The 72089-nt window shown below is 42.9% G+C and overlaps 2 protein-coding genes across 2 annotated transcripts; one reads left to right on the top strand and one right to left on the bottom strand.

Annotated features, from left to right (window-relative positions):
• The first annotated feature begins 28015 nt into the window (after positions 1-28015).
• pter (phosphotriesterase related) lies at positions 28016-38266 on the top strand. Its single transcript, XM_061255617.1, has 5 exons — positions 28016-28173; positions 31154-31600; positions 32212-32477; positions 33668-33808; positions 37581-38266. The coding sequence occupies exons 2-5, from the start codon at positions 31169-31171 to the stop codon at positions 37789-37791; spliced, it is 1050 nt and encodes a 349-aa protein (XP_061111601.1). The 5' UTR covers positions 28016-28173; positions 31154-31168; the 3' UTR covers positions 37792-38266.
• Positions 38267-43509: 5243 nt separating this feature from the next.
• Positions 43510-47311, bottom strand: LOC133137329 (complement C1q-like protein 3). The gene is made up of 2 exons (XM_061255543.1): positions 46160-47311; positions 43510-44008 (listed from the first exon to the last, which is right to left on the bottom strand). Exons 1-2 carry the CDS (start codon positions 46745-46747, stop codon positions 43829-43831), a joined length of 768 nt encoding a protein of 255 aa, XP_061111527.1. The 5' UTR covers positions 46748-47311; the 3' UTR covers positions 43510-43828.
• Between the last annotated feature and the right edge of the window lie 24778 nt (positions 47312-72089).

Here is a 72089-nt window from a genome sequence, read left to right as displayed (position 1 = left end):
TTTTTTTTTTACAATTTAGATTTTGTCTGTATGTCCATCCTCTTGAAATGTGCATCGTTTTCCCTCTGCTGTACACTGTCATTGGCTCTGGTGGGAAGTGATGTGACTAGCCCATCAGCCTTGGTGGCGTAAGGCCCACCCAAGGAGACCCGTTCTCCACCACCTGTGTTTAGTGTCCAGCCAAAATTTCAGTTTAATATGAAGGAAAACCAGCGCTGTAAAATCATGCAAAAACAATGAAGTTTTGTATGAAGCAAATGCAAAAATCTAGCCTTTGCAACTGTTATGACAGAAAAAGGTCACCAGAGGAAGACAGGATAGCAGTTGCGGAGCTTAGCACTGTATACCACAGAGTGCTTCACAGTCACTGCCACTTATCTACCGATTAAGGAAGAAAGAAAAGTGAAGCTTTAGTGCAAAATGTCCTAGCACCTTACAGCCAGGAGCTTCAAAGTATACCGTTGGACATATTATTGGATTTTCTAATAGATTATAATGAGACAGTATATTTTTACATGTTTTTACAAGTGAAAAAGGGATCCAGACAGAACTGGGTCTGGGTCTAGGTCAGGAAGTGCATGAAGTGCGTCACCCCCCCCCCCCCCCCCCCCCGAGTGTTCTGGTTTTCGAAGGTGGCAACCCTAGCATGCACACTGGTGGTAAGAGCGATAACACTTTTCAGACTGGGTGTGAAACACACGTCTCATGTTCATTGATATCTTTCAGCTGCTCTTTTCTCGCAACTTAGACTGTTTCTTTGTTCCTCTTCTCTTATCTTAGCACAAGTCACAGTCTTCCTCGTGAACCAGTTCACTTATGAAATAAACCACCTTTGCATTACCGCATTAAGTAACAACACAGTATAGTGAGGAACAATACTCAGGCGTGAGTCAAGGGTAAGTAAAATTTCAAGAGGTAAGGAAAACCCAGTTCAAATGGCTACTGAAATCAGCTGTTTGTGTTTCAGACATCCAGTACCAAACAAATACAGTGCCACACTCCCACACTGTCCGGCTGATCGAAATCTGCTTCCTCGACTCATTCAAAGGCTGGATTTAGCTAAATGTGGAGACATTCTGTCAGGTCGTGTTTGAGGCAGGTTTTGACTGCACCAGCACGAGAACCAAATCTGAGTCAAAGAAACCAAGCCAGAAAACGCCTGTGTTTGTGTGTCTCCGGGAGGTTATAAATGAGAGCACTGAGCAGGCCTTGCTGTCTGGACCAGAATCTGACCCGTTTGTGTTTGAGCAGAAGAACAGAATGAAGGGGGGGGGGGGGGGGGAGGCATGAGGAAAGTTGAAGGAGAGATGGAGGGAGGATGACATGGGGGAGGTGGATTGAAAGGTAGAGGGAGGAAAGAGAGGAAGACAGATGGAAGGAGGAGGGAGGAGCGAAAGGTAGAGAATAAAGGGGGGATAGGCTCCAGAACTGTCCTACTGTGTGCAGCTGTGATCCTGCTTTTCACGCCTTTAGTAATTAGCATAAAAATTGAGTGCGAACGGAAGAAAAAAAAAACCTTGCACATTAGCTGTGTCACACACTGAAGGCTGACAGCGGGGGCACTGACAAAGTGAGATTTCCGCCCAAGTCACTGTCCCTCTCCGCAGGTGCAGTCTCCGGTTCTGTACGTTCGGTACAGACATTCAGGAGGAATGACAAACCGTTAGCAGACTGAGGAGGAGTTCATTCACAGAACTTAATCCTAAAAGAGGTATCAATCTCCACGGAGATGCCACAGAGCAGCTCTCTCGCAGTGGTGAAAGTTGTCAGAGTGTGTGGGTTCTTTCGTCGCAATGAATAACTGTGGGCGACAGTGTATCGCAACAACTAAGGGACTTGTTCCGGGGTTTACTGGTTAAAATCTTGCTGTACATGGGTGGTAAGATTATACCTATACCGTTAATGTACGGAACAGAATAGGAGAGGAGAGATCTTAGCCTTTTCTATTTGACTTGCTCTGTCGCCAAGTCCGGCGGTACACTGACGTTAAATAAAATCACTTCACACTGGATCGATAGCTAGCCACCTCCGCATCTGGTATATAATTTTTAATAGATTGATAGATGTATCGATAGATTTTCTCAGCACCAGTGTCAAGTAACGTCTTTTATATATATATATATATATATATATATATATATATATATATATATATATACAATGTCATGGCTGGTATAAATGTCTTTTTTATTCAAAAAATCTAATATTTTGGTTGATTCCATTGAATCATTAATGAAGCACACTGCTCTACACATGTTGGAAAATAAGACTTATGTCAATAACTGTATTATCTACAGAATTTCCGTTTTTCAACCATAATTTTAACAAGCACTTAATTGTACTTAATTAGACATGTTTAACATGCCTAATTAAGTACAATGTTGAGGAATACATTGCTCCCTTTAGGTCAAATTATGTCGTAGATGACTGTGCATGCCATGAAGAATAAATGTCCCATGCTAGGTTTTGTAATATTAATGTGCTATATGGCAAATTATGCTTTTAGGAAAAGGCTTATAAATGAAAGTATCAGCTGATTGGTGAAATCAGTGGTGTCTCAACTGTACTGTAACATCAGTAGAGGGCAAATAATTCAAAGACTAATCTAACGGTACAGAGCCAAACATGCATTGTTTTGAAATACTTAAGGAAAGTATTATTTAAGAACTTGATTAATGAAGAGATTGAATTGGTTTGAATTGGATTGCATTGCGAGACTAATAATGTGTAGCATCATATATAGCCTACAGTACAGAATCCCACTGATTCTTCATAGTCATATTATTTCAACTAAAAAATGACATACATAGCAAAACATGTTCTACAAACAACAGGTAATCCAGCCTCTCAATGTGACAAATGTATTAATTTAAACTCAAGATAGAAAAAAAAAAAAGGATTTCTCATGTTCTCCATCTCATCCTGCTGCTTTGTGACTCCCTTCCCAACTCGTCTGGCTGTGTGACAGATTCATGCCCGAGATCTCCAAGGCTTGTCAGGTTGAATCTAAGACCAGCCCAACTGTCCAGTTTTGATAACAATTTCTGTCAGACTGATTTCATTATGTCATTCAGATTTCATCAGCTCTTCCTGCATGATTGTCTATCGGAGAAAATGACTATCAGATTCCAGAACTGACACTTATTTTTTGTTTAGTGTTGTTTAGTTGTGGGAGTGGTCTCAGCCTAAACTCAAAAACTGCAAACACATTTCATATTATGATAAATTATTGTAATCATATTATTTTAATTGTGAATATCATTGTCATCACCATAGGACAGTGTCGTCATCATCATCGTCGGTCAGTGAAGAGGAGAGGAGACGCGGTTACGGACGCAGTCGGAACGCGGTTTGCGCGCTCATGGATTCAGGACCGGTAAGATCTGGAATGTACAGCGACGATGGGATGAGAGTCAAGGTTGCGGTCAGGATGCCTCTCGCCTCATCGTCGAAGGAGACCGCTTAACGTTGTGAAAACAGTTTATTTCGGCCACGCCGTGCTCGTCTCTATCAGCTGCTGGAGAGCCTGTCCCGCCGTTAGCGCTTTTGATTGAAAGAACATGACAGCTATCCGGGGTGGAAGAACCCCATCCTGCTTTCACCTTGACAGCAGCTGTCTCCTTAGCCGGGAGGAGCGTTCATTTGTAGGCTCCGGGCGCCGGCAGCGGCTCACTTTGGGGAAGTGGCACCTTATTAATTACCTGGGGTCTGAAGCTCCGCTCCTGCCAGAGAGCCCCGCGCTCGCCGCGCAACGAGAGGGTGAAGGCAGGGAGAGGGGGAGAATGAGAATGAGAGAGATTCAAAGAGAGAAAAAAGAGAAATTGTGAACTAGATGCGGAGAGAAGAAAAGGCTGAATGGATGGAGAAAGAGGCAAAGTGACAGAGAGAGAGAGAGAGAGGGTGGGGGGGGAGAGAAAGACAAAGTGAGAATGAGAAGAATTAAGAGATATCAAAAGAGAAGGTTAGATGTACAGGAAGGAAAAGGTTCTTTCCTTATTTACGATCCAGACCTACTCGGAGGCACATGTCCGGCAGAAGCAGAAGAGTCCTGATGTTGAGATAAACTCTGTTTCTCCACTCCAGATCCACACCTCAGCTGTGCCGCTGTTCTCAGATCAGCTGTCCTGCCCTCCACGATGCACTGACCCATTACTATTCCTGTGCCTTTCGACATGGATCTGCCCTAAATGTGGAGGTAGAACAGACGCTGAGGTACTAGCAGACCACTTGCCTGTATTCATATACAATTTCACTTAGATGATAACACAAATGGTCAGAAAGTCTGAACTGGGGTGCCACCCGGGATTTTGGGCCCCACCACCCTGTGTTCTAATGTTTCTGAGTGCCATACCCAGGTGTCATGAGGGGACGTACTTTTTATTATTTATTATTTATTATTTATTTATTTATAATGGATTCCATAACATCATATTACATGTCATTTGGCTGAGGCTTTTATCCAAAGCGACTGACAGTTGATTTAGACTAAGCAGGAGACAATCCTCCCCTGGAGCAATGCAGGGTTAAGGGTCTTGCTCAAGGGCCCAACAGCTGTGTGGATCTTATTGTGGCTACACAGGGGATCGAACCACCAACCTTGCATGTCCCAGTCATGTACCTTAACCACTAGGCTACAGGCCACCCCTATATGATAACAAACTATTTCTGGGCATCTCTAAAAATTCCTGTATGTCATGCTCATAAAATATGAGTGAGACTTTCTCACACATAACCATTTCATAAGTCTTCATAAGCCTGGAGTTGACTGACATAACAATATTGTGCATGCTGTCTAAGGAGTCTATAATGCATGAAAAAACACATTATACTGCATGTAAGGACGGCAATTAACCAAGTAATGCTTTATTTAGTAGACATTGCATGCTTGTACTCTTTATAATGTACTCTTTATGAAGGCCTTATGAAATTAAACTCACCTGAACTCCTTCTTCACTGCTCTGTGAGTCACTCCGGATAAAGGTCTCTGTCATATTAATAAACAGTAATAAAGAAAACCGCTTCACACAGCGGGGACCGGTGCTCTTATCTTCACTTCCCGATCATGGCAGTCAGAGTGTGCCCTTCTGGCTGGCTGAGTCACTACGAGATTACTGCAGATGAACCCATCACTCCGTACAAGCCCCGCACTAGGAGCAGGAGTCTGGAGCCGCATACCATGAGCCGGCTATGTGCTATCTACATAACATTACATTACTGGAATTTAGACACTCTTATCCACTGGAACTTTCCTACTTTTTTTATTTTTTACATAGTATCCATTTTTAAATATAGTTGTAATGTTTTATATTTTAGTCAGTTTATTTGTGCTTCTTGTTATTTATTATTATTTATATGTGGTTATCTGTCATCCATTACAGTTCACTGCATTTGTCTTCCCATGTTATGTCTGAGTCTGTATGTTTCTGAGCCCTAGTCACTACCCTGTCTGCTTGCTGCTAAGTGTTCGCACCTGCTTCGTGCTCACTACGTCTCTTAAATGTTTGTAGTACATGTTGGTCTGTGTGTATCCAGTCCACGTTTTCGTTTTCCCCCTTGTTATTGCATTATTACCCATTCCCATGTTCCGCACCTGTTGTTTATTTGTTCAGCCCTCCTCACTCCCACGCCACGCCTAGTATGTCACTTCCCCTCATGTATTTAAACCCTGGTCTCTGCTAGAAACTTTGTCAGAATGTTGATCATATTTCATTTGCCGATTTCGTGTGAGCCTGATTTATTGAGACTCCCCTTTGCCTGAGTTTCGAGTTTGCCTTGCCCCTTGGATTTGTTTGAACATCTGATTATTTCGTTTAGTTTTTGCCTAGCCCTTTTGTACCTCAGCCCTCTGATTTCCTGGATTTTGACCCCTGCTTTTGTTTACAACTTTTCTTTTTGCATCTTTGTAAGGCACTGTGTCTTGTGATCTCTTGGCTTGTGATAAAAACAAGGGTTTTGGATACTCCTTGGTCTGCATTTGGGTCTCCGGGATGATACGTAACAATAGTGCAATCTGTAAGTATTTAGAGAGTGGGAACAATTTCTGTTCTTTTGGCTCTGTACTCTTGCACATTGGATTTGAAATGAATGTAAACACAATGAGCGTGAGGTGGAAGTGCAGACTGTCACCTTTAATTAAGGGTATTTGCATCCTTATCTGCTGATCGGTGTAGGAATGAAATCTTTTTTACATCCCCCCCATTTCAGGAGACCATAAATACAGTTGTATAAGAATGCTTTCAGTATCTAGTCTGGATTCAAGGCTTTTGATTGCCTTTGAATTCTGTTATTAGTGCTATCAACATGAGGACCAGAGTTGTGTCAATGAAAGTCAAGGAAGCCACACAGAGGTCATTTCTCAGCCTCATATTGGCTTCCTTTCCTTCCTCAATTGCTAGGGCACCATGAGACCCATCCTTTATTGGCACAACTCTGATCCTCATGTTGACAAATGCCAATAACAGACTTGAAGGCAATCAAAAGCCTAGACTCAAGACTAGATACTGAAAGCTCTCTTATACCTGCATTAAGGAACATACCTGACAAATCAAAAACATTATGGTAGCCTTAAATGTAAAAATAATAAATACTTTAATAAAAGCTGAGAATGCGCACTTTAACTGCATGCAAATAGTTTGATTACAAATCAAAAATTGTGGGCTACTGAGCACACAATTTTCTTTAACCCTGACATTATGGAGCTCACTGTATATTTGCACACAGGCTGAAGCAGGTTAAGTGCCTTGCTCAAGAGTGCAAGCAGCATCCTACCTGAGAATCTGACCTTTGGGCCACAAGCCACAACCACAACCACAAGCCACAGCCATCCTACTACGCTGCCTGTCATTCACCCCATTCTGACAGAGAGCCCTGAGTCTGAAGCATGCGTGCTCCTCAAACACACTTACCCGCACGCTAAGCCACACAGCGTACTACAGGAGAGCGCATTACGATCTGACAAGAGCCACACTCCTCCCCCAGCCGGCCGCTAAGCCGTGAACGAGAAATGAGGGGGCGCTTCGCATCCCAGGGAAGCGAGGGAAGCAGGGCCAACTTAAGCCCATCCTGCCCTGGAGGGATGAGACCAACTGTGCCCCCAGCTACAGAGCTCAGCCTGGCCTCAGAACACCTTCACAGCCTGAGCTAGCGGCAGTGCTCACTCAGCGCTCCCACCATGGACAGCACAGGGATGTATCACATCACCTACTGTTTCTACCTCTCCCACACAAGCATGGCACACGCTAATCCAGTTCGGACAGATTTAGCTCTCTTTATCTCCCTCTCAGTTCGCCAAAGCCGTGTGCAGACTGAGTTTGTACTGTGGCTTAAAAGAGTAACTAGTTTAGTGTGTCATGTCTGAAAACCTCCAATTATTATTCCTACGGGCACTCTCATGGGTATTAAATGGTGTCTGCCAAGTAGCACCTTTCAAGAAGTGGGATAAACTTCCAACATCATCCAATGGATAACCCTCTCTGGTGGCATGTAATTGAGTAAATAAGTGCTAAACAAATATGCATGCTCATTCAAAGCTGCGGGCTTCATCAGGCTTGGCTGGATTCATCAGATTGTCCAGTTTTCTTTTGGAAGCTTACATTTGAATTAAATGTGTAATTATCTTAATTTACATATCTACTTACATTACAAAATCATACAGTATGTCTTTAGTTAGTAATAAGGAAAATCATCCACATATTAATATATCCTATTTAGATTCACTTGTTTCTCTCTTAATTCAACAAGCAAACCAAGCACACCCCACAAGAAAAGACGTTTGAGGTAATGGTGATGTTTAAAGAGGGAAATTGATTTGTTAGTGATTTATCCTGTTCTATTGAAATGAGACGAAAACATGGATAGATGTTGGATGACCTTTCATTTAAAACGTTGTTCCTGGGTAAGTCCAGATCTGTGGAAACATATTCTATCCAAGTGTAACCATGTCAATACTGAATATTGCTGTAACTGTATGGGCCATTCATGCAAAATGTAGTCACTCTCTGATAAAAGTAAGAAATTGACAAATAAAATAATGAATTCATTAATTCATTATCCTAACCAACTTATCCTGAACAGGGTCGCAGGGGGGCTGGAGCCTATCCCAGCATACATTGGGCGAAAGGCAGGAATACACCCTGGACAGGTCGCCAGTCCATCGCAGACAAATAAAATATTTCAATGCAATTGAATTAATTACATCATTTTACACTGTAATATAACCCAAAATACAATTTGGCGTAATAATACACATTAGTTAAAAATACTATTCATACTATGCTTTACTAATACCTAAAAGATTTTAGCAAATTATTTGTTATTCAATAAAGCATAGAAATTTTAATCACTTGCAAGAATGAAATCTATTTTGTAATTCATTTTATAATTCAAAAACCTATTGGAAAAGCTGCTGCGCACAATTTTTATGTCACAACCGAAACACAGACTGTTTGAGTCTGAGAAGTGAGCCAGCATGTAGCCACACCCCCTTTTTAGCCAGGGAATGACACTGTCTTCTTCTAAATCAAGACCAAATGGTGAGAAAATCAGAATATAAGTCAGTGACGATAAAATATGTCACACCCAAACACTCAATCTCATTAGACAAAAATAAAATAATTGAATTACAGTAGATTCAATTAGAAGGAAGGTGCTTCTCTAAAGAGAACTAACCATGGTCGCCAACCATATGCTTGCTAAAACGTTTGTTTTATGAGCTACACCTGTCACAATGGAAACAGTTACAACTGAAACAATTGGTACTCTTTTAATAAGACGGTTGGTAACACTTCTCTGTTAATTCTTACTAAAGACAATAAATAGTGAGATAATGAATGTCTTTTTAAAATTTTAAGATCTATTCAAACATATTATTTCCATTTGTAGTGATACAATTGTGTCATTCTGTCATCGAGAGAAAATGTGTATTGAGTTTTCACTCCATTTCAATAATATACATTTTTATTTTAGAAATTAAGGATAATTGATTATACATAAACAGCAGTCAGTTTTGTAAGTACTTTAAATGTACTCATTTCGGTGTATAATTTCATTTCTGGAACAGGGTTAGTCAGTCAGTAAATTAATCCTAATTCTGATAAAATGACACGGTATTGCAAGGCACAAGTAGTATATAAATGTATCTTAGATGAAGTGTAATGCATGTGTTATAAAAGATTTTTGGAAAAAGAATGCAGCCCTCAATTTGCACGACTTTTGCAGAATGGCCCATATAAGCATTTCCAGGGAAGCATCAGTATAGTGGGTGGCACAGTGTGGTTACTGTAACTCAAAATGGAGTCCTGGGGTGCATACACCGCATGATTCCCTGTTTGAATCATGGTTGCGTGGTGTGCTTCACCCTGACTCCAGTCACGGAGCACATGCCAGGCTTTACGTTGTTTCCGGTGTCCATCATTATTGGCCTCTGTGGGAAGATCAAAAGGACACTCTTACCACAACTCCTCATCTGTCTCCGTCCAATTGCCATTGTGTTGTCCTTGACCACCCCTAAAACCCAAAACTGGCCCCGCTACCCTTTTTTGGTTGATTGAGTAATCAAGGGTACAATGACTTTTTCACATATTACATTTTGTCTAAAGATATGCAATAATCAAGAAAGTCTGGAAGGGAAATACATTTTCATGGCATTGTATATATGGTGCAGTGGTACAGCAAGACGGTCCTGACCAGGAATAAACAGCTTTGCTAATAAACGGATGAATCTAATTTTTTTTTTTTTATTTGTTGCATGGGAATGTGACTTACATTTCTGTAGTACATCCCATGAAGCACATGCCCCGGATTTCCTGGTTTAGTGAGGATTTTGTTTAATTCTGAAAAGCCTGTTCTCCAGGTGGATGGAGGGGGCAGCAAGATGGAGAACAATGCTTTAATTGTTAACTGCAGTATTTCACCACAGGGAGAGGCACAGTTTCTATGGAAACCTAAACTGATACCAGTCATCTTTATTCATCGGATTCACACCGAGGCTATCGAAAGCAGAGACGGAAAACAGCCGCTGTGATGCATGAGAGTGACAACAAGAAGGGTGCTTAATAAAAACCCCCAGGGCCGATCGATAGGGTGCAACTCATTTTTTATTGGACAGCTGGGCACAGGCTCCCAGGCCCCTGGAAGACGTGGTCTGGCACAGACGCGGGTCTCTCGCGGTGGGGCGGTTCTGCCCAGTCAGAGGCCTGTCTGCTCCATTCGCTCGCCACACGCTGCTACCCACAGGACCACAGGCCTCGCCGCGCCATGTGACCACTGCCGCCAGGCCGCCGCAGGTACCAATGCGTACGTGAATGTGCACGCCGGTGTGTGAGCATGTGCATGTGTGTGCGCACGCTCGCTATTGTGTGAGTGTGAGAGCTTCTGGAGTATTTGTGTGCATCTGTAACAAGATCAGGATAAGGGGGAGGAACTGCACTGAGAATGTGGGAAAATGGTGTTTCTTTGTGTGCGCATGTGTGTGTGCAGCTGTGTTTAATTCTGGTTTTCTTCATGTTCCCACTGTAGAGTTTATGGCGTTTTTTTTACATTAATTAACATCATTGTGTAATAATATGAAACAGATATTTATTGTTTTGATCAGTAAATATAAAATAAAGAATTCTTTCTGATATAGTCTCTGGTATCACACACCATGGTTCTGAGCCAGTGACTGCTTCATGGTGCTAAATTTATCCTGAGAGAAAAAACATGGCATCGTTTCAATCTCATTTTTTCTCCTATCCTTTTTCTATTTAGTTCATAAAATCCACGCCATAGCTGCCAAACACACAAACAATTAACCTCCTTTGGCAGCGTGGAGTTATAGCTTGCTTGCTGCTTCCAAGTTCTGTAAACAAATTCCACAGCAAGGTTTTGCCACCAATGCAAGGCGACTAGTGACCCTTTAATCCCCTCCACACCCTTTAATCCCTTCGACACAATCACAAAATCCTGTCCAATTGCTTCTGTCTTCGTCTCCTTTTAATAGGACTTTTAATGTTCTATTAATAGCAACTTGAAGAGCCGCCGCGGGAACGCCGATTTGTTCCGTTGTTTTGTGCCTCATCACGTTAGAATTGACGGCTTCCTTTCCATCTCCGCGACGCTCGTTAACTTCCCACCCTGTGCGCTGGCGGCTCAGATGGACGAGGGCACGGAAGAGGCTCCGCTGTGATGCCGCGTCCCTCTCAATGGAGCGCCATCCTCTCCCATTTTAACCCGCCTTGCATTTAGACTGCATGGGAACCTCATGTGGTACTTTGACTGGAAGTGTGAAAATTGTATTTAACCACATTAACAATTCAAATGTATCCCCTTTATAATGTGTTGAATGGGTTTCTTCTGATTTAGAACAAGGAGAAAACATTGCAACTTGCCATACCACAGTGGTCTATTTAGCATGCGTTTCATCTGGAGCTTATTGCACCACGCAAAAATACATGATTTGTCCATCTAAACACAATACCCTTGGGCAAGGCACTTGATCTAAATGGCTGTCTAAATAGATTTGTACAAGCATACGTAAGCAGTGTGAGACTCTTTAACCACTTTAGCAAGATTCTCATGAAAAAAGTGAATTTAAGACATATTTATGGCTATGAAGCTTCTGAATGACTCACTCTCACATACCATAGATTCATTTATAATGTTACTGCAATCATGCAATTTCAAGGGATTTCAAAACAGAACTATACGTGGTTCTATCTCATCCATAAACTTCCATTCATTTTGGTGAAGAGACCCCGCAAAGCATTTAGATGGACTAATAAAATATGAAAAGATATGCTGCAGAGAGCTGTCATTGTTGGGTCAAGAGTTAATTGTTGAGGCAGGGTACTGGAAGAATAGCTTTCATTTTCTGGCGAAGAATCCATTTAAAGACCAATGAAGCACATTCATGAAATAATGGAACATTGAACAATCTTATCCGGCCAGACTGTCTAACAGTTTAAAAAAAGCTTGTATTTACAGGGAAATACATTATCATTTCAGGATACACCTCTGATAAAAACAGAAGCATTATTATTTATCGTGTCTACAATCACAATTGTTGTGTAATCTGAGACAGTCAAACACAAACACATCTAAAGGTTCTTTCTTCTAACCTCTGAAATGGAATATACTCTGACCAAATGGGCCGAACTACTGAATATTGATGTGTTCTTTTAAAAATTTTACCCATATTTTCTGCTCAGTGTGAAACAATGGGAGAGCGCGGAGAAGAAACACGATTTCTTTTGAAACACGGGACATCAGCAGCAGATTCTTTTTTCCTTCACAGACCACCAGCTAAGCTCAGAGAGATATTGAGCTGGATGAGGACACTTCCTGTGTTGCTTGCGGAGGCAGACTGCAGGCACCCAATTAACTAGAGCGATTGCCCATGCACCACGAGACTCATTTGTCCTGGTGACTAAAACCCCTCCCTCTCTGGGTGATGCTACACCAATCACGTCACAGCCACAGCCAGCACTGGATTCAACAGACAGTAATTCTGCCTTCACATGCATCACGGTAGACAACAAACGGCAAACCAAATGTCATTATAGTGGGTGAGGGCACAATGCTAATATGTGATTAAAGTTTAAAATTATTATGACTTTTTACCGTTATATTGAATGGAATGCAAAATCGAATGTGACAAAACAAAACAACGCAAAATGGATATGGACATTTTCTTTGCATTTTCCAACGTAGATGAAGAGCCATACCAAACGCAATCCTCATTTTCCTATTCATGTTGGAAACTACCTGAATTATAGGACAATTACCGAGCAACATCACCGCAGCAACATCTTTATTTTTGTCCTTTTTTCCTGCACCATCCGAAGTGCTGTTCTGCTGCAGCATAAGGAACAGCCACGTGCTGGAACTGTGCCATAACAGAATGAGACAGTGAGCAGCCCTGCTTAATGGTGCATGTTTCAGAGCAAGGTGAAACCTACACCAGGGGTCAGAGGTCAAAGAGGTCAAATTCCAAAAGAAATTCCAGAAAGAATAACAGATATATTCAAAGTACGTGCCAGATTCCCCACTAGGATCTGGTCAATATATAGAATGGCTGTGATTAGCCCTCCTAGGAGCTGATAATATTATGCTGCACACCCATAGATGTAGGTGCACCACTCCCACAGTCACAAATACTCTGACAATGTAAGGAATTCATCACCCCCTGCCCCAAATCGAATATCAGAATTCAACAACATTGGTTTCATTTTACTTGCATTCAGGATACAGAGATAGTCTGAACCTACGAGCTGTGTAGAGGATGAACATCATAAACAGACTCTTGTGCAATGATCTTTTGTCTTGAATGCAGTGTCACGTTTCAGGTCTGTCTTGCCTTGTTTTTATGTTTTATCATTTGTCTTAGTCACGTATTGTCTTTCATGTATTATGTTAGTCTAGGTTCATCATGTTGTTTAGTTTGTTTCTTGTTACGATTTATTTTCTCGTCATGTCTAGTTATGTTTCGTTACGATTATTTTACCTTGTTATGTTGAGTGGTTATCTTCTTAGTTCGTTTAGTGTGATGTTTTGATTTATGTTTATTCTTACGCTGACTGGTCATTGTTTAAACATTTTTACATATCTTTCCGCCAACCTTGCGTTCCGGCTTTCTCTCTCTCTCTTTCTGTCACTCACACCCTAATTGTTTCCATTTGTCTATTTACTAAATATCCTAACGCTAGATCAGGATTGGGTAAAACTAACGAACTAATCATGTGTTCATGTTACCTTACGTTTCTCATGCATGTCATTTACTAATTTACTAATGCTAGGGCAGGATAGGTTTATTACTAACGATTACTAATTACCTCGTTAAACTTGTCATCCATCGCACCTGTTTTCCATTCCCTTGCTGCTCTCTAACTAATTGTCTACACCTGTCTACACCTGCATTTATAGCCCAGTCGCACTTCTGTTCATTGCAAAATTGTCTGCCTCTTGTACGTCAAAGTAACTTTTGAGCATAACTGTCATTGATTACTCGTTAAGATCCAAGCCTGCCTACCGACCATTGTTTATTGATTTCTGTTTCATTGACCATCCTTTGTTTTTGACCACGTCCTCGCCTACCCTTTTTGTACCTTTGCCTCGCTGATTGTTTTATGGTTTCGACTTCCGCATCGCCCTCGACTACGACCCTGCCTGCCGTCCACCTGTACTTCTGCCCCGCTGACAGCTCTCCTGCTACCGGACCTTCCTGCACGTCTACCGACTACGAGTTTGCCTCTTCCCTCGGCACCGTGCTTTTTTGTTTGTTTATTGTTTGTTTGGCTGGATCTACGTGTATGGACTTTGCTTGTTTTGACTACGCTCCTGGGATTCATCCTGAATAAAGCCCTGACGGAACTTTATCCTACTATTGTTTCTGAGTCGTGCATCTTGGGTCCAACCCCCACGCACGCGTCTCAGAACAATTTTGCCAAGATGGACCCTGCTGACTCAACCGCCATGTTCTACGCACTCCAGGAACAAGGCCTGAGTGAGACTCTCCAGGACGAGTTGGCGCGACTTGAACCTATCACTCAGTTCGACCCACTCGTACGTGCCACCATCCATTTGGACAACCGTTCCAGACAACGCCGGACTGAGAGACTGGTCCCACCCGGCCAGCCGTACCCCAGGCGAGGTCCAAGTTCCCGACCAGAGGAGAATCAAACCGAAGGACTCGAACCCATGGACCTGTCCCGTGCCGGTATGAAGATCTCAACTGAGGAACGGGCACGTCGGAGAGCTACCGGTAGCTGTTTCTATTGTGGGAGGTTGGGACACACCCAAGTTCAGTGCACCTTCCGGTCCAAGAGATCTGTCGAGGTGAGAGTGCTCGACAGACATGAAGGGTCTGCCAGGAACGACCATCGTCCCACACTTACTGCTATGTTGATTCTTCCCGACAGAACTATCCAGGTTAATGCGTTGGTGGATTCCGGAGCTGACGCTAACCTCATCGATAAAATAATGGTCATGGAACTGGACATCCCCACCCTCCCACTACCCCATCCCGAGAATGCTCGGTCATTGGATGGAAAGACCTTTTGCCGCATGACGCACATCACCAAACCCATCCAACTGATCATTTCTGGGAACCATCATGAGATGATTCAGTTCCGCGTCATCCGGTCCCCTAATGATCAGCTCATTTTGGGATTACCCTGGCTCCAGAGACACAACCCCACCATTGACTGGAGTTCATGCCAGATTCAAGTCTGGAGTCGTGAGTGTCACCAATCCTGCCTATGATCCGCTCCTGCACCAGCAGAGGGTGCACCCAACCCACCACAAATCCCCAAGCCCTCCCTGGAGAAGGTGCCCACCCCTTACCATGACCTAGGCACAGTCTTCTCCAAGACACAGGCACAGGCGCTTCCCCCTCATCGACCTTACAACTGCGCCATCGAGCTGCTACCCGGTTCCACACTCCCCTCAAGCCGTCTATACAATGTCTCCAGACCTGAAAGGGAGTCCATGGAGAAATACATCCGGGACTGCCTAGCCAATGGACTGATTCGCCCATCCTCCTCACCTGTGGGTGCCGGATTCTTCTTCGTACAGAAGAAGGATGGCTCTTTCCGTCCCTGCATTGACTACAGAGAGCTAAACAACATTACGGTAAAGAACAAATACCCTCTGCCTTTGATGGACTCCGCCTTTCACCCCCTACATGATGCCATCATCTTCACCAAGTTGGATCTACGCAATGCCTACCACCTGGTTCGTATCCGAGAGGGTGAAGAGTGGAAGACTGCCTTCAATACCTCCCTCGGACACTTTGAGTACCTGGTCATGCCATTCGGGACTTACTGGGCCGATACGTATTTGTTTACCTGGACGACATTCTTATTTACTCCACCAATGCCAAGGAACATGAAACTCACGTCAGGCAAGTTCTCCAGAGACTGTTGGAGAACAAACTATTCATCAAGGCGGAGAAATGTGTCTTCCACACAGACACGGTCGACTTCCTGGGCTTCATTCTGGAGAAGGGACAGATCAGGGCGGATCCCAGGAAGATTCAGGCGGTCACTGACTGGCCTACACCTTCCACTCGGAAACAACTCCAACGCTTCTTGGGATTCGCCAACTTTTACCGCAGATTTATTAGATCCTACAGCCAAGTGGTCTCCCCCCTCACCAAGCTCACGTCTACTGCCATGCCATTCCGTTGGGGTCCCGAAGCGGAGGGGGCATTTGTCAAAATTAAGAGACTCTTCTCCTTTGCTCCTATCCTGGTGCACCCCGATCCCACTCGCCAGTTTGTGGTGGAGACTGATGCATCCAACACTGGGGTGGGAGCCGTGCTTTCGCAAGCTTCTTCCTCCAACAATCGGCTGCACCCTTGCGCCTTCCTCTCCAAGAAGCTCTCACCAGCAGAGAGGAATTACGACGTGGGGAACCGAGAACTTCTCGCGGTCAAATTGGCTCTGGAGGAGTGGAGGCACTGGCTGGAGGGATCCGAGAAGCCTTTCATCGTCTGGACCGACTATAAGAACTTGGCATACCTCCAGACAGCCAAAAGACTGAACTCTCGCCAAGCTAGATGGGCGCTGTTCTTCGGAAGGTTCAACTTCACACTCACGTACCGCCCGGGGTCTAAGAATGTCAAGTCAGATGCCCTGTCCCGACAATTCGACACCTGTCCTGAGCATGAGGCGCCGAAGAACATCCTCCCGGGTTCCTGCATCGTTGCTTTCGTAACCTGGAAGATTGAGGCGGTGATCCAGAGGGCTCTACGGGAGGAACTACTAACGCTAGATCAGGATTGGGTAAAACTAACAAACTAATCATCTGTTCATGTTACCTTACGTTTCTCATGCATGTCATTTACTAATTTACTAATGCTAGGGCAGGATAGGTTTATTACTAACGATTACTAATTACCTTGTTAAATCATCCATCGCACCTGTTTTCCATTCCCTTGCTGCTCTCTAACTAATTGTCTTCACCTGTCTACACCTGCATTTATAGCCCAGTCGCGCTTCTGTTCGTTGCAAAATTGTCTGCCTGTTGTACGCCAAAGCAACTCTTGAGCATTACTGTCATTGATTACTCGTTAAGATCCAAGCCTGCCTACCGACCATTGTTTATTGATTTCTATTTCGTTGACCATCGTTTGTTTTTGACCACGTCCTCGCCTACCGTTTTTGTACCTTTGCCTCGCTGATTGTTTTATGGTTTCGACTTCCGCATCGCCCTCGACTACGACCCTGCCTGCCGTCCACCTGTACTTCTGCCCCGCTGACAGCCCTCCTGCTACCGGACCTTCCTGCACGTCTACCGACTACGAGTTTGCCTCTTCCCTCGGCACCGTGCTTTTTTGTTTGTTTACTGTTTGTTTGGCTGGATCTACGTGTATGGACTTTGCTTGTTTTGACTACGCTCCTGGGATTCATCCCGAATAAAGCCCTGACCTACTATTGTTTCTGAGTCGTGCATCTTGGGTCCAACCCCCACGCACCCGTCTCATGCAGTGCAGATAAATTGTTTGTCACATGAGCTGATGAATAAAACAAATTAGATTTCATGTTATAAAGTACTTTAAATAACTTCACTTCAAACTTTAGATGATTAAGTCAACACAATTTTCAAACTAAGTTGCTGCGTTTCTAAATGCAAAGATCGAATGTGGGTTTGGGGGTGGTGGTAAAATAGTCCTTAACAGATTTGATGAATTAATACATATCCCCAGGCATCTTTCGAAATGTAATATTCATACACCGCTATTCTCAGCACAACACCTATTGAATGTTTGTTGGAATGTTTTTTCATCATGTTCCGGAACTCCACTGCTGTCAATAAGCAGCAACGATTGTTACATCCGCATTAGAATGTTCAGTTACATAATGTGTTCAGTTATGTAATGGCATTTGGCAGCTATACAGTTATCTGCGACATACAGTTGATTAGACTAAGCAGGAAACAATCATCCTGAGCAATGCTGATCTTGATCAAGGGCCTTGCTCAAGGGCCCAATGGCTGCACAGATCTTATTGTGGCTACACCGGGTCCCAGTCATGTACTTTAACCACTTTGCTACAGGCCACCCGATAAGATTAAGTCAAGAACATTCTAATCGCAGATATGTGTTCTTACTCTACACCTTAAAGGATTAAAATGGATCAAGAGTAAAATCTTTGATGCAGTGTAAAGGGCATAATAGAGTGCCATCTGTCACGTTTTATGTTTGTCACGTCATGTCTCATGTTTAGTTATTGTCTTAGTTTCGTTATTGTCATGCCACATATTGTGTCTAGTCTAGTCTCGCCACGTGGGGGCGACATGGCTCAGGCAGTAAGAGCAGTTGTCTGGCAGTCGGAGGGTTGCCGGTTTGATCCCCCCTGTCACTCACACTTCCCTAATTGTTTCAATTTCCCTTGTCTTCTTACTAATCCACTAACGCTAGTTCAAGATTGGGTAATACTAACATTCTAACCATGTGTTCATGTTTACCTTCTGTTTTTACTAACGCTAGGGCAGGATAGGTTTATTACTAACGATTACTAATTATCATGTTAACTTGTCAATCCTCCACACCTGATTTCCATTCGCATGCTACTCTCAAGCTAATTGTCTGTACCTGTCTACACCTGCATATGAGCTCAGTGTCCATGTCATGTCTTTGTGGAATTGTTGCCTCCTGTTCGTCAGTGCACTTTTAAGCAGGTTGTCAAGCTATTGTCTACCGGTTAAGATCAAGCCTGTTTATTGACCACCATTTATTGACTTCTGTTTTGTTGACCACTGCCTTCCTGTACCACAAACTTTGCCTGCTGTCTTTGTGCTTCTGCCCCGCGGAGCGGACTTCGGTCTTGACCGAAATTACCTTGTGCCGTCATCGACCCTGAGCCTGCCTGCCGTCCGTCTGCACTACTGCCCTGCTGACAGCTTTCCTGGTTACTGGACTTTTTGTATGAGACTGCCTTCTCCCTCTGTACTGTACTTTGGTTTTGGCTGAATTTCACGTGTATGATCTTTGCTTGTTTTTTGACTACGCTCACTGGACATTCTCTGAATAAAGCCCTGACGGGACTTTATTACATCTCTGTTGTCTGAGTCGTGCATTTTGGGTCCAACCCCCCACGCACCCATCTCACCATCTATTGAAAGTGTATCTGATCCCCGACTGACTGTCTTAACAGAACCATCTTTCAAACAATGCATATATTTTTCTCAAAAGAAAAAAATAAATCACACAGGAATCCTACTGCAATCATGAGTAAGAATACAGTGGCTTGTGCCTAATATAGGGTGCCAGCCTAGTAAAATGGTTAGGGAAGTTTGTGGGTTCAATTCCCATGTGAGATGGTGTCAATGCGAACTGCTTCCATAAATAACTGCATTGCTCTATTACTGGATAGTATATGTACTAAGAATGCCTGCTAAAATGCCAAAATGGCAAAATGGGGAGTGGGATAATCTGTGGCAGTGGGGGTATAAGTAGAAGGAATTTTACAGATTCAGAAACACGAGTACAAGTCACAAAGCTATACTGAAACTAATAATAATATTAACCAGTAAGGGATAATACCCTGTGAAGGAGTCAGTTAAGGGTGGTACTATGACCCGACGTGAAGCCTTTTCCCGTGGTGCTCGGTTATCAGTGCCATGGTGTAATAATAGTTACAGAACAGTGTTTTTTTTTTGCTGTTTTAATTATTTTTCTCTGTGAAGCAGTGTGTAACTTTTGTTTGGATAAGTCCTGTTGTCATTATATTATTATTATTATTATAATTATAATTATTAATTTTTTCATTTTCTATTGATTTGTATTATTATTATTGTAATTGTTAAACTTGAATGTGTTGTCTGATGACCTTCAAATGGACGTTTCCCTGTGGCAGCAGTGCTGGCATACTCCTGGTTCCTGGTCCGATATAACAAGCTGAACCCCCCCATACGTCAGTCAGTGAGCGCAGGAGCGGTGGGGTGAGGAAGCGGTCATGTCCGCTATGAAAATATTGAGTTCTGCAGACCGCTACTCAGACCTGATTGACCACATCGCCGGGAAAAGACAAGCTGTTTTAACATGCAGTTTCTTTCGCATACGGACTTGGTTCACGTTTCAGATCTGACAACCTCGAAATTTCAGAAACATGACAGGATGCTGCAGGCAGGGGTGCTGCCAGGGATTTTGGGCCCCATGAAAAGATCTCACCATGGGCCCCACCACCCCAGGCCACCCGATCTCTGCACATTTTTTTAGGGCCCCTGTCAGTCAGGGCCCTTGGAATAGTCTTGACTCCCACCCTCCTCCACACAGTGCCCCTGGCTGCAGGCTCAGGTTTTGAATTTTGAATTATGTCGACTGGTATATTCTCAAATGCAAAAGAGGGGACATCTGGTCTTAGAGCACTGTGAGATCCATCAACCCCTCATGCTTTCTCTGAAGGAGAGTTAGCCTTGAACACTTGACCCATCACTTTCACTCTTTGTGCAAAGTTTAATAAGCATGTCAAAGTTTCCTGTACAAACTCAACCATAGTAAAGAGGCACTATTGTAGACATGTTTAAATTTGGTTACCAGTCACAAAGCAATAAATATAAAGGCAAATTTGTAGCAAACACGTGCTATTTAACCATTACAAGCAGTAATAGAAGAGTGTTTGTAACAGGCAGGAGAGAGAGGGAGTGATTTTAGTGTCCATTGAATCAATTTATAGTGCCTATGCAGATGGGATTTATACATTCAATGCAACGTAACAATTCAGTAGAACTGTGCACTGTCCCCTGGATGCAGTCCAATCTCTGTAGTGTGTAAGGCCTTACCCAGGAATACCACAGCGTCACTCCGTTCTATTAAACACACACATTGCTTCATCAATAACTCACAGACAGATTGAGGTAATGACTTTTAGGATGGCCTGGAATCTTCCCCGAAGAGTGTGCCTTCACCTCAAACTGTGAACCCCACGGGACCTCCTCACTCGTCCATTGTATTTCCCGCTCTGTTATCCTGGCCGAAAATCCAGTTAGATGGCTCTTTCCTATCCGGCTGTTTAATTACTCCCCAGGTTTAATCGGCTCACAAAATCCTTGCTACTTCACCACAGTTGGCGTGTGGAGATTCTGCAGCAAAATGGCTCCCCCACTCCATTCCGCTTGGTGACAATGACACACAATGGCGGCAGTTGAGGTGTCTAACCCACAGAGCCATCACAGAGCCATCACACCCTTTTATATCCTTGAACTATGCTCACAAAATTATGATAGATTACATTCAACTCAATTCTGAACCATTAATTATAACGTGATTGCTTTATACCCAGGCTCATTTAACTGAAAGGTGGGGAAAAGCAAAGGAAAGTGTAACCAGAAAGTGTGATATGATGAAATGAAATGATCAAATGTAGCACTGCCTGCAGAGGTTATCCCCAACTCTCCACACCCGCCGACACTAACCGACAGGGTATGTCCCATTACAAAAAGAAATGTATCCTCCTTTCCTCTCTTTGCCTCATCCCCCCATTCTTCTTTGCGGGGGAGTGGAGGAAAGGAGAATGTAATTTTTTTGTATTGGGAGACATGCCATTTCATGCCTTTCTTTTCATATTGTTTCTTATGACATGCAAAACAAATTAATAATACCCAAAACAAATGTTTGCTGGCAGTGGACGAAGGCAAAATAATGGCAAATGGCAAGATTGCTATAAAAAAAGACAGATTAGACACAACCTTTGGTAAAAGGTCATGCTGAAAATACATTTGCAAAGAAAGAAGCGGCACAAATGCAAAACAGTGCAACGCTATAAATGACCTTCCAGAAATGAGAACTAGCAAAGGATTCTCCACAAAATAAACCCTGAACTTTTCCAATATAACCCATTACACTCTTAGATATCTTTGCTGTTGTTTCATGTTTTTTTTATTGTTATTAATTTTTAAAATGTCTTTTTTACTATCTCCCGCCACTGTATTCCTCACCCTCTGACATGATGTAGGCCAGGTGGATAGAGAAGGCCGGGGGAAGCCCCCAGACAGTGCCAAACAACAGACACAAAACAACATTTCCAAACAGGTTATTTTTTTAAGCATTTTTAGATTGACAAATGGTGGATCATATTTCTAAATGATTGGAGTGGCTTAGGAGTAGTGTAACTGCCTATGACATCATCCAGGAAGGAAGGGCACAAAACAGCGGGGCTGTTCAACACATTAGCCACTCCCCTGATCAGCCTGGGATGCCTGCGATTGGCCCCAGCTAGCAGTGCATAATGCGTCCTTTGTTGAATGACAGCCCACACTCAACTAGTAGACCGCACAATGAGAATAAGCGATGACTACGATGTGGTTGACAGTCTGATGGTGATGAGATGAGCTTGGAGTTTCTGTAGTCCAAGTCAGTAAATACTAATTTGGGTAGAAAGTGGTTTTCAGTGGCCAGAGCCCCCTCCTCTACCAGCCTGAGTGGACCGAAAGCCTCTCGGGCCATCTGCCAGAAACTGGTGAAATGCGGTTCTACTGCCCCCGCCACACTCTCCTCTTCACCGACCCTCATCCTCACTGATCAGGACACATTTTCAGCCAAAACGTAAGGTCCATTGGAGATATATTTTAGAAATTGATCATGAATGATGGCGTAGTTGGCTAGCCCTTCTGTCTTCACACTGTCGGAACGTTTCTATGCGGAAGTGGCATTGTAGTATAACGGCTAAGGAACTTGCTGTTTTGAGGTTGTGGGTTTCTGACCGCATCTGAAAAAATATTTAACTGTGTAAATTTGATTATAAATACGCTATATGGTTGCTCTGGGTAACAGGGCCCACTGCTAAAATGTAAATGTGATGTAATTGCCCAAGGTGAGTTCATCTGGTAGCTATTGTAACCGATGCTACTTTTGCTAACTTGGTTGTTCTATTCTTGAGGTTTACCTGCGGTTTGCATCTTGTGGCGAACCCTCCGGGTTTATGCTGGGATGTAGTCTTCTTGCTCCTCTAAAATGGAGATACCTACATGGACCACCCTATATGGATGTAATGTATGTACCTATTAAGCTTACAGTCTGCATGTTGACATCATATTCATTATTTCAAAACCAGTGTGCTGATGTACAGAGCCAAAACAAGAAAAATTGTGTCACTGTCCCAATACTTTTGCATTTACCTGTACATCATACATATGCTGTTCTTTCTCCTCCCCCCAATTAACAGAAAATTCACGTCACGTTCCTCTAACACAATATTAAAATATCACATCATCATGAGAGCCTTCTACAAGCTGACAAACAGCTGACGTTAAGCTGTTGGTAATTTGCTGGAGTGAGTTGGGGGGGAAAAAATTCTGGGTCATCTATGTAGCAGAACAGAAGGCTCAGGACACAAGAATTATGGCCTCAGCTTGGCGCGTGTCTGTGTGAGTCTGCAGTGAGAAAAGCCTGGATTTATCAAAGTCACCCAGCACAATTAGCAGCAATTTGATGTCAGGGAGTAACGATGTCCGTGCTGAAAAATTGGGGAAAAGTGCCAACTAAATGGACAAGTCTCATGTTATCCCAGCGCTCTACATCTCCACAGACTGTCCTATCCCCCTGTCCAAGGCATCAGCGCCTGTCACTGATTTATCGGGTAATTCAGTCTTCGTCGATGTGTCTTGTGCTAATTAAATGCATCGTGCTCCATCCAGAAATGTCACAATTGATTTGTCTTCCGCTGGCCCAGACTTTATTTCAATCTTCGGGGGAAAGAGAGAGAGAGGGGCAGAGAAAAAAAAAGAGCACGGAGAGAAAGAGAGAAAGAAAAATAACATTCTTTTTTAATAAGAAGGGAGAGCTGGAGAGTTACCCCAGGCCCTGTTTCTCCCAGGGGGGGAAGTGCCCACGCAGACAATCTCAGAGCTAACAGGAACAGAGAGCCAGCGTGCACTCCCACTGCTGATGTCCAACGACAGCAGAGACCATCTTTTGATCCGAGCACAGCATCCGCCGTGATCAATATTGAGATGTATTGCCAACACACATTGTCACAGTGAGGGTGATTAGCGTTGAGATACGCCGATGGGAACTGATCGGCCATCAGAGCCAGGCTAAACAGAGTCAGCCAATCACAGCGGAGCTTCGGGCAGCAGGTTCCATATTCAGACACGTTCAGCTAGTTGGCCTCCCATATGCTTATCTGGCTTCCACCCCAAACCCCCATGGATTAAATAATCCAATTACTAATGAATTATCCACATGGAATTACCGTGCAGTAATATAGGCTACAGTGGACAGTGTGCGTGTGTGTGTGTGTGTGTAAACAAAAATATGGAGGGTGAGTAGAATTTCCTGATTGTGCATATGCATAATTCCTTTTTATTCTTGTATGTTGGTGCAAATATAATGTTACTGACATATGGTTTGATATGAAGCACAGACGGTGACACTTTAGGGGTTTAATTCCCAGTCTTTGAAAATACTATAACTTGTCCTGCCAATAAATATGGATGAGAGAGAGAGAGAGAGAGAGAGAGAGAGAGAGAGAGAGAGAGAGAGAGACCATGACAAACATGCTTTTCCTATCAAATCCCTGTTAATAGGACACAGCAGCCTCTTTCACACCCCACAACAAATGGAGACATCAGTGGTATTAGAACAGACAGGGGGCCTTTAAGCTACTTGGCACAATTTGCTGTGAGTTAATAGTCTCTTTCTCCTGCAGATTTGATAAGCGCAGAAGTGAATCACATCCCTAGCCAGATAGTTCCACGGTACTTGTCACATTTGATCAAATCAGTGTTTTTCCAGCAAGGGGCTTTGGTATAATGGCCTCTCTGGGGCTACAGTGCAAAGGGGGGAAGGGGGCCATGTTAGATTCTCATCCCCAAGACATTTGTTTACTGATGAAGATTACACGATTGAAATCTGATAAGGCACAAAAATGTGCTGCAATTCAAAGTTATGTTGCATTCAAATTTAGAATGTTGAAACCAAACGTAGGGATTTATTCAATCTAACTGCAGTGTGTTTTTAGTTTCCTGTTTTAAAAATGTCCTGTTGTTTGTTCTTCTTTCTTGCACCTCGTTTTTTATTTCAGGAACCTTTGGATGCAAGATGTTATGTATTTGCCTACAGAAGCACTTGTTCACAGCCTCTGCGGTCATGAGTACTGCATGTTCTAGTAACATCTAAAGACAAGCTGAAGTCAAAATTCACCTTTTCCTCAATTTCAGCAATTCTTAACCATATGAACAAGTTTGAAATTATATATTACGAATTATATATTATGCATTATCTGAACCCGCTTATCCTGAACAGGGTCGCAGGGGGCTGGAGCCTATCCCAGCATACATTGGGCGAAAGGCAGGAATACACCCTGGACAGGTCGCCAGTCCATCCCAGGGCACACACACCATTCACTCACACACTCATACCTACGGGCAATTTAGACTCTCCAATCAGCCTAACATGCATGTCTTTGGACTGTGGGAGGAAACCGGAGTACCCGGAGGAAACCCACGCAGACACGGGGAGAACATGCAAACTCCACACAGAGAGGCCCCGGCCGACGGGGATTCGAACTCAGGACCTCCTTGCTGTGCTACCCACTGCACCATCCGTGCCGCCTTTATAAAATCATACCAAAGTTTTTTCCATCCACTCACTGGAAAACAAGATTTTACGAGATTTGACATCATTGTGTAGCAGTGGGTGTGTATGTTAATCAAACCTCCTTCAATTATCCGTTCCCATCCAATCAATATTCTTTTCACACAGCGACACATCAGTCAAATCGACTCCCCATCCTTCAAAAATTGCCATGAAAGATCTGTTTCACTCATGTCTACCTCATATCGCGGAAGCTAGTGCTGCTCTAACTTCAATTTCAGCTTGTCTTCAAGAGCCCATGTGTCTTCATGCTGAAGATTGTGCAGATTATGTCAACATGGAGCAATGCAAAAGAAAGGAGACAACTGTGATATACAATGTATTTATAAACATTACATTTAGTTACCAAATACTCTTGAAATCTATTGGTTAACTGAAAATGAGATTCTGACCGTATTCTCACAGTATAAAAAGAAAATTATGTATCCTATAAGTCTGTGTGGGCTGGGGACTAATAATGGCTCATAAAAATGTTTAGTAAAAGGCGTGCTTCAAATTACGAAAGGAACTGGCTGTATTAGAATCAGTACGGTGTGGAGTATGAACACAGGGTGTTCATGAACACAGTGACTTTGTTCATGAGCTGCTTCGTACCTATACACAGCTCCGGTCTATGCTAGTAGGTTAGCTTACTAGCTCTGCTACACTTGTCTGGTGCATTGGGACAGAAATATTTCCCAAAGGGAAATTTTCACACTAAAATATCTAATGAACAACTTAGCATTACTGAGAAGTACTACTTTCCTTGCCTATAACTATTTTATCAAAAACAGAGCAAACCCCAGGACTAAGACACTTCCTGACACGGATGGAAAGAAGAGGCTTTGAAAGTAATCTCACTTTTCTTCATTTTTGACCTGAATCCATCAAGCAGGAACTTATCCAAGCTATTGCTGTTTAATGCCAGATTGAATAGCCCTCCTGCATCCAGGCCAGGGGCCTTGATCATCTCCAGAAGCCTCCCCTTAGATTGCATGGCACCGATTGATATTCTCATATTGATATTCAAATGGCCGAATAGATCATTTAAAAGACCCCATGTACTGAATCTTATTTTGTATAAAGGCTGATTTGCAGAAAATATATATATAAGTTTACTTTCATTCAGACAGGAAAATTAATATCAGTGATCTGTTATGTTAGGCAACACTATTAAGCTTCCTTTAGTGAAAATGATTGATAAATAACTTATCTGAATGCACCTCCATTGGTAATTATCAAATTGAATAGTAATGCACATGTGATCTCAGGGGAAAATCCTAATATTTTTTCCTCTCTCACAATTTAATATTCTTATTCCAATGCGTCCGTGCATGTGCATGTATTTGAAATAAATACTTTGATATTATCCTGGCCCAAAACACCTGTCACAGTAAGTACAGATCAAATAAAAATCTGCACTTTTACAAAGCTCAGTGAAACTACCAGCACTTAAAATTGTAGTGCGCATTTACATTTCACTTCATGGTAACTAAGACGCAGATATACAGCAAGTTTTAATACTCCAATTGTTATAATACTCCACTAGTAGGTTCTTGAAGAACACCGGCCAATATCATGAAGCAGACTAAGTAGGTTAGCCAGCTAACATTGCATTTAGTCCAAAGTTTCTGGTATTACACCAACATTTTGAGAAATATAATTTTTTTCTGACTTACCAGACATTGAATTTTTCTAAATTCACTGGCTCAATTTCCATATTAGCATAACGTGTTAGCTTAGCCTAAAGAATTTAAGCCTATCGGAGTCAGTCGCCTACCTCCTTCAAAGTTAAGAAATGCACCTTACAGCAAATCCGAAGCTGTCTGATTTACATAAGGTATCATGTGTATTTGAAAAAGAAATGCAAAAACAAGAGGCATTTTTGGAGACTTGTATTTCGACTGGATTTGGACTGCCTTAAGAGTATTTCTTCTTTGATAGGCCAATGTATTGTTCTCCAAAAATTAGACAAAGAATTGTATCTTAGCCTATTACAATTTCCGGAGTAATTCATTCCTTTATTCATGATGAGAGAAGGTCGGCTATATTCTGTATCTCCCCTTGCCGAAAACGAATGTCAATCTAATCAAACAAATTAAAGGGGTCATCTATCGTGGAGAATGCGTTCCTAATTTATACCATGCAGAATTTTTCCTCCAACAAGTTTCTAATCGTTCAAATCTATGCGCTATGTCAACGGCGGCTTTAGGAACTTTAGCAAGGAGCACGGTAGTTCGTGGTTTGAGACACAGGTATTGTATAGCCTAGTATGTGTTATTTGATATTTGATATTTGTTGGATTACCTGTTCGTACTGTTATCGCTAGAAAGGTTATACGAAATCAATGCACACCCACGTGACATGTCTCCGCCAATCTGAATGCCGTATTTTCCCTAGGTGCTGCGCTATTTCTCCATGCCGTGGTATGGAAGTACGTAGTTATACAACTACTCAATGTAATTGTGCATAAAGGAATTATTAACGTGCAGTGCAGTCAGTGGTCCCTGACAAGGATTGACTTGTTCTCGCGATAGTTTCATTTTAGGCTTCCCTGCTCTACTTTTTTTTCACTCAAACTAATCTGCACTCCTGGTCGGGATAACGGCACTTCGCTTCAGGTCTATGGCTTTTCTCAACGTTGGTTCAAATTAAATTTGAAATGAATGATAAGCACTCTTTTCTTTTTCATTGAGATTATCTATTTTGATTCGGCCAACTGCCGACTGCACCGAGATAATCATTTAAGTTAGTCCTGTTTTCCGTTTAGCTCTCTGGCATGCAGCTATTCTTGAATTCGAAATGGCAGTTAAAGTTGCGCTTGCAGTAATGCTTCCATAGAAGTTATGCATATTTGGATTTTGCATGCATTTGCTTTGTAAAATAAAAGTGGAGTGGTTTGAAGTTACATAAATGGGAACGATGCGAATGTTCGCTAAATTACGTTTTACTTACAAACAATCGTATTGCGAATAGGAATGCGGTGGTCGCGTTGCATTAATACGTGTGAGTGTTTTCATAATAGCGCGACACCAACAGAATTAACATAATGCAAGTTAATATGTCATGATCACGAAATGATTTATAGTGAAACATGTGCAGCGCAACCTTTCTGGTTGCATGGAATTCGGAGGCATGCCAATATAAAAGATCAAAGTTCATTTCTCAATGCGGTCGTGCATTAAGTTGGTTAAGTTCCTCGGTCATGGGTCCCGTAGAAAGTGGACTGGGTACTTTTGGATATTTAACAGCCGATTCAAAATGAGTTCGCCCATCCTCGGGTCAAATTCCAGCCATTTCACTTAGTTACATATTCTGACCCAGTGACTTAAGTGGAAAGTGTCACCTAACTGGTGACCAGACCTGGGTCTCTACTCTTTTGAAATGCTTAATGGCCATTCATATACATTTATTTCCATTCTATGTATGTGGGAAATTTGAGTTTTGTAAGGATACTCTCAATTCATAATTGAATTTAGACTAGGACTAGGCTTAATCTGATTCTACGAAACTGGCACCTTATAAATATAGGTTAATAATAACAGTCTTACGGGAGGTACAGAGGGGTGCAAAAATGTAGGCACCCCTGGTTTAAATGTCTGTGACAGTGATTGGAAGCAAGTCTGAACTCTAAATGGTTCAGTATGATACCTTTCTTGCTTTTTATTTTCATTTGTACTGTTTATAAATTATATAAAAAAGGAAAAGGGCCCTGTGCAAAAGTTTGAGAAACCTTATTATTCTTTGTTACTTTTTAGAAAGATTATTACTTTTTAGAAAGATAGGGCTTGTTAGTGCTTCAACGAGTCAGCTGAGTGTAATTCCTGGGAGGAACATTTTATTCTGAAGTAACTCCATGCCTTCTAGTAGTAAGTATCCAACTGCAGTGGCTGTTCTGTCTGGTGTTAACAACCATGGGTTCCTCTAAACAGTTGTCCAAGGATGTCAGAATGAAGATGGTTCATTTCCACCAAGAAGGAGAAGGCTACAAAACTCTCAATGTTTCAAACTGCCTATTTCCACTGTCAGAAACATTATTAGAAAATGGAAGATAAATGGAACCGTTGAAGAAGCAAGGTCTGGAAGACCAAGAAAGATTTCATATAGAATGGCCTGAGACCTGGTGACAAACGCTCTGAAGAACCCACACATCACTGCAAAAGAGCTGCAAAAAAGAGTAGCAAATACAGGTCTAGCTGTTCACAGGACAACGATATAACATACTTTAAACAACAAAGACCTACATGGCAGAGTTGCCAGAAAGAATTACCTCAACACAAAGTGTCTCAAGTATGCAAAAGAAAACATTGAGAAGCCTGAATCCTTTTGTAACAATGTGCTTTGGACTGACAAAACTTTTTGGCCACCACCACTATTTGTTTGGAGAAAAAAGGGTGAAACCTTTGCAGAAGAACAGACTGCCAACTGTGAAGCATGGAGGTAGATCCAATATGCTATGGGGTTGTGTGGCAGCTGGGGGCCCAGGAAATATATTGTGAGTGGAAGGAAGAATGGATTCCTCCAAAAATCAAGAAATTCTAGAGGCTAATGTTCACAGGTCAGTCCAGATATTGAAGTTGAAGAGAGGTTGGGTATTCCAGCAAAACGATGATCCAACGCATACCTCAGAATCAAACCTCCAGGAAAGACACATGAATATCTAAATTGAATGCTTAAGACTTGAATATTATTGAATATCTGTGGAGAGAGCTCAAACATGCCGTACATGCAAGGAGGCTGAAGAATATTTCTGTGTTAGAGGTGTTCTGCCAGGAAGAATTGGGAAAAGAATAAATAAATCAAAAAGCGAAAATCAAAAGCCTCTTGACTGGCTACGGGAAGAGTTTGCATGCTGTTATAGGAGGAGTTACAAAGTACTAACTGACAGGGCTCCCAATCTTTTGCACAGGGCCTTTTTTCTTTTTTTATTATTTTGAAACTGTAAACATTTTTAATAAAAAGTAATCTTGCTTTAAAATTTGAAGAAATGTGTCAAGTTTAACATTGTGCCATTTAGAGGTAAGGTTCACTTCTGTTCACTTAAATATTACTTGTAAAAGGTTTTTTGACCACGGGTGCCCAAGTTTTTGCACGCTCCTGTATGTCCACAGGATTGCATTGTCATTTGTTTGTTCGAGCTAATAACTTTCCACGTTTTGTGTCATGCAAAATTAAGATAGGCAAGTACCCATCACAAAATACAGCTTTCCAGCAACACCACTCCACATTTGTGCCCTCAAGCAGGCCTTCTATGCAGGTGTGATGAATTCCCAGCTATGTTATTCCCTCCACTGAGATTCTCAAGAGTGGGGTTGTAGTCAGTGATCAATGCACATCGAAACAAAACACTTGCTTCATGCTATAGGTATAAAATATTTGAAATGAATGTATAAAGTATCTGAATTCATTATACAGAACAAATTGTGTATTTGTTTCTTTAAAATCGTCTTATTCTTGAACGTATGACTTATTCAACACCATATTTTTCACTTCTGAAAATGTAATGTATATTTTTATACCCAATGGGTGCTTGTATGCTAGAAGAGAGACTGGTTTCATCATTTCCACCTAACACAGTCTCTCTGTGCATCACAACACCAGGTATTTTCTCAGGACATGTCGGCGTTCAGCGGTAAGGTGCAGACAGTGCTGGGCCTGGTGGACCCGAGCCAGCTGGGCCGCACTATGACTCACGAGCACCTGACCATGACCTTTGAGTGCTGCTACTTCCCGCCGGCTCCAGGCGATGAGGCCATTTCTGAGGCCCCCATCGAGATGAAGAACCTCTTCTGGCTGAAGCAGAACCCATACAGCAGCCCCGAGAACCTGCTGCTCTACCAGGAGACGGAGGCCGTGAAGGAGGAGCTGCTGCTCTACCGGCGGTCAGGAGGGGGCACCATCGTGGAGAACACCACCACCGGCATCAACCGTGACGTGAAGACCCTCAAGAGGCTGGCCAAGGAGACTGGCGTCCACGTCGTGGCCGGGGCTGGCTTCTACGTGGACGCCACACACTCCAGCGAGACGCGGAAAATGACTGTGGAGAAGGTACGCCAGGCGGATGAATGCTTTTTTTTTGTACATTGTTTTACACGGAGGTAAGCGCTTCTGTCAGCCAACTGGTTCTGGTCCTGGGCCAAGACTTTGCAAGACCCTTTTTCCAATTATTCTTTATCCTTGCTCTTTTCAGCGAGAACCTCTGGAGATTTTCATAGCACAATTGCCGTTGGATACAGAAACAGCCTAAAAACTTTGTTGAATCTTTCTTTACAGTGTCTTTGTTCTTTGTTCTCTATACATGTACTCTTTACTTTCTGTATGCTTCCACTGTGACCTCTGAGATTACGGATGCAGACATTATAGCTGTGTGTGAGGGGTTTATTAAGCTATGATTTTGACTAAGGCTCCAGATGCAAACGTAGACTCATTTATAACAGGAGGTCCCCGAGCACAAAGCACAGCACAGTGAGCAGGCCAGACTGAGAGGGGCATTAACCTGTGACCTTCCATTACACAAGAAGAGGCAGTTATTTGTCAGTGCTAAATACCCAAGTCCAACACCTATAACTATCTGAGCAGCAGTATGCTTCGAGGTTCTGGTCGAATATCCGTGACCCTCAGAGCGATATCGTCAGTCTGATCCTCATGTCTTTCCCAAGCTCACCGACATCATGGTGAGCGAGGTTCTCCACGGGGCTGACGGCACGGACATCAAGTGCGGTGTGATTGGCGAGATCGGCATGTCCTGGCCAATGACAGACAGCGAGAAGAAGGTCCTGAAGGCCACAGCCCACGCCCAGACTGAGCTCGGCTGCCCCGTCATCATCCATCCGGGCCGGAACCCTGCTGCTCCTGCTGCTGTGGTCCGGATCCTACAGGAGGCCGGGGGTGACATCAGCAAAACCGTCATGTCCCACCTGGACAGGTCAGTGTCCTGTAACCCATGGAGATGATAACAAGGGTGGGGTGGTGGTGGTGGTCGAGGCGTGGGCCTTTGTCAACTGGAAAATATTTTTCTCTCTTCCTGAGTTTGACAGAAATTGACAAAATGTGTGTCTGCAGATTTTTTGTTAGTAGCCCCTGTTACCCTGTCCAAGCAGCTGAAAGATGAAAGTCTGAAAAAGATTTTAAGCTGAAATGTATTTGCCAAAAAACAGGACGGTCCTGTTTGTGGAGATCTACCATCCTGTAGATTCTCACTCCAACCCTAACAAAGCATAGCTGATTCAACAGCTGGAGATCTCTTTGACCTGCTAATCAATAGAATCATGTGTGCCAATTTAGGGTTGAAATGAAAACCTACAAGATGGTAGATCTCCTGGAACATGGATGGGCAGCCCTCCTATAAATATTTACTGTTACAGAGCATTCACATTCTAAAGGACAGCAGCACTGAGGGGATTTATTGATTTATTTTATTTTATCAATAACTCCAACCATTCCTGATTGTATAAGGAATAATAGGCAAATTTATTTCTTGTGTCGTGAGTCCCTTTATGGGAATTTGTTTTCAGTTTCTTGATTTGTTTTTCTTTTTTTTGTGAATAAGAAAGGTCTTTTAGAAGTACTTTTGAGCTGTAAAATTGTTTACCTTGAGTGAATGTGGTCTTGAGATACTCTTGGGCACAGTTGTGGGTGGAGACTTTTGACTCTTTTCCTCCCAGATCGTTGTGATATTAGCTAATGTACCAATCAGATTTTTGTTTCCGTTTACACTCCTGGCATTTCCTGATTAACACAGGGTTTTGCTGAGAGGTACAGTGTTTATCAGAAGTTTAATGTTGGCTGTGCTCGTGTCTCTGCTGTGGTACAACTCTAGCTCCTTGACAAGCCACTTATAGACCTCTCACCCCCGTGGAGCCAACAACCTGCTATCGAACAGTCAGATTAATCTCTTCCCCCTCCGCCTGCTCTCCCTGTGTTTAACTCATGTCTGCTGCTTCGCTTCGCTGTCGGTTATTTTTATTCCTGATCGTGACACTCCTGTGTTATGGTTACGGAATTGTGGTCCTGGGCAGAAGGGAGGTCATCATGTAGCTGTGGCATATTGAGTTGAATGCTGCCTTTTATCTATAGGTGAAATTACTTTTTACTGTTTTTGTTTTTCATCTTCAGAACCATATTTGACGAAGGGGAGCTCCTGGAGTTCGCAAAGATGGGCAGCTACGTGGAATATGACCTGTTTGGGACTGAGATGCTGAACTATGCTTATAACTTGGCCGTGGACATGCCCAGCGATAGCCAGAGAGTCAAAAAGTGAGTAGCCACCCACACGTTTTAACCTCATGTGGCCTAAATCAGGGTTATCCAACTAGTGGCCTGGGGCACAATGCAGCCTGACATAGCCATACAGTTGGCCTTCTGATCAGCAGGAGTTTTTAGACTTCTCAGGATAGCTTTCATTAGTGATAGAATAATACGCAATACTATTACGTATTTCAAGAAGGCACCTGCTTAGTTTACACATTTACAATATCTTTTAACCCCTTTTGTGACCTGAATGTTACATCTCCCTTATCAAATGGATGCAACCTGCATGTTGCATCGACCTTAACGGATGCAATGCCAGCGTTTTATTTGATCAAATGACCGTTGTTCAAGACACATTACCATTGAAATTCATTGTGATTCCTAGGCCTTTCTACGGGTTTTCTATAGGGGGGCCTTAGTCCATAATGGGTTAATATATTCGAAAAGTACACAGAAAATCTCCCCTAGGAAAGTTGTTGAAGAACATTGATTTACATTGTTCTTTACACACACTCCATCAAAAGCCTAAAATGCACATTTGAATTGCAACTAGAAAATCTTCCAAAGCACAAAAATATCAGGTCTCGCTGCATGCTTTAGTCAGGCCTCCTGAAATGATATGGAAAGTCTCATATAGCTCTCTTCAGTTAATCGCTTAACTCTTCAACTGAACGAGGTACCACACTTGCCATGGTAGTGTGGTATCATGGTAAGCAAGCGTTGCTTAGCTGATGGCTAGCTTTTATTGTGACAGTTTCTGGTGCTCTGTATGTACTCCTGCTGTACATCTAGATCAATTGAAGTAATTATAAATAAACAACAAGTGTTGAGCACAATTACTTTCAGTGTGATTTGCAAGACACCTCTTGGCCATGATCCAAACACTTCCTTTAGGTGTCCAGTTGTATTGCAATTCCTTAGTGATCCCAGATTCCCAGTTTCTATTTTTTGATAACCGAGTCGGTTTGTTTCTTTGTTAAGGGCAAAAAGTGAAAATGAAGAATGTTCCAAATGTTCAACAAAGAATATAACAAGTGTATGCTAGAGTGAGGAATTAAAGGGCATTAAAGCGAATTCCCACGGGTCCTATAAGAGCATCCTTGGACTTTAAGCAGACAACTGTAACAAGGCTGCTCTGCTGTGGGATTTGAAAGCGGCCCTTACTGTTCACATCGTGCTACAAGACATGCAGTTTGCTCACTGAGCCCAAGACCTGGGTCCCCACCCGAGGGACCGAATAGCACTCTTAATAATGCCCTAAGAGGCGAGAGTGTGTGCAAGAATGCTCACTCGTGCTTCCCCACATTCACCACACAACCTACCGGTCATACGTCCAGCTCCTTCACTACCACACGGCTTCCTTCTGTAGATCCGTGCCTACGCTAGTGCCGATATGTTAGATCCCCGATCGACTTCGATCACGACTGCAGTGCTAATTGCGCTATACGTGTCATGTCCAGAGGTTCGACTGCCACGAAAGGGCCGTCATTACGGAGGAGACCCATCAGATTTTGATTTGATTACAGTCGCTGGATTTTCTCCACTTGAACGCTTTACTTACCTCTTCAGTTCCATGATTGCGAATGATATTTAAGAAAAGGTCAAAGCACACGGAAGGAGCAGGCTGCATATTGATTTATTACCCTGTCCCCCTCAGTCGTATTGGCACTTTTTACCCGCCTGCCCAATTGATAAATAAACAGTGGGATCTGTCCCCATTATAAGTGCCCTTAGATGTGTTTGTACTCAGAAATAACCATACTGTTGGTCTATTTCCTCTATAGAAATCCCTGACCTAGAATCCAATTGTTATTTCTCTGCTCTGTGCTAGATAAAATGTGACTCATCCCCCTCCCCTTTACGTTTTCTTCTGCGTTCTGCTTTGAAGCTCCTTTCAGCAGTAATACTACACACTGGGGAGGGTGTTTGTAGATTTATTTAATTGATTACGTTTGACTATGACAATACTGTGTAAATTGTAGTGTTGTGCAATGGTTTTTGGGGACCTCATTCAGGCTATTTTCTGGTGCGTGTTCTGGGTGCGAAACTGATGTGGGCATGGCCACTTGCCCGATTATGAATATTTATTTTTATATTCATGCTTGTGACAGTGACTGTTGATCCTCGTTTTAGAATCCTTAATACTGGTGAGTGATTATCTGATTACTTTTAATGGGATCCAAATTATTGCCAGCTGGGGTGATGGGACTTGGAAATTTGCTATTGTGTTTATGATTAATGGCATCAACACATTAGCATATACTTTGATATTCCCATTGATTCAGTCATAGGCATATTTTCTTTTTACAACAAGCTTAGGAAAATATATTTTCGAAGTTTGAACTGAACTGAACTGGAACATTCGAGTATTTCAAATTATTGCTGTGTTGAACTCTGAAGGTATGCAGAACACCCATAAGCTGACAAGGACCCTGTGTATGCCTTTACTCAGAGCAACCTTTGGTCCTGGTACTCAAGTGTCTTTTCCCTCTTTGGTAAAAGTTGTTCCAGAAACAGATTATTAGGGCGCTCACTCTCTCCGTCTCTCAGGGCCGGCTGTAGTGACAGGGAAGAATAATACAGACAGTACCCCCCCGTGTTTGCACAAAGCTTTATTTATTCTCACTGAAGCAGATTGGGAGCGGTAAAAATATAAGCGGGAACAACTGAGGGAGGGCTTTTCTGGGCCAGCTCCTCAGGACGGGTGAGAAGGATGTGACCTCAGAGAAATACGATGAGTAAATATGGGCGTGGAATGGTGTCTGGACAGGGAATTGAGGTTTTTTTTTTTTTACTGGTATTTCTGCCCCCTTTTTAAGTGGAGGGTGAATAGAATAGGGAAAAATATTCCCGTCCACCAATCAAAATTATATTTTATATTGAAAATGAGTTTTTGTATTTCAACTTATGAGGTATTATGATTTTTTTGCTCAAGTGCAGATTTGCATATTAGTTAACTTTTTTGGTAACACTTCAGTTTAGGGTCTGCTTATAAACTATTAATAACCCACTATTAAATAGTATTTTAACCATTAGTAAAAAGTTGGGACTACCCCTCCCTACTGGAACCCTTCTGTGGATTATTGCTGAGTGTTAACCACAGACCACTGGAGATCTCGTCATCACAGTGGTCACTGCTGTGAAGATCCACATCTGGCTCCAGACAATGGGGGGGTCAGGTGCACAGGCCTCAGGTGCACGTGCCCCCGTGGCAGCCCCAAACTATGGGTGCTAAAATGGGCTCCCTCATTTTTAATGGCTATGTTCTTCCCTCTGACAGGGTATTGTGCATTTAATAACATCATCCCCCACCTGAGCGTGGCAGTTTCACCTTGTGAAGTTTTGCGACAGTATCACAGATTTCCAATTACCCCAGAGTATTACAAAGCTGTACTGAACAAAACAGCAGAGATTACCATATGTGGCCGAAGCACTGTGGAGCAAACCTCCGATGTGTCCTTGTCACTGCAGGGCTGTAAGTCTGTGAAGTGAATGTATTATTATCTCAGAAATATCCAGTAATAAGCTTGCTTATACACCATACATCTGTTACATCTGTTACCCTTGATGTATTTCACTATGTTGAAAAGGTTTGTGATTCTGTATGCATCTATTTTAGTTTGCGCGTTGTTGTTACATGTGTGTTTGTATGTATTTTCCTTTGTGTCTCTTGTCTGTGTGTGTCTGTGTGTGTCTGTCTGTGTCTGTGTTTGTGTTTGTGTGTGTGTGTGTGTGTGTGCGTGTGTGTGTGTGTGTGTGTACCCACGGTGTTTCCCAGTTTGGCGTTCCTGGTGGCAGAGGGCTATGAGGACCGGATCGTCATCGCACATGACATCCACACCAAGAACCGGCTGCTAAAGTACGGCGGACACGGCTACTCGCACATCCTCAACAACATCGTGCCCAAAATGCTGAACAGAGGGATCAACCAGAACCAGGTCGACAAGATCCTGATTGAGAACCCCAAACACTGGCTGACCTTCAAATGATCAATTTACCCACCGGGCAAACGGGCAGGAGTTTGTATTTTAACTCCGTAAAGATCTTGCCAAGAGCATTTTCTAAGTGATTGTAATGTAAAATCTAGCCACTAATACTAGTAAATTGCCCCTATCTGTGCTTGTGAAACACAATTAGCAGTAGTGCATTTGGGCATTCTAACTATAACTATTGATTGTTTATGATTGATAATTTATTGTGAGATTGATCATTTCAATAATGAGATTAGATGAGATTGTGGCAATGGCTAAACTCAGCTGCTTATGTGACGTTGCCACAGATTCCCGTACCACTGTGGCCATGGTCACTCCTCTACTGCAGCATTGTTTTGAGAAAAACAGTTCATAGCCACAGGGAGGACAGTTGGTCTGCATAGCACTCTTTTTAAAAATGTTTTACAGTAGTAACTGCAATCAAAATTGAATGTCTTGTGAAATCGCGCTTTCAAAATAAGCCATGCAAATATGTACGTGTTTGTGTCTTGACTAAGGTTCAATGATACATTGTATCTGAGGCTATCTTAGATTTTCTGCATTTTATGATTCTGTTTATCAAGCTCTAAGCAATATTTTTGGACTGCTACCAAATATACTGGTGCTGCCAAACACATGGTGCTAAGGGTGCCCGATGTGACATAAAACGAGAAGGGATATTTCATGCGAAGTATGTGTGTCAAGTAGTATCATTATTCCAAATCTGTCAAATAAAATGGACTGTAAACAAAAGCAGGCATTTACTGATCCACGATGTGGAACGGCATTACCTCTGCTCTGCGTTCCTTCACGGCACGTTGTTACGATGCTGTTTAAGGACTGAAGCCCCACCAGTTGTCCTCAGTGGTCGGGTGGCGGACTGTCTAATTAGCGAATGTGAGTGTGGAGTCTGGCAGATTGCATCGAAGGACACCGCCACTTGCCATTGAACAGGTGGCATCACACAGTGGCTTCCCATGTGATGAATGACACGCTGGAGCAATTGCTGAATGACTCTTATATTTTAAGTCCAAAGAAAGAAAAAAAAAGCGGAAATAAATAAATAAAGGAGAACTGATAGAGCCGGGGTAGGTTGAATTGTCCTTGGCTTGTGGCGTTTCATTAAACAGTCATTGAGAGGAGTGTTGATAGCTTGCAGATGAGCTCCCATTGAGGTAGGAGGAGGGGGTGCTGTTAGCAGTGCTGCCACATTGCCTAAATTATTATATTACACCCTGATCCACAGGCTCCTTCCTGTGGGAGCTTTTCAGAGCAATAAAAATATTTTTTTTTGACCAAGCCTCTTGTGGTGGTGGACTGTTTGTTTCACTTTGGCCTCTTGCTCCTCTCCGCGGTGCGCATCAGTAGAAGGGATTATTAATGCAGCTGATCCGTGGAACAGGAGGTTTATGATATCAGGCGCGGTGATGGGGGGAACCTGCACTGGGAAATAATCACATCCTGTATATCAGCCGCGGCAGGGACCGGGGAGAGCACCGGACATTTTCTCCGTGCTGCAGCCATTTTGGCACACCACGCAGTTGGGGTTGAGTTGGGCTGGGTTTTCTGCTTTTCACGGACGGGGTTTAATTTTGATGCTCTTCTTGGGAAGAGACTGAGTAGGACACATTTTTAGCATTTCAAATGTAGAGCGTGGATCTTGCCTTGATTTTGCGCTGATTGCCCCATCTTACTGTTATTGGGAAATGCTAATGCCCTGTATTACAAAGGGACCGAATTAAACGAAACAGCGGTGATTACTGGATGTGAACAGGGGATGTGTCCTTGGAATTCCAGACTATTCTGTACATATGAAGTTTTGTGAAATTGGGGCACTAACTTTCAACAGTCTTAAACAAACAATCCATATGCAGTAGTTTTTGTTATTTTTAAGAATTTGAATGAGATCCCTAATGCATTTCCACACAGCACCCTGCAATACAACACCATTGAGTTACTTTTAATTCGGTTTACGTTTTGTTTTAGTTGCAAAACATACAGGTTAGCAAATGAAAGGGTAACAAATTGCACACTAACCATCTACATTCAGTACGTGGCAATGATTTATAAACTTAAACTGGAAATGTTGTGAATTTTACCAGGGAGAACTATTTGTCTGTAGTTTTATGCCGGAATGGGTAGAGGAAATTTTACACAATGCCCCAATATGAGTGGCAGGAAGTGGAATCCTTCCTTTGGCCAGAGGATGAGTAGACTTGTTTTACTTGTAGCGCCAGAGCTTATCATCATATCCATGGCTCAATACAGCTGATGTAAAATAACAGGATTCCAGTCTGTCACCAATATCCGCTCTCAGTCTTAAACTGTGGGACTTTATCCCCAACTGTCTGCTATCCTGACAAGGGCTCTAAACACAAAGCTACTCAACCTACAGCCAAAAAGATGTGACACAGAGAACTAGTACTCCTGGGACGCACTATGGGGTCAGTGGAAGAGATGCTAGAATAGAGAGCTCCCAAATACAAGACGAGGAACAACCAAACACTTTTAGGTTTTTCTCTTAATGAAAAAATATACACTCACTGAGCACTTTATTAAGAACATTTTTATTGTATTACACCTACTTATTCATGCGATTATCTAATCAGCCAATTGCGTGGCAGCAGTGCAGTGCATACAATCATGTAGATACAGGTCAGGAGCTTCAGTTAATCATGAGCAGCAGTTCTGTAGACAGAAACACCTTGTTAATAAGTGGATAGGATACAGCAGTAGAAGTCTAAAAAATAAATACCTTTTAAAGTGCTCACTGAGTGTATATACACATATTAGAGCAAATATTTTCCATCCAGAAAGAATATGTTTTTGCTATGACTATAGACCATCGGCACAGTTCTATTTCTGGCGATTACAGTTCAGTTGAAAGTAGCGGGAATGAAACTGTTACATCATACCCCAACTATGGGGCAAGTTTAAACAGCGTCAGAAAACGGAATGGAAATGCTTTGTTTTAATCCAAGTCAAAGGTTGGTGAATCCAGCATTTATTACTGTCTACATTTTTCATCCGATAATTGTCCTATAGGAACGGTCTATATTTTGTCTATACTAAGCACAAATGGCAACATTAATATGTAAAGAATGTTGGTGAAGAAATGGATAAGAGCAAGTGCTAAATAGACTGAATAAGTGCATGGAACACATGGAATATACTGTACAATGACACATTAAAAGTTATTGTGGCTGATGCATTTACAATAGGCAGGGACATGTTTGAACACAGCATTCCAACATGCCCCGGCTGTGGTGGTGGTACTCCTGCATGGCTCACAGTATCTGCTCATGAAATGTGCCAAAACTAGACTGCATTATAGCCCACAAGACAGTGATTTAAATGACGTATATTTGGAGTGTGGCGTTCACACGTCATCAGTCAAGTGAAAAACAGTTTGCTGGGAAAAAACAAAAGAAAAAAAAACCCGTTACTTTCAGGGTGCTAAAACACCGATTTGTTAATAACTCGATGAAGTTTTCGAATCGTCCAGCCACTCACACACGATGAGCGTGTTGTTAAAATACATACGTGCAAACAAACCCATCATTCTTGCGCAAATGCAATTATGCTAAATCCCAATGTTTCAACATGCATCATGTTGGTTTGTGCTCTGGTCTCCCCTACAGATTGGATATTTTATGTAGTACAGGCCTATACGTGTACAGCCATGACCTCGTGGGGATAGTCTATTCCTCCTAGTTGTATACAACCTGTGGAGTTGTTTGTTCAGGTCATCATCGCAAAGTGAACCGAGTTATCTACAGGCACTAACGAAATAAAATGTACAATAGGCTATTGTGCAGCAAGAAATCACAAGCATGAAATGAATTAAGCTTTTATCAAAAGAAACAAAAGCCAAATCGCTTGTCCAGGCAACTGTTTAATGTCATTTTGATATGTATGAATCAGAAAAGCACATGTGAAAATAAAATATCCATCAGATCAAGTCGATCCAATTAATGTAGGTAGCATAAGCCTGTACACGAGAAGTGCCTTCTGGGGACAAAAAAAAAAAAACACATTCCCAGCGCCCAGCTGTTCTTTCATGACATAAACATTGACTGTCTGTCCATCTGTCATTCCTTCTCATCTTGAGAAAGCTGTGAACGTGGCCATTACTGATTCGAAGGGGGCTCATTTCCACATGCTAAAATATTGGGACGATACATTCATAATAAGAATATTGCAAAGGTTTAAATGTCAACAGTCATAATCGTTAAATGTGAAATCTGACAGGCTAAATATATATTTTGTTGACACGGAGTCTCCCCCTTTCCCACGTTGCCTATCCCATAATCTCAAAGTACCTTAAGGCTATTGCTCCTTACAATAAAGTCCATATTTTATCTTCTTCGTGACGACCGAGATGAATCTTCTTCTCCTTGAAGACGGATGTTGAAAGTTCTGCGTGTGCTTTCTCCCGAAAGTAAAGGATCCGCAGCAACCGCGTGAATCGTCTGCCATTGAGTCATCGCGAGATATCGCCTTCAAACTCTCATTAACCAGTCGGCAAAATTTAGGATTCAGATTGGTGACGTAATTTCAGAGTGGCACTTCCAGCAGGCGAGAATAGTTTACACCAGAACTGCTGATTGAGCCCTGGCTACGAAAATGTTGTAACTTTTGATCATTGCGTTGTTTTCTTTTTTCTACAACTGAATCAGCTTCCCTCATACCAGCTATTCACATAGTTATACTTGTGACGTGTTAAGGTTTTGTCTTGTTTAGTAATACAGGGATGAAGTATTAAGATTATTTAAACTGATCACATCTTTTTTGATGGCAATCTCTGAGCTGTTTTAAGGCAATCGCTGACTGAAGTAAGATAAACTGTCTCCTGTACATCACAGAATTCCCCCAGAGACTTTTGTGACAGGACCCCATTTTTATTCCTAATAAAGGCTGGAATCGTAGTGCCTTTAATTATTTACACTATGTTTCATTAGATGGATCCACACACAGTAAGGACAATCAGAGTGTCTGGAAAGTCAATTTGGAAATTAATTCTGGTCATAAGCCTTTGCAACACTTATATTAAAATGTATTTATTAGCAGGATAAATCCCTTGAGCTCGCACATCTCGCTTTCGATGGGGTCCTACTTACTTAGTCCCGAACAACATATCAACAGGAAGGAAATCTATAAGCAGAATTCAGGCATCAAACGACAAGCACCTTTTTGTCAAATTTACGTGTGACAATTTTGAGTAATGATCGAGTGAGAAGTAAGTCCTAACTCCAAACGTGCTGTGGCTTAAAACTTAAAACCCTACTCAAAAACCTCTGCACATCCAAGTCACAGATATTCAGACAGCCATCTGGCTATAATTCAGGTAAACCTACTATATGTGTAAAACCATAAATGGACTATTGGGTATTGCACCTCCTAAGAATGTGATCTTTCCTCTTTTACACAACATTGTTTCAGCAGAATAAGCAGTTTAGCAGGCAATGCGCTGAGGGAATGTCCAGTGAGTGTACAGTTCAAAGCAGGTAATACAGACAAGGGCAATGTTTCATACTGGAGACATCATGGTTATCATCACCATAATGATTATTGCACAATCTCAGATTTGTGTGATATAAAAAGTCTCATGAATGCCTCCGTTTTACACAAACACGACACACACGGACAACAGCTTTGGTGGTTGAACGCCAGCGAACCTTTTCCGCATTGCTCCCCCCCCCCCACCCAACCCCCACCCCAATTTTTCATGTTTTACTGTGGCTATTTTTCTGTTTACATTTAAAATCATCTCGTGTTTACATTTTGTTGGTGTTGTTTTCATAGCGAGGCAGGCACGGGTGCCCCCACACGGAGGGGGCCTGTGGTTGCCGTGGTTTCCCTGCTAGGGGTCGGAGGCCGGGTCGCCCATCTGCGGATCTTTCGCCACGCAGGCCTGCTTCTCTGGGAATGACGGAGGAGTCGAAAAGGGGCTCTGCCTCCTTCCCATCGGGACAGAGGGGAAAGGATAACCGAGGAGGTGACGTCGGAAAAACCAGGACGGGGCGCAAACTCGGGCCGGGGAGGAAGGCCTCCGCTAGTCGGCGTAGATGATGAACCCAGAGAAGGTGCTGTACTTGTTATTGTTTCCGCCGTGGGCCTTGCCCCCGTCCAGCTTTATGTATATCTCATCCCCGGGCTCTAGGTGCAGAACCACGCTGTTGCTAGCATAGTCATAGTTCTGGTCAGCGTCCTGGGCGATGGCACTGGCCCGCACCTGGAATTAAGGGTCACGGTCAATAAGGTGTGCACCTCCATATATCACAATAGAGATGGTTAGCACATGCACTGTTCTCTCTCTCTCTCTCTCTCTCTCTCTCACACACACACACACACACACACACACATGTGACAGAACAGACTGCCTTATTGCTTATTACTGTCTATTTTTGAACGACAAACAGCTGGCAAGCCCGCAGGTATTAAATTACACATAAAAGATATGTCAGAGTTTGGGGGGAGGGAGGCGGTAACTGATATCGTCACTGGCTGGCATCTTCCCAGTCACCGACACCGTGTTCACTTAGTGATTTCATTGCATGATTTCATCGCGCAGCGGGGACAGGAGATATTTCTTCAGGACCATGGACAGCTCCATTCGTTGTTAACGCCCACCCATCACTGATGATACGCATTCTCGCCATGCTACCAACGAGGTATCTTTGGAAAATGCGGAACTGAGACGTATGAATCACAGTGCGTAACAAATACTTTTGTTTTCCTGGTACAATGTATAAATCCCCATTAATTTGTATAGGATGCAAATGTCTGATACTGGGACTGGTGTGTGCTCGGAGCAGATTATTTGAAATCAAAGGACTGACTATATAATGTGCGTTATAAAACATTCATTCACACTGAGAAACTTTACATTACATTACATTATTGGCATTTGGCAGACTGAATGATAAATGTAATTGACGTTTTGACGTAGTAGGCTATGAATAAATATAAAATATTTTGAAAAGACGTAGCTACGCTACGGTATTTTCTTGTTGTTTTGATAGCTAAGACGACATTTATGTCAACTCGGAATTTTATATAGTTTTTACACACCGTCATTTGCACAGCCTAATATACAGTGATTTCAAATCGTCCAGGAGAGCACTTCACTTGACAGTGCCTTAGTTTGTAGCACTTTTAGAGAGAACTTCTATTTTTCCAAAAGTTTTTGCAGCATACGTTTTGAGAGGTAACAACTCGTTTTATGGTTAAAATTTAAACGACTGAACTGAATTCTGTCGCATACAATAATGTCACTGATGTGTTGTTGGCTACTTTGAAATGGAGTTTGAATGTCGTTGGTAGAATATAGCCCAGATATATTTAATAATTATTTATGTTGTTTGTTTTAATGTCAGAACATTAGGATAAGCTTGAGTAGTCTGTCTCCGACAATTTTATGATTTTGTTCGTTAGCCCACTGCACTACAATATCCTAGAGCTTGTCTGTAATAGGGGAAACTAATCTGCTTCTAATCTGCTTCCTATACGTCATACATTTGCTTTGCTTAAACTTAAAATTATTTACTTTATCCTAAAGATGCCCACCATGTTCATTATAAAGAAGGAAAGCTGTGGCATTTGTGACAGTCTAAATTATGTCGCAACCCTAATTCACAATAGACAGTCGTCTAGCAATTTACTGAACAATTTACCCAGACTTAAATCTTTCATAACGTGCTACTTTTTTCGTGCGCTCCAAACTCATTGAAATTCTGTTGATGTTTTGATAACGGTGCTTATAAGTCACTTACACTTTCCCACCCGCGTCTTGACTGATGCTAATCTAGTAGATAAACTCTTCATCCACTCAACCATCTTACTATATCCCCTATTTTATTTATTCAGCGCACTACCGCCGGAAACATAATTCGAGTGGTGCCTTGATTGTTAGTAGCTCAAAAGCGCTAAATGAATTAGCTGTGCCAATTAATTGTTTGCCATTTTCACATTTATCAGTTGAATCATATTTCTCATCTGAACACATTTAATCAGTCGTACGACTTACTGACAGACGTCAAGTGCACGTTAAGTAAAATCCGTGCATATAAATGCCAAGCGTTTCCCTCTTAATTATATTCTATGGGGGACAAAATGTCATTCAGACATATGCTCAATTTGTAACCAAGGAAATCTGCACATGTTCTCCCCCAAAATAAACGCTATGATTACCATTAAAAATGTCGAACGGCATTATGGGATGGTATGAAATGTCTTACTGCCTTCCATAAATTATTTTTTCCCTTTGGTTGACCATCAGTAGTTCTAATCATTTCAACGACTGACAAATGACTGCGCTCATTACTATTTTTTAAACGTCATGCATAGGGTTACCCATTAAACTTTCACTCTCTCGCCTTCTTACCTGATTGTTTTTACAAAGATCAGCCCACATGCTGGTCCCGTCGCCTCCGCGCATCAGTACGTGATAAATAAAGAAGTATATCCCCGGAATAGAGCAGGTGAATTTCCCCGTCGTGGGATCATAGTGATTGCCCAGATTTGTTACAACGTCATCGAACTTCAGCACCTCGTATCCCTCGTGTTGCTTTTTTAGGCCGGCGTAGAATGCTATTTTGGGGACAGTGCTATATGTAGCCGCGCTGATTGCCCCTGTAGGGCCATTCGCCCCCGGCGGTCCGGGTAATCCAGGACGCCCGGGATCTCCTTGCTCGCCGGGCGGGCCCATTGGACCGGGTGGCCCCGGCTCCCCCGGAGGCCCCCTAGGGCCAACCTTTCCCGAGCGTCCCGGCTCCCCCTTTGGCCCCTGTATGAAAGTCGGCAGAGATTGGGCAAGCCGGTTGTCTCTGACGGTGTCGGCCGTGGCTGTCGTTGGAGATTTAGTCCCATAAGGGTCACACACCATTCTGCAGGTGCCGAGCATCTCATAGCGGGCGGAAGTCCCCGCAGAGTTGACTAAGACCGGGATCAAAATCACCAGTACCAAGACCATGATGACTCCTAGAACCCCAGCCGCTAGCAACCGCTTCCTGCCGACTAGTCTTGTCAGCGCAGGGCGATCCTCTTGTCTGCTTTTGGACGAAATCTTGCTGGTTGATGAAGGACCCTTTTACTCAGAAAAAATAGGACCTATTTGGGGTCGTAACGTTAATTGACTTTTCGGACCAAGCCTCTTTTTTTTGGTCCTCCTTTCACTTTTGTTGTTTGTGCTGATGCTTGCTTATTCAACTCTTCCACCAATCTGAAAGTTCAGCTTTTTTAGACTTATCGCACTCTTCTTTAACGTTGGAAAAATCTTGTCATCAGCATCTTTCACCGCCTGTACTTTCCGTCTTCGACGTCTAAAGAGTGGTCAGCGACATAGACTGCCGCCTTTATCTGCAATCGAGGGGCAGACTGCCTCCCCTTGCAGCGAATGAAGGATCGCGCTGTCTTATCCTGTGGTTATCGGCACAGTTTTGAAAGCTTCGCGACTTTTTTCATGGGTTTAACGTGGATTCTTCTGTGCAGAGAGCTGGGGTGAAGCTGACGAGGAGGTGTTAGAAGCGCGCCCAAGTTTTCCTGCCACTGAAAGATGTCCTCGAGATCTGGAGAGCGGAGAGCGTCTGCATGCGCGAAGAGTTGTGTGCATCGCAACAGGGAGAGGGAGGAAGAGAGAGAAAGAGTCAGGGCGCCGTCTTATGAAAGACAGAAATGTTAAGAAAACCACTGCCACTTTGCGCCGCTATCTTGGCATATAGCCCCGTCACTCAGCAGTCGTATAGCATCTGATATAGAAACGAGGAGATAGGGACACAATCACTGTTCCCACGTGACTGAATAACTTGGCATTTCAACTAGATTGCTTTATTTTATTGTTATTTAAGTGCATCTTTGGCTCTGACAGTTCTCATGAGTCTTGTAAATAGTTTTTGGGTTTAACAAATGAAAAAATATTTTCAAATGTCATAACGCGGTAGTACAACAAATGGTGCCAAACATTAAGTTAAATGATACACTGTTTGATCGTATGTCTTTATTGTTTTAGATTACTCATTCAGTCCAACGGTGCCCGATGAATCCAGGAACATTATATGCCTTTTGTAAAGTTCATGTATAATGATAACTAGCTCTCCGTCGACAAGTAAAAGTTTACTGAGAAAATATATAAAATGCATAACAATTAAGCGACTCGTGGCACTTTTGCCCAGGTCCTTGAAAATTAAGTCTGAGGGTAATGGAGCTATTATCAATATGCCGTTTATGCCAATAATCATGACAGATCGTGTCAACATGATTTATCGCTTCGAGAAAATATTGAAAGCAAAAAAGTATCTGAAATGCCGACTATTGGAAAGTTATGAATTTAAGTTACTTTTGCGCTGGTCATCAATTGACTAGCCTATATAGTGTCATCCATAAAAATGTCAGTTCACATGAATCGGTAACGAATAAATCAAATGTCTATGGATCACGTAGCAGGAAAAAAACGTACTGGTATTGTAGCCTACGGAATTATATGGTAAATTTTGTTCATTCAGTTAACTTCAATCACGCATTTGGTCACCAGGGATGCTGTTGGGGTGCAGGTTTTAACGCACGGTGTATTTTCCCTACACTTTCCGTTTTCGGATGAATGCACCGTCACTGAACACCTGGCTCTGATGTGCTACACGCTGAACGCGGGGACCACAAGGTCGAGGAATACTGAATGCCAGAGGTCAAGCCAGAGCGCGAGTACAGTACGTTTATATCATACGCTATACTACACGACACGTTTATCCTGGGAAATGGGCCAACCGGTATGGGCTTTAAGGTTTTCTGCTAACCTACATGCGGCGCCCGAGGTGCAATTGCAAAGAAAGGGACATTTTTTTTGTAACCAGCGCTTGTTCCAGATGCGTGGGCTACCAATCCGTTTAACTGGGAAAAAAGATCAAAGGACTGCAGTTACTGCCTTACTACAAGGACACTCAGCAACTGCTGGGTAATTTGTGTAGAGTATATATCATATAAAAGGTATATTCATTAATACCAGTAGGCTTATGTATAATATGAATCTACTATTTACTGTAAGATTTAGATTACCTTATGATGGCAGTGATGGCAGGACTACATCACAATCAGTTTTTCCTTTTATCTGAATTTGGAATGCCATATTCTTATGTGATTAGCTCCACAACTCTCTCTCAGCCCTGAAGCACATTCTCCACACCACCACTCGTCTCTGTGGCTCACAGCTCAGCTGTGCTGTCAGAGTGCACTCTGTGTGTAGCTGACCCAACCGACTGCATCACACCCCATTCCTGGGAGACGCTATGGCCAGGTATGCACAAAGCTGCAGGGCTACCAGTCACGCAGGGGTCTAGAAGGCTTGTAATGCACCATTCAACGCGACTCCGAATCCACCATTCTGACACCCTGCACGGGAACACGGGATGTTGACTACAATGCATTTGTCTTAGTAGTCTCTGTAGGTTTTCCAATAGTCTGTACTGCAGTTACTTCTGTGTTGCTTGCTTGAGAAAGGCCTCTCATTTGAGGTCACAGGGTTAGCTGCTGGGCCAGTAACAAGGCTAATCAACAAATAGTGCCACACCCGGCAATGTTATCACACACCCACACGATCACTGATCTCCGTAACTGTAGGCCACCTTCACGTGTGAAGAGACCCACGGCATATATGTACATCCAACAAACACAGGGAGAGTCCTCTGATTAATTAGGTAAATTGAGTGCCAAGGAGCGCATTCCTCAGCCAATCAGAAAGAGCTTCTCTCCAACCCATAAATCACAAGGTCAAAATCAATGAGACCGATGCAGAAAGGAACCATTGTGTCCTTGGGATCTTAAAGATGTGTGAAGAGGAAACAACCAAAAAACCTCTGAATGTAAAATGAACACAAAAAAACCACACCAGTCGTCAGGAATTGATTTGACTGGAAACATTGATTGCTCTAAAAGACGGAAGACGAATCGTTTTGGGTGTTGGTTGCACCGTGTGCATAATGATGCCTTTCCTGATTGGAGCCTCGTTCTATAAGTTCAGCGATCAGCTCCCGGTGCAAAAGTGACAAAACAATTGAGCAGATAATCATTCAAAAACCATTACCCCAGACACAAAGGACAAGAGATTTATTACACTTTTAAACAGCACCAAAATTAATGTCCTCTGGTCTCTTTAAGCATTGGCCAGGGAAGTCTCGTCCAGTTCTAGCAAGATAGAGATTAGCTGCACCCAGAGGGCAAATACCTCCACAGGCCGGGGCTGGATGATCCCTCCCTTAAAGCTCCACACTTCTTTCTTGGATTTTTGGGAAGATCGCTTTTATTGGTGGGCTGTAGGTCACTTAATAAGGAGAAAGACTTTTTCACCTCAGAAGGTTGAGCATTGACTCACAATGTTAGTGGATTTGATCCTCTGGATCAGTCATAAAACCACTTTTCTGCCTGGCATTTAATACATACAGGTTGCACTGTAGTATGGAGGATGACTTGTATAAGCTGCATGTCTGGGGTTCACATCCTGTTGCCCCTGTGCACACAGTTTGCCCTGTAGCAATGAGGATGACTTACAGTATATAAGCTGCATGTCTTGGGTTCACATCCTGGGTGACACATACATTGCTCTAGTAAATGTTTGGTGGTGTAAATAGATAATGCATAAAATGTGTTCTGCATAAGCTGTGTTCTGCATAATCCAACAATCAGGTAAATACTTAACTTGTGGTGCATATATAGGCTTACTTATAAGTAAGTGTCCCAGGGAATAAAAGCAGGTAAAGTCACTCACCTTCTTAACCAGCCAAAGGTGTTTACCTAGCTAGTTACAAATGTTTTGGCAAGCTCCTTTTTTTGCCAACTACAAAGTCCCCATACAGATTTTCTGTCCCCTGCCACTTGTTTTCTCGTGATGATTCACACTAGGGTGCGGGACATTGAGTGTAAAAAAAAAGTAGAGAAAGGTTACACGCCGCACCTCAAATGATAATATCAAAGGGCTCCGGGGAGCGCCAAATTATGTGGCAAGTGAGCTGATAGGCCGGGGGGCTGATGGATGAAAGGCTAATTGGCGGGAGCAGGGACAGGGAGCAGTGCACGGCGCACACTCCCCTGGTCAATACGGCTCGTTACCACGGCGGCAAGCACAAAGGCCAGCGGTAGAGGATCTCCTGATTCATCACGACAAGTGGGCGTCTCCATGGTCACCACATCTTGCCAGCAGGTTTTGATGAGGAATCTCCTTGCCTTGGGCCCACTGCTTGTGTACTGCTGGTAAAACACCCTTATCATAGCGCAGCTTTGGGGAAGTGCTCAACCTTTTATCTTAAAAAGAGATGTTTCTTGTGTTTCTCAGAAATGTTAAGTCAGGGCGTGCAGGCCATAATCATCCAGTTTGCTCTGTTTCAAATATTAATAGAATTATTATCCCTTGAAAGTATACTTTGCAACCGTTTCACAAATAATATAGGAAAACACCCTCTGAACCCCATAAACAAGCTCTATCATGTCTGTTCATGAAGGATTGTAGCCATTTAGTGGAAACAGAATTCAGAATTAGTATATTTAATATGAAGTAATGAAAGATAAAAGGCTTGTCATAAATAAATATATAGAAATAATATCATATATTTTGCAAACACCTTTTCTCTCATGAACATGTACCAATTCCTGTGTATGTTTTGTGCACTTTTCATCCTAGAATTGTTATATATGTTCCTCATCTGTTACCAATATACTATCTTTATTTTCTATCTGAGAAATATATGTTAAAATATATTTTATTTATATTGATAATTTTTGTACTAAACACATACAGGGTACAGAATTTCTAAACCTAGAAACATTTAAAAGGGAAAATATAATATATAGCCATTAGTGCTATAACCACAATAAATTATATAATTCCTTTTAATGTAAAAAAAAAAGCATGTACCAAGTGGGCAATGTTCTCCTGCAGAGCCTGAACACTGCACCAGCAGAAAAAGTACCTAACAAGCTTTAAAAAGTCCAAAATCCCCTTTGACATTCTGATACCCTGAATTACTCAGTTCAGAGTCTCATAGTTCCTGATGTGGGAACAGAGGATCAGCCCAGAGAAAGAGTTAGCACCACCCTTCCCTGAGGGACATTATTAAAAAAAGTAGGTTCACTTAAAGTTTCCAGATTGGAGTAACATTGCTGCAATGTTGCAGGTATGTTGTGAGAATGTTCAGTTTTGTTGCTGAGGATTGTGAGGCTATGGCATGTACAGTACACAGAACAGACTAAAGTAACAGCGGTATATGATACACCTCTTTAATAGATACACCTACACATGCACACACACATCACACACACAAATGTGCAAACAGGCACACACAAATAAAACCTACAGATGTACTCCACCACAATGTAAAAATTGAACGCAATAGATATCGATTCAGATTTTTGTTTTGGTTAGCCTTAACTCACATAAAATGATGGAAGTAGAGAAAAACAGTCCTTCCTAAACCCATAAATCCTGGTTTACTGCTGTTAAATGCAAGGTTTTCCATAAATAATTTATGTGTTACTCAAATTATTATTATTATTATTATTATTATTATTATTATTCCCACAAATAAATGAATTACACACATAACCAATATGTTATTCTAAGGGGTGCTTAAACATGGACATTATTTTCTTAAGGAAGGGTGCATTCACCACTTGGCTGCAATTTAAACTAGTTAGCTGGAGAAAGACAATCACACTTAGAGTTATTCTGGACCTCAGGGTTCAGTGTTCATCTTAATTTGATCCATCTCACACTGAGAGGCTTGAGATAAGTATGGGAGGCAAAAAGCCTTTAACTAGGTGAGAAGGCAACATGCCACTATGAGACCATTACCGATCCACTGAGGGAGAAAGTGAGGGAGAGGGAGAGAGAGAAGGGGGGATAAAGGGCAGATTAGAAGAGAGAGAAGGAGCAAGGTGGACAGAGAGAAAAGGAGTAGAGAGAGGGAAAGAAAGACAAAGTATTTGTTTCCAGTCCAGCGCACATCGTCTGTGTGAGAGATACCCAGGGGTTCTGCAGGAAAGTGACAGAGGGAGAGGGGGAGGGAGGGAACGAGAGAAACAGCAAGAAACAGCAAGAGGAAGAATGTCAGGGTCTGTTGTGCACTGTGCTGCATTGTAATTTATGCTTTGTGTCGATTAACGGCATGCTAACAAGTAGCAGTGATTTAATGTTGACAAAGTGGCCTATGATTAAAGTGACTTGGGTTTGAGCAGCTCCTGAAGGGAGGATGGAGCGTGCGGGTGTGTCAGGGCCCTACACACAATTAAAATCACCAATTTAGGGTATCATTCAAATCGCCAGTGAATGCAATGTCAAACACCGGCTTTGGTTTAGATTAAATATTCACCAGCATTGAAGAGATACTGCTTTAGCTGTGTTAAGTACTGAAAGAATGAGAGATCGCTCAAGAACACACGCTTACACATACCTGCGTGCACGCATACGCACACAGGCATACACACACGCACGCACGCAAAGTATGGACGCACAAACATATACAGTATGCACATACACACACACACACACACACACACACTTCTGTATGCATATATTCAAAGCAGTCGTCGTTGAAAAACAAATTAATTTGTGGCACTAGATATTTTACAAAGGGAAGCTGCATTAATGTATTCCGGGTATATGAATGTGCACACTACGCATGTGTCTTGCGGCCCAAAGGAATGAACCGCACCTCGTATATCCCATAATGCCTCTCTTTGATGGAAGAGCCTGCCCCCAACCTTCAGTGGGAGGGGCTGCACCTGACTAATAACCCCCACCCCGTGGGAGGCCAAAATGCTTACCTGTTAGACGATCTAGCACTTTTCTCTCACGTTCCCCAGAGGACCGTTAAAGCACATCCGCGGTACATTTATTCCACAGAGCAGGGGAACACACCGCTAGCCACAGAAATGAGGTGTCGCGCTAGGAGAGGGGTTCCACAGTCCGCAAGAACCCCAGCAGCCCTGCATGGGTCCTTGCACAGCATCGTGAGTACATCCTACAACCTCCAATCTTTACACAAAATTAAATACTAAAAAATGTTTTATTGTAAAAACACAATATATTAATCAGTATATTAATATTGAATTAACAGTCCATTAATTCATCTTAATTGTAAAAACACAAAGTAAACAATATATTCATTGAAATTATGAATATCAATACAATTATTTATAATTTATTTATAATAATAATAATAATGATAATAATAATAATAATAATAATAATCATCATCATACTAATCATAATAATAAATATTATTATTATTTCTTATTATTACCCAACTTTTAGTTTTTAAGCTAAACAAATGTCCACACAACTTTTCGGCTACTTCCTCTTTGCAAAAGGCACACTAATATTTGTCATGAAAATATAAAATAATCATACATACCTTTGTACGATGTAATCTTTGTCTTTGCACACCTTTGCCAGATTTGTGCTCCTTTACCTGTGCTTGTTTTTACATAATGTGTTCAGGACCTGTCAGGTCGTGGCACTCTTTTCTGTGTGTGACAGGGAGGGTGTGCTGGGTTTCTGCGGAGCGTTTGTAACTGGCTACTGCAATGGCAGAGGTGAAGAAGCAAAAAGTACAGGGAAGCAAAACCACAAGTTAGCAAGCCAACATTAGCAATTAGCAGTTGGTGGTTCGATGTTGATGCCGATCTCTCCCTGTGTCTCACTCCCCGTTCTTTCTGTCTCTCTACACTGTCCTATCCAATAAAGCTGTTTGCAAAATGTCCAGTGAGCAGCAGTTCTGCAGGCAGAAACACATTGTTAATGAAAGTGTTCAGAAGAGAATGGCCAGACTGGACAAAGCTGACAGGAAGGGCTCATGCATGGATAACAGTGAACCATTTGTGATTTTTATGATGCAATTGTGTAGCCCAGATGAAACGCTGAAAGAGTGGTGGTATTTCGTGGCAGGGATAAATTCTCTGAAGCTGGGCAGAAATCTGTGGGGTTTGTTCAGGCGGAGTCTCTCCTGACCCAGTGCGCGCTCTGACAGCCAGGGATGGGAGGGGTTTTCTGGTGTAGGGGTCATGGCCCCCTCCGGAGTAGCCCAGTGAAGCGTGAGAGACGTCCTCGAGGGGGTGCCTCGTTTGGCTCTCAGGGGCCTTCGTTTCAGAGACACAAGCGAAAGCCGCTCCTCCTTTTAGCAGCTCTAAACTGACACCAGATCAGATCGCCTGTGTCCCAGCGGCTCAGCACCACCACCAAAAAAAAGAGAGAAGGAAATCACTTAAAGGCGGGAAAGCAGAGTTTTGCAATACTCACTGTAAACTGGGCCTTGGCTGGACGTTCTGGTAGAACACATTCACAGGTGCTCTGCTGACATTCAAAACCAGGATCACTCAGGTTCCAGGTCTGAATTTATAACCACTAATGCTCAATGCTGATTTCAATACAATAACTACTGTACCGTAGATAACTGTAGAAAGTATATATAACTGAAATATTTACACCAAGGAACTCTTAAGGTTCAGTTGAGTGTGTCTGCATTGTACAACTGTGGAAAGCGGTGGAGTCAGCCAAAATGCTACTGCTTCCATGGCAACATGGCCTGGAATGTTCCACAGCCATTCGGGCCGTGTGGAGACCAAACAGTCACAGGGAAATTGGCTAATGATTGGACTTTACAGGATACAACATATTTAGCAGCCACTCTTCGATAGAGTGGTTATGCAGCTTAAATTCTTTTTTACAAACAATATACAGCTGGATATTTTTACTGAAGCAATTCAGGTTAAGTACCTTGCTCAAGGGTACAAAGTAGGGCAGCATAATTTGGGCACAATGTGTGATGTATGATTAAACGTTGAATATTGCAGTGCCGATATGAAATGCAATTAGACAAATATTTAAGTGGACTATTTCGATGTGCCACAAATGTAGACCCTGAAAATTAAAATCCTACATCTGCTGCCTGATAAAAATCCAATTATGTTATTTTTAAGGTTACTTTTATTGAGCAAGCACAGGAATCAGTGTAAAAAGAGTATCAGTGAAATCATTTTCTTGAACTACTACAAAGATCAGTCTTAGTAGCAAATAATTCTGCAAGCTTCAGTTATGATTCTACCAATCTCTGACATTTACAGTGTATTTCTCTATATTTTGGGGGAGGCAAATTGGGAGATTTGGTACCATTTATCAAATGTTTTTAATAGGCTCACATCTTCACTTCTTTAGTACAAACTGGCACCATTTGCTTATCCATGTAGTGTGTATACCTCAGTGCAGGCTTGTTTAGAGGGTTCTGCTATCTCTATGGTAATGAGCCACCTGACCATTTGTTTACATTTGTGAAAACATAGCAGTGGCCAATGAAATTATTTTGATCATAGAGGCGGAAGAAATGTAGAATTTATTTTTGTTAAAAAAAACAAACAAAAAAAAAACATTGAGAATGGAAAAAGAGGGAGAATATGTCCTAGATGTGTGAAATCCTGGCTGAGGACCCATATTTCAAATATCTGATGATGATTACTTCATTTAATGCACCCACCCCTGTATCATACAGTACGTTTTACATTTTACATTTTTGTCATTTGGCAGACGCTTTTAATTCAAAGCGACTTACAAGTGCATAGGTTCTTCCACAAGTTAAAGCATCACATCCATAACTAGTAAAATACACATTTTTTGGGGGGGGGGGGGTTAGACAAGAGGGATAGGGATATCAGAAAGGGGGGTGGGGGAAATCAGGAGGTACAGTTTGAAAAGGTGTGTTTTTAGTCTGCGTCGAAATAGGGGGAGGGGTTCTGCTGTCCTGACAGTGGTAAGCAAGTCATTCCACCACTAAGGAACCAGAACGGAAAACAGGCGTGAACATGCAGCTCGACCGCCAGGTGCTCGTAGTGAGGGAACTATAAGGCGACCAGAGCTGGCAGACTGGAGTGGTCTAGCTGGGGAGTGATTAAGGATTGTATGTAAGGTGGGGCAGTCCCCTTAGCCAACACTAGGGCCTTGAATCGGATGCGTGCGGCAATAGGAAGCCAGTGGAGGCCAATGAGGAGCGGGGTGACATGAGCCGACAGTAGAGCAAAAACTTATGGCAGCAACGTTTGGTATTCCCTCTGGCTGTCTAATCATATTGTGTGACAAAGTCTGCCTATGTCTGCCACCTCTAATGCTGCACATCCCAGCATTAAGGTAAAGTAACACTTTTTCTGTCAAAAATACATATTTTTTCTCACAAGTCACTTGTCGAAAGTGTGAAAAAGTATAAATTGGGCTTCACTAATTGCATTGTGGAGGGATGTTTACATGGATTGTAACATTTTTCATATTACAGCCCTCTGTGATGTGCTTATTGTGAAAATTCATATTGCAATGATAAGTGCTAGTACCCCTAATGAGAATCAAATGTACACCCTCAGAGATGCAGGGCTTGTTTCCCACTCACTATGCTATACTCACTATGCTATGGGGAAAGTGGTTGTCCCAGATTCATCTTGTGAATAAGTAAGTAGCAATTCATTCCAGCATAACAATCTGAAGCATTTATGTACATAACTGAAGCTTGCCTAGATAGATAGATTGATTGATAGATAGATAGATGTCACTCAATCCTGCCACTCCATCAGAGTAAGAGCAGGGTCACCCTCCCACCACCATACAGGGAAAGCTAGGAGGATCTGGGGCACCTTCTGAAACCGAAAGCCAAAGAAAGCATGGCCATCCCTCTTAAATGGACAGCTATAATGGGATCAAAGCTCACTCACTCTCTCTTACATGTGCTGCAGCTTAGCAGCCAGACACACACGCGCAGACATACACGGACACACAATCACGTTATAGATACTACGGTCTTTTTAGCCAACTGACTCATGTCTTGACATTCAGGGAAGCTGGTGGACAGAATGGACAGGACAACTGTGGCTGAACCGCACTGGTGTGCATCCTGCCCTAAAGCTGAACTTCTTTCATCTGGGCGGGGGGAGGGGTGGTGTGAAGGGTATTACGCTGATTGCAAGTGAGCGTTCACATTGACATGCTGTACATAAACTGGATGCATTTTATTTAAGAAAGAAGAAGTAACTGGAGCTGGGAGAAAGGATATCACAAAAGGATAGAAGATATTTGTTCTTGGAGATGCAAAAGTTGTTAGCTTGAATAGCACTCAAAATAAAAGCAGACAGTGAGCTGGAGAAATCCTGCACTGTAATAAGTTCTACATCATTTATGGGCTTCTGGAAACTTCTCCGTCCTATACACAAACTCAGGGACCAGGGGAATGCTACTGAATTGAGAGCGGTTCTCTGTGTTAATGCGCAGCCCCTGAAGACCGGCCGTCAGCCTCTGTCTCAGGCCCCCTGCGTTCCCATTCCAGTTGCCGGTGGATTCTGACGGGTGCAGGTTCACAGGCCGGGGAGGGGTGAGGTGGTGGCGGTGGCGGGGAGTCTCAGGTATGTCCTACCGATAATCAGAAGGAAATGACATTGCGCCCTGTCGAAAAAACGAGACCGCTACTTCACGCTCCCCTCTCTCTTTGGAGCTCCGCGTCTTTATTTGTGACGTGCCCTCCGCCTTCATGCGTCCTTCCTCCTTAAGCGGCCAGCCTCATTACACGGCCCTTTCCTGTAAGTGCCCTGTCTCTGTGAGATCCCAGTGTGCTCCGGTGCCCAGGCCTCTATGGGGAGTGCAGTCTTAGAGCTGTCACTCGGAGCCGCCCAGCCCGAGCTCCGCAGGGCCCAGGGGAGGAGACACTTCCTCAGTCCGTCCGCACATGCAGCGGGAATCAATAAAGACGGGCTTGTTACTCCAGTACACTGCCTCTTTCACGAGCACAAAGACGCCTTTCCCTCTTTATAGAGAGCTGTGGGGCACCCGCAACCCCCAGGTCCTTTTCTCTCCGATGGCTGTAGGCCAATTACCAACAGAGAGCTGAATCTGCCCACTTCATTGAATTCGACTCCTGTCCTCGTGCCCGCGGCCCAGGGATGTTAGTGTATAGATTTTTGAAAGACTGACGGCATTTGCGGCTGTTAGTCTCCATTACGGCCGAATGCGTCTGCGTGTGTGTGCATATGGGTGCATGTGTGTGTCGAGGCATGCTTTCCTGCATTCTTTTCCTGCGTGTGATTCTGAGGATGCCTGTATATTGGAGTTTTGGGACAGAGTTTTCAGACAATCCCTCAAGTCATTGCATTACCCTGCTGAAACGGTTTTTCCTGCTGGCACTGCCCACTTCTACTGCCCTCTCTGTCCGTCATTTCCAGCATCACCCCACCTGCCCATTTCTACTGTCATTTTATCTGTTACTCTGTGTTTTTATTTGTCAACGCCCCCTGTCATTGATGTCCAGGGGGAGTCAACAACCTCATCCTTCGGCCAGATGCAACCCCGATGAAGGGCAAGCTTACAGTGATGAGTAACCACCGTTTAATCTGCATATGCTCGATTTCTGAGCCTCCTCCTAGTTCCTGAGAGAACACCACTGCTTTGGCTCAGGTGTGAGTGGCAGGCATGGCAGCTGTGTGTGTGGAGGGCAGCGCAGGCATGCGAGCTGCTGGGAGATGTATGCAGGAGTCAGGGGTGCGCTCAGCTCAGGAGTCCTGTGGGTGGATTTTGAGGGGGGTGGGTGAGTGCTCAGTCGTGCACTTCCAAGAGATCAGAGTAGTGTCATGCAGTACCTCATTACAGAGTCTCAAACTCTGTAAAAGAGGTGTGCACACATACACAAGCTCTCAGAAATCCCAATACGCACCCACATATACACTCACAAGTTTATATATACTTATGCGCACACTCACACTCACACATGCACAGACTCATGCACACACACTCACAAATACGCATACACTTGCACATGCACGTACATTCAATGATGCATATACACAAGTACATAAGCATACATACATGCATGCATGTGTGTATACTCATACGGATCCATTCATGGATGTTGTGCATGTAGGCGAACACATCTATGAACACATGCGTACGCAGGTTTACTCTCAGCTCTGTCTCTCACACACACACACGCAAACATTCACATGTACACACACATGAACACCCATGTACACATACACATAAAGACTCACACACGCACACAGTATGAGATGACACACATGAAAACCCATGTACGCACACACGCGCACGCACACACACAACCTGAGATGACACACACATGAACATCCATGTACACACACACATAAACACACACACACGCGCACAATCTGAGATGACACATGAACATCCATGTATCCATACACACACACACACACACACACAATCTGAGATGACACACACATGAACACCCATGTGCACATACACACACACACACACACACGCAATCTGAGATGACACACACATAAACACCCATGTGCGCCTACACACACACACACACACACACACACAATCTGAGATGACACACACATAAACACCCATGTGCGCATACACACACACACACACACACACAATCTGAGATGACACACACATGAACACCCATGTGCGCATACACACACACACACACACACACACACACACACACACAATCTGAGATGACACACACATGAAATGGCCTTCATGACTTCCCCCAGCTGGAGCAGGATGCGGGTGACTCAGCTGAACTGGCTGATCTCAGAGGATTCTGAATCACACCATCTACACAACTTCAGATGCTGTCGCTGAGCTTATCCAAAATCCAAACGATTACCACTCATTTCTGCTTTTAGAGCTAAACACACAACAATTTGTACCATGGATGGCCATAGGAAATCTACAGAGCAGAGGGGGGAAAATAAGTGACAATAATTAAGATTCAAGACAAATCAAGACAGGATCCACAGTGACTGATGACTGGTTCCTCGTTTAACCTATAGGATCTGATTTATGTCATCTTGTTATTTATGACATCCCACAGTGTAGTCCACCATACAAGCCTGTGCGAACAACAGTTATTTAAACTGACAGTTTTGGTATTCTGGTTTACTGTTACAGCATAGAACACATTTCACGACTAATAAAACTTAGAAATGACAAGCAGAGGGAAAATAAATAGCCCAATTAAATCAACAGAAGATACGTGAATATTTTCATATTTAGCATAACAATCAGTTATGAAAATGTTTGAATGTCTCTTAGAAGGATCGGCGATTAATAATTCATGGTGGAACCGGCAGGAGTGCGTCGTGCTCCACTTGGTTTCCTGGCCCTGTGGAGGATGGAGAGGCCGGTCGCATCATCTGGGCCCCCAGCTGCCCTTACAGTGCGATACAACACAACGTTATGTCCTGTATTCAAGCACCATTTGTCCTTTACTCTGACCTATAGTACAGGCAAACCCATTTTCCTTCACAAACTCAGTTTGGTGAGTTTTTCTGATAGCTCAACTCGCCCAAACTGAGAAAAAAAAATGCTAATTTGTTTAAATGTAGGTTACATCTAAAGTTAATGACAGATTTTGATTGAATCCAGACCTGACTGGATTCACTTATTTTGAGATAAGTGTCAAGATTTTTGAATGGGCAGGTTTAAATAGAAGCAGCTTTTAGACAATTAGCACAGTTGTAAGGAGAGTATTTATCATGTGTAGCTGACTGTCAAGGTTTTGGGACAGAGGAACCAAGAGCAGACTCAGGGAGAAGGTGAAAAAAGGCAGGCTTTAATGAACAAGGGGCAGATCCAAAACACAATCCAAAAACAATGGTCAATGGTCAAAATCCGGGCAGACAGCTTCATATGGGATAATCCAAAGCAGATTCGAAAAACCAGGCAGAATTACAGGGGCGAAGACATGGGGTAAAGGAGGCTAGAACTGGGGACAGGAAAATACAGGGACAGACGCAGAATGCAGGATATGCCCCGAACAAACTAAACAGGTATATATGCAACAGATAACAAGCAAAAACAAGAATCAGGTGTGTGAACTGGGGAACAGATAAGTGGTTAATGTAAAGGACTGGGACACGCAAGGTAAGTGGTTCTAATCCCGGTGTAGCCACAATAAGATCCGCACAGCCGTTGGGCCCTTGAGCAAGGCCCTTAACCCTGCATTGCTCCAGGGGAGGATTGTCTCCTGCTTAGTCTGATGAACTGTACGTCGCTCTGGATACGAGCGTCTGCCAAATGCCAATAATGTAATGTAAAGTACAAATAAGGAGTGGGAGGTGGAGACAACAAATGGAGCACAGGTGAAACAAATGAATGAGAGGGAATGAAATTGAAAACAGACTATGGTTGTCACAGAGGGAAATAAGAGGTGAAAACACAGGAAACAGAGAAACAAAGATTGCCAAAATGGCACAAACATGACAGGTGACAACAGTTATCTCACATTTCTCAGATTTCAGTCCAGTTTCGGGCAATACAATGTTGATGCAAACTGAAGAGGTTTTCAAGGGGGAAGACCGCTGCTCCAGTATATCTAAAAACATGAGCTGTTGTAAGAAATCAAAGAAGTGCTGATGGCTTATTTATAATACTCTACCATTTCAACCTGGTTAACAAATCCCGCTACACCACTGGAGTCCTGCTAGCCCATGGCAAGTCAATACATTTCCGCTGCCAGGGAAAGATTCATCTCCAATTCATCAGTTTGGCCTGCAGGGCATAAAATCAGCAGCTCGCAGGTAAATGCGTCGGAGCAGTGGGTGTCTGGATGTGTCTGGCCCTACGGTCTCTTGAGAGGCACAGTTAGAAAAACAAAAAATAAACAACCACACCTAATTTGCACATCGATTTTCCCATTTTAAACACAGGACACACCCATCACAAGTAAGGAAACAAACTCCCTTCAGCCAATAAGGATGTTGGGTAAGAAGGAGAGAGAGTCAGGGGGAAGCACACGCACGGTTCATTTTCACTCCTTGGACAACTCTGACGAGAGCCCCGATACTTGACAAGCGTATCAGCACACGTTTAAGGGGCATGAATAAAACATGGCCTCCGCTTGTCCAGAAACGAGGTTTACAATATGTTAATGCGTTATGAGCGCGGCATCGCCCCCCACCCCTTCCCCCCTTGTCAATCCGCCTCAGATCTTTCTGTCAGTCTAACAAGCTGCCCATGAAATATGGATGGCTAGAGCTCCGTCTGACAAGGGTGGGCAAACTGAAATTAATGCAAGGCAGTTATAACCCAGCATAACCCAACGTAACCCAACATAACCCATCCAGTCTGAGGAGAGGGAGAATAAATGAGCAAATTGGCACAGAATTCTTCCCTGATATTTTGCTGATATTAATCCTGCCACAGTGACACTGAAATATACAGTATTTCCAACTGTCAGTAGACACATGTACACTCTACTATAAACTTGTAGACTGCAGCTCTTAAACTTTTTGTGTGTCTATGCATGCGTACGTGCTTGTCGCAGCTAGACAGTCACGCGTGTATGTTCGGTGTCTCAGAAAGCTTCCTCCATCCAGGCCGTTCTGTGCAAGAGTGCTTTCCCTTCCTCACTGCGCGTCATATGAGCTGGCGAGCTGACTGTTCACCAGGACACACTTGAAGTTGGAGGAAGGAATCGCGTCCTCGCTAACGCCGCTTCATGCCGTCGTCCCTGCGTTCGCTCAGCATACGGTAGCAACCCAAGCCATCTCTCCCACACAAACACCTAAGCACAGATGCGGGGAACAAACTGCATGTGGACTCCACCTCATTTGCTAAACACGGTAACAAGCTGTGTGGTTTTCCATGCAACCATTCCTTAAATCAGTGGTTCTCTACCATCCTGTACGTTTTCACTCGGACACTAACAAAGTGCTCCTCATTCAACAGCTAGAGATTGAACTACAGGATGGTAGATCCAGGAACAGGGTTGGGAACCACCGCCTATTATACTCTGGATATTTTCTTGCCACTTACAGTCCAACCTTTATTCATTTGTCTGTTGTTAAGTAGAGCATTTGCTTGTGGTCTACCTGTAAACATTTAGAATTTTGTCCCTGTGTTTGTGGTGATCTTACAACTGAAAATAAAACCGAGGAAATCCGTTTCTTTGGACAAGCCAATAATTATATAATGCAGCCTTTTTTCTGAAGATTTTCTCAAATTGTACACATTGGAGATTGGTCAGCCATGACACCTATTGCTGGTGGTGTGTGAAGCGAGGACACAATCTGACCTAAACATTTTTATCCACCCGTGGCCTTGACCATGTGATCAAAGAAGACGCTTCACTGCATTGCAGGTGGTCAGGCATGGAGCAGATTCAAAATTCGGCAGGGGTGACTCACAGGATAAGGGTCTAGACTAAAACAGAGCACTCCACTAGAAAAGCTTCAGTGGAATAACATGTTATTCCTAGTCATGTTAAAATGGACTCTGTGACTGTTGACACTAATGGTAACAAATGGCAAACACAAACTGCAACTGACGGCTGAGTGTAACCGCTATGTTTTCTCATAGTGGCATGCCTTGTTAGAATTTGTATCTCGCGCAATGACATTGAGTGTTGAAATCCCCTTGCAAAAAAACTTACATACTTCAGAGTACAGAACAAGAGTGGTACAAGGTACAAGAGTGAATGAGACAAATTTAACCACAATGCCACAGTCCCATATCTTTCACATTTTTCAATGTGATACCAGTGTTTCATATTCACCAAGATCATCATCTTCACTGGTATCACAAGGGTATCACCAAGGGATGGTTCATCATTGCATTTTCACCTTATTTGTACTTATATTATAAAATTTAAGTTAATGTTGCAAATGGTACAGGTGTCTTTCCTCATTTAAGCCATTTATCAAGTCTCTCTTAGGCTCACATCCTGAGTTATAAAGCCTCAAATAGAACACTACATAAATAGGCGTGGATTGCCCAGATTTGGCTCTGCGTTCAGGGGTTAAAATATCACAACAAAGTGGATCAGATAATATGTGCATATGCATTTATATAGGCAATACGTCATGGCATTACATAATGTTACATTACCACTAGCATTACAAATTCTATTTGACTGTAAAATACTGCATGATGATTCATTCAATCAACATGTAAGATACTGTAAAACAAAGGATGCAAGACACTGTGTACAATTAAGAAAATGTCCATTTCGTGCTGGGTCAAACATAAAACAGTGGCACAGTCTGTTCTGGTACACGCACTTGTCATTTAAAGCACAGTTTTATACACTTGTGCCAGAAATGACATCTAATAGAGAAACAGGATAGATCAGAAAAGCTTATCAACACCACCCCCTCAAAATCTGTACCATACTGAGAAGAAAAGAATGAGTATACTCTCCCCCGAACCTAAGTTGCTTGAGGCTAAGTTGGAGAGGTAGGATTACGTGCAGTGGTGTAGAGGGAAGTCCGAGGTGAGAAGAGTGGTAGGGAAGGGGACTGTCTCTGCTGATCCCCAGATTGAGGACTGGCTTTACTGTGGCAGGAAGTGGAAGAGCAAGATCAATGCTACGCTGTAAGTGACCGAGGATATCCTGAAAATAGATCTCTTGCAATATCACAGGAATCCATGGTCCAGGTGACCACGTCACTCGTCCCCATTGCTGCCACCTACTGGCGATAATGATGCCAATACAGTGTAATCTTGGAATTTTGAACTTTCAGGGCGAACTATCATGATGTGAATTGTTGTGTGCTGGTGGACGCATTCAAGCAGCGCCCATCCCTGCTTCGTGGCTTCCCCCGTGAGATGCACACAATACAATCCAACAGGTTGTGAATTACGAAGAACAACCAAAAAGCAACTCTCAGCAACATTTCAGTTTAGTGGCAAACTGTCCAAAACAGCAGTCAATTTTGAATAATTAGATTAATGAAACCCCTTTGAGATCTCAGTCATTACCATCCATATGTCTCCTCATCAGTCAGCCAATCCAGTTAGATTTATGAGACACTGAATTTTTGTTGACAACCCAAAAATTTTAAATGATTGCCGAAGTTGACGCCATTGACTGAACATTGACAAAGTGCTCATTTGTCAAACAGCTTGACTTTATTGGAAAAGTGCTCAAATTCCAAAAAAGTGCAACCTTTCACTTTACAGCATGGGCCAACACATCAGGAATCAGTTTTCAAACTCTACTTCATATGACAAAGAAATAAACAGTACTGTGGAGACCCTGCTGAAGCTCAAGCTACATTTTATAACAGCTGGTGGCTGGTTGACCAGCTTGACCAACTCCATACTCAACACGGTTTGACCAGTGCTAGCCATGAAACAGCTGGTAGCTGGTATTTCAAGCTGGTCATAGCTGGATTTTACGCCAGGGAGGAGTGATGTGCACATACATATGTTGCTGGCTTCCACTGTTTGCCTGGATATGATAGCATAGATCTGTAGGTCAGTACTATATGAGATATAAATGGAAACACTGCTGAGTGTGTACTTAGCCTAAGACTAGTTGTGTACTGTGCATTGTGTCTATTATGTGAAGCCATTTTGAATTTCTCTTTGCTTGTGCCATATACTCAGTGTATCTTGTGAGTTCAGTTCCTTTCATCATGTGTATACTCGGTCATAAGTGTTTTGTGTGCTCATTGACTTGCGCTCATTGTCTGTCCAGTGCGTGTTTGTGCCTCTGTCCGTTCTCCAGCTCGCACGCCGTTTGACTCAGCACACCAGCCGGGCGTATCGGAGCGCTAGCGGAACGTGGTGTGAACCCCCCGTCGAGCACGCAGTCGGTCTGTGTGGGCGATGCTGCACCACGCTCACAAATAAGCATCTCGCCAGGTGACATGAATGACACACGCAGCAGAGGGGTTCATTGACAACAACAACACGCATTTTCTCGCTCATGAGCACCAATGGAAAGAATGGCATGCTGTGGAATGGAGGGTCTATGCAGAGTGGGGGCGCAGCAGGACCATCTGCATGACCCCTGCAACCCCCCATGACTGTTAACTGGAAGTGCTACACCAGTATTTCCAGTGTACTGGAGTCAGGAACTCTGTATGGCAACCTAACCTGGACAGCTAGCAAAGACCACACCCAGGAAGGGAGTTTTTTTCTGCATGGAGTGCACATACACGCATATATAAACACATGTCACATTCATATACAACACATAAAAAGTGTGCGTACACACTTCATATACACAAACAAACATAAAATACTGACACAGATACAAACCTTGACACACATTCACATATACAAACACATCAAATGCACATACTGTACACAGATGCATACTTCACAAACCCAGACACACAAATACCAGCACCCTGTATATATATATATACACACACACACACACACACAAATTCCCTTTGACAGGTCTGTCTTTAATTCAAGATAATCAAGCCAGCAATGCAGTTATTTTACCATTACTTTATTGGAATAAGTTTCTCAGTGCACCCCCAGCCAAAGCAAGCCAAAGGCGACAATGACAAGGAAAAACCTCCTATCTAAACCACCGCACATCAACCATGTACAGCTGAGCCCTACAATAATCATTACAAGACCAGTTTTAAAGTGAACTATCCCAAGCAGAAAGCCAGGGCATTTCAATGAGACTGTACCAAGCCTGACTAAGCCAGCACTGCACGGAGTTAAACAACTGGTGCGTCTGATGAACGAATCCCAAAGACAAGTCTGACGCAAAGGCCACTGAATGCATTGAGAATTCCTCTGGCTTCCACATCCCATTCACACCCACTGCAATGCAGCTAATGAGAAGTTCAGGCAGGAACTCCAGAAGCACAGAGCAAAATTACAATAAGGCCTGGAGAAAGGCTGCAGGCGAGTCATCGGCCACTCGTTCGCTGCCTCTTTTACATAATTTCTTAAAAAATAACACTTTGGGGGAAAATGCTGAATAAAAACTCTGCAGCTACGCACGTCCAATTTAAGATTACCCCTGTCATCCTGGGTTAAATCCACGTAGGCGATAGACCATCTGCAATCGTTTCGCTGCCCTGCAGCTGCGTAGTCCTCGCCAAGTCCAACTCGGCTCTAACATCACTGAGGAGTGAGAAGACCTCACCCTGGCATTCAATGGTTGGGGATGATACAGTATACTGCATATCATATTAATCACAAAGAACTATGTTTTAAGTGAAATGTTTGCATTTGCATTTGAAAGCTTAAAAGGCAGGACATTAAATTGATCAGCCTAACATCGCTAACATCAGCCTGCTCTCCATCAAGGTATCAGCACAGATCTCTGACAACATGCTACAGCCATGTATGTCTACTCTACCTCAACGTCATGTGCTCACCACTGGATTCAAACCTCTCAAAGAATTCATAATTTTAGAGTTGTGTGCGGTAAAGTGTATTGGCAATTTTGCATATTAAAGTCAGAGGCAATATTATTTAGCACTTTTCTCTAACATGTTAACTAGCTGGCATTAACACTGTCACTGCCATTTTATCATGTAGCTAGAGCTTGCTGGCTAACCTAGCTAGTGAACTCACTCACTGTTGGCATTTCTGACCAGCCTAGTAAACTAACACAGCTGGCGATTTAACTGAAAAATGTATGTACGCCAACCTAGCTGGCCCCTTTTTAGTCACCCACACGTTTTTTAGGGCCACCGCTCTACTCCGACACTTTTTTTGTGCTTGCCAGTTTGGACTGGTGGCTGCTAGCCTGGCGGTGTGATATATAATGTCATCTAGCTAGCTAGCTAGCTAGCTACTACCTACACGTGATAATGTTGCTGAATATAACTGGCCGTTTAGAACAGATTAGCATTTATGGTTAGCATTGTGTCTCACTATGTTAAGTCGATGGACAATTCATGGTCAAAATGTTCAATGTTGAGGTTTAATTCAAATGTAATAAAATATACAGTCATGAAATGAGAGAAAGCATGCATGCTTCTGAATTATGGACATAATGTGTGGTCTTGTGTTGAGATCCATTGGATTTAAATTATTGCGCAAAAAAAGTCTTAATATTTTATTTTATCATTTTATAAGGATATCCATAACACAGAAATTGCAATGTAGCAATTGAGATTGGTTTTGAAACTGGTGGGATATGTGCCATTTTGAATGGAAGTGCAAACCAACGCAAACATAATAGCTACTGCGCGTACTATAATACTGTATATTTTTGAGTGAAGCTGATCACAGATCAGTGGCAGTGTCCCAGTCTCATCCCAAAGTCATGGCAAAAGTAAACCTATAACTTAGTTGCAGATAGTATTTTCCAACCAATGACACGCAGCCAAGACACCACCATCTTAAAGAGCCTTTTAGCTTTACATTTAGCATAGAGGCTATACCGGGCAGGTGGTGAATACATGTAGAAAAATAACAGATTTGTGTTGAAACTGTGGATGGACGGGATCAGTGACTTCCTTCCTCTCCTGCAGTTGTACTAGGGTTGGCACTGCTGAGAGGTAGAGCACCCGCCCTCACTGAAAGGTTGTGTACGAGATCCTAGCTTTGCAGGTCGCCTTAATGAGAGCCAAAGGGTCCACTGGAGATGAGAGTGCTGGAGTCATCACACACCGGCAAATATCTGTGGGGGTTTTATGAAACGTGACCCTGTTACACTATCACAGTCTCCAGAGCTACGCGAAAAGCTGCACTCGCACACACACACACACGCACACACACACACACACACATATACATAAACCCCCACACACAAGGATGATACAGGAGTGCTGTGTTTTATATGTGGACAAACACATTCATATAGGGGACACACATCATAAAAATATTGCATTCTATGCAATGAGAACAGCCATTTATTAATATCAATGGTTCTGCCTGTACTGGTTCTTTAAATTAATGCTGCCCATCCTAAAATTCCCAGGACTCTTGAAGTAAAACTAACCCATTCTTATTCTTGTAGGCTGAGAGGCAAGAACAGTGTAATCAAGACACAAGAAAAAAGTGATGATTCACAGCCCTCCCCCAAACCCCTATGCTTTAAGCTGAAAATACATCCCTTCAAATGCCTTTCTATGAAACATCTCAGTTTAGCTGCAACCCTCAAGCTATCATGCAAGCAATTATTTCAACTGCAGCCCTCAACAGAATTACAGTGATGGAGACCGTTTGGAGGTTTAAGTGGCTTACAATTCCTGCCTCTCCAGTTTCACCTTGCTTGAAACACTGGAAGTTGCCTGGTCATTCACTACTTTTAGGTCTCCAAGAAAAAGTAGTAAACTATGGGAGGTGTGCGGCAAGTTGTCAGTGAATGGTGTCCTCGAGGGTATTGCTACACCTTAAACACCTGTTCAGGGCCTCTGGCTCCCAGGTTACTCCAGTTCAGGCAGAGACATGGAGGAGAAAGCAGATTGTAATAGGCCAGATGGAGTGAGAGACAGAGGGAAAGATAAATGGAAGGGAGGAGAAGGGGAGGACAAAAGAGAAACTGGAGGGCAGTAGAGGGAGAATGGGGAGAGAGAGAGAGAGTGGGGAAGAAAGAGAGGGGGAGAGGGATGCAGAAATTAAAGTTCTGACAATGCTCTCCACCGGAGGTCATTGTGTTACAGTACATATCCACACTCAGGGGGCTAATTAAACAGCTTTAGGCTTAAAAAGTGTTGAAAAGCCTGTCAAAAAGGGGCTAAAGTACAGCCAAGCCCTGGCACTCTGCACTACGCCTCACAAACCTAGCAGACAAGTACTTACTCTGATGCACATGCTAACTTAACTTCTTTACTTCTAGTCTAGCTTTGCTTTCAAAACTTGGCGAGTCAAACTTCTTTTTTTTTTACATAAACGCACAGAGAATTCAGCACGTTTCCTGAAGCCATTTAGAACCGATGCTAAACAACTCACTGATATGTGCACAGATCAATGCTGTCCCAGAAACAATATGTCGGTGTCCTTCCGCTTGCCTCTGTAAAAAAGTAAATAACGGACCCCACATTAGTCTAACATTTGGGATGTGAACTAAGGAGGAATGGAACAATTTTGCACCTTTTTTATTTTTAATAAGAACTCATTGAAGTATGGAGATCAAAAAAAGAAAGAAAACATTCCAGGCTAATCAAAAGCATTAGGCCTACATCACAACAGCAGATATTCAGAATGAGAAGGGGCTTTAATTGAACAACTGTAATAGAGCGCAATTTATCACGGACATAAAGAAGATGTTCAGACAGAGAAGGGATGCAGAAGTGAGCCAAATTTGTGGAAGGCACTGTCGGTTGATGCATTGGCAGGACTCATCACAAGTCCCTTCTGTGTCTCTCTGCACCAGACGAGGCTCCTCCCGGGGTCTCTTCCACACAACCTCCTGTCCTCCTCCTCTCGCCATCGCTCCTCCGTCCCCTTCTCTTCTGCACTCAGGACTATCCCCTTCTTTCTCTCCCTCTTTCTCCTCTTTTTCTCATGTAAATTGCAATGGGGTTGGGGTGACTTTTTCTTTATTATTGTAGATAAAGAAAATATAACCTTTTGCTGCCTTGTTGATGTCATATATTTCTGCAGTCTTTCTTCTGTGATGACTGTGCATCTCCAAACACACTTCTCATAAATAAATCCAGTTATTGGCCAACTTTATTTTGTGGGGGCCATGCTGATAATGTGGTGTTACAAGTAGGTATGACTCAGTTTAGGCCCCAGCTCTGCCCGTGGTTAATCGTGGTTAGAGAAGCCTCTCCAACCCCAACATCCTTCCCTCAGTCTGTGATCAACTCTTCATTTCTCTTTATTAAGGGAAGGTGCTGAGGAACTAACCTGAGGTCAAATGTTCCTCAGTTCACTCCATACACACCTGCAATATTTAGGTTCTGGACATGGGTCAGGACTGCATTGTCCACATAGTTATCACACCACTCGTCTGTGCCCGTAAGACAGGATAATTGCTTTACAGCTCATTTTTAGTAAAGGTCAAAAAGTCACTGAGGATATAGTCTGTGAAATGACTACATATAAATGTAAATCTGTAATGAATGGCAGAACAATACGTTTTTAAAGGCACATTTTAATCAAAATGGGACCCCTTCTCTTGTCTGTATATGACAGAATGTATATGGTAATGTGAGCAGACCCTGCATGTGTCAGGGGGGTCTGGATTGTCTGGCACAGTTCAGAGGGAAATTGAATATGGATGAAAGGAAGCCTCTTTGATTCTACTGCATCGCTGCCGATTAGACAGAACAAAACCAGTACATTCACACACAGAAACAGTGATGCGTAGTGCTGGTTATGAACAGAACCAACACAGGCCCTCACACAGAGACACAGAGATACACATACACACACAGACATGCACACACACAAACACACAAACATATGTCCTCAAAAAAATATGTCCACCACCAAATGAAGCGAAATCTCTATGTTCTAATGTGCAGGACTTGTAAAGGTCAGCTAATAAGAGCACGGTGTGGATTGATGTGGGAGGAGCCTGCGACCTGTCGTCATGGTGCAGGCATGAAGCCCTATCAGGCAGTTGCAAATGAAAAGCCTCTCCGCCTGTAATCGGCAG

The sequence above is a fragment of the Conger conger genome, chromosome 9 (assembly GCF_963514075.1).
Source record: "Conger conger chromosome 9, fConCon1.1, whole genome shotgun sequence".
Classification (NCBI taxonomy): domain Eukaryota; kingdom Metazoa; phylum Chordata; class Actinopteri; order Anguilliformes; family Congridae; genus Conger; species Conger conger.
The sequence above is the reverse complement of the archived record's forward strand: the minus strand, read 5'-3'. Positions and strand labels throughout refer to the sequence as shown.

Coding starts and splice junctions, on each gene's coding strand:
- LOC133137329 (XM_061255543.1), bottom strand. CDS start 46,747: ATGGTCTTGGTACTGGTGATTTTGATCCCGGTCTTAGTCAACTCTGCG. Junction 44,009..46,159: donor ATCTTTGTAAAAACAATCAG/GTAAGAAGGCGA, acceptor CCTTAATTCCAG/GTGCGGGCCAGTGCCATCGC.
- pter (XM_061255617.1), top strand. CDS start 31,169: ATGTCGGCGTTCAGCGGTAAGGTGCAGACAGTGCTGGGCCTGGTGGAC. Junction 31,601..32,211: donor GGAAAATGACTGTGGAGAAG/GTACGCCAGGCG, acceptor GTCTTTCCCAAG/CTCACCGACATCATGGTGAG. Junction 33,809..37,580: donor GATAGCCAGAGAGTCAAAAA/GTGAGTAGCCAC, acceptor GGTGTTTCCCAG/TTTGGCGTTCCTGGTGGCAG.